This window comes from Rousettus aegyptiacus, unplaced genomic scaffold (genome assembly GCF_014176215.1).
Source record: "Rousettus aegyptiacus isolate mRouAeg1 unplaced genomic scaffold, mRouAeg1.p scaffold_m13_p_6, whole genome shotgun sequence".
In the NCBI taxonomy this organism is placed as follows: domain Eukaryota; kingdom Metazoa; phylum Chordata; class Mammalia; order Chiroptera; family Pteropodidae; genus Rousettus; species Rousettus aegyptiacus.
The window spans coordinates 90,055,745-90,117,261 of record NW_023416309.1 but is presented as its reverse complement, the minus strand read 5'-3'; the positions used below and the strand labels follow the sequence as shown (position 1 = coordinate 90,117,261).

The following is a 61,517-nucleotide window of genomic DNA, read 5'->3' as shown; positions in this document are numbered from 1 at the left end:
TTTAAAGGAATAATAGCATCTTGGGTTCTGATCTGACCATTTCCACTCATCAGAGAGGGCAGCTTCATCCACTCATTAGATTGGGTTGCGTACCCTCTTCCTTAGATGGGCACTGCCGACTTCTTTTTTTTTTTTTTTGGTCTCCTTTGGGTGCTTTATTTTTCACCTTCTCCTTCTGACTGATATACTCCTTTTTAAGATACAGTGTTACCTTCTGTCTTGCTCTACTTATCAGATTGCTCTTCTTTCTTTTAACGTTGGGATTATAGAATCTGATAGAAACTCTCAACAACTATTTCTGCAGGAAAAGCGCCATATTTATGAAACCACACGAGCAATTTCAGGGGGTTCATGGATATCCTTGAAGCTGTTTTATGCATCCTAGGTTAAAATCCCTGCTTTAAGCAGAACTTTGCCCATTTTGAGCTGATGTTAAAGTCTAACGGTGTAATCATATTTTCCTCAAGGCCAAGTTCTTAGGATTACCTTCCATCCTTACCACCCTTCTCATTCCTCTACCTTCTAACCCTATACTGGGGCCACTCTGTGACCTCTGAACTGCCCTGATCTTACAGCCACCTTCTCAGCCACAGCTGCTGGGTTGATCTCTAGTTGTGATTACAGTTAATCCTTCGTTCTCACCTTTTCCTCTTTGTGTCTTGTACTTCCTCTGGTATTCCAGTTATTCCACTCTGTTTTTCCTTCATTCCTTTTATCTGGCAGGCTTTGCTCATGTCCCCCATGCACAGGATATGACGGACATATTAATCTCATTTGCCCCCTGTTTTCTGTCCCTCCTTCTTACAACCATGTTCATAGCCTCATTTCCCTCTTTCTTCTACTCCCTTCCTCTCCCCATTTTTTCCTACCAATGCTTCCAGGACTTAACTCCTCCACTCCACCTCACCCCACCTTATCACTTTGTTTCTTCCTTGTAGACATTTCTTACCTCCACTACTACCAGGGCATTGTCTTTCTTTAAAATATCCACTTCTTACATGATTTTCAATACATATTTGTATTTCTTACCCAGACCACTCCTCTGAGCTCCAGCATTGCATATCTACCTTAATTACTATTTGCACTTGGATGGCACAAAACAGTTCAAACTTAATGGGTCCAAAATGGAACTAATGATTCTCTATCGGTCTCCCCTCACCTTGATAAACTGGACCCCATTTCACACAGTAACTCAAGCCATCATTCACTGTTCTCTTTTTCTTACCCTCAACAACATGACAGAATCTTGTTGCAGCTATTTCCAAAATACATCTTGAGTCCACAAAGTCTCTTTATACACAATGCCATGACTCTAAACTCAGACCAGTATCATTTTTCACCTGGACCACTGCAGCAGCCTTCCAACGGGTCTCCCTGCTTCTATGCTGGTCTTCCTCTAGTCCAGAGGTCTCCAACTCTCAGGTACTGGTCCGTGGCCTGTTAGGAACCGGGTCACACAGCCAGGGGTGAGTGGTGAGTAAAGCTTCATCTGTATTTGCATCCACTCACCAGCACTAGCATCACTGCCTCAGATCCACCTCAGATCACTGGGCATTAGATTCTCATAGGAGCACTGGTCCCTGGTGCCAAAAAGGTTGGGGACCCCTGCACTAGTCCAATCTTTCTATAGTAGCTATAGCTCCCTTTTTAAAACAAAAAACATGTGTCACTCTCTACTTAGCTTGCTTGAACGGCTTCCCATTTTTTCACTAAACACATTTTTACTGAGTGCCCTCTATGTTCCATACCCTCAGCAATGCCTCTTGTCATGAAATAAATGAAGTATATAGTATGTAGTGGTAAATGCTATGAAAAAAAAAATAAAGGAGGTGCAAGGGACAGGAAATTGTGTGTGTGTGTGTGTGTGTGTGTGTGTGTGTTTACAATTTTAAATAAAGAGTCCAGGGACGGTTTCACTGAGACCGAGTAGGTGGCCTTTGGGCAAAGGATTTGAAAGATGTGAGGAAGTGAGCCCTGCAGAATATTCCATTTGGAGGGAATACCAAATTCAAAAGTCCTGAGGCGGAAGCATGACTAGCTTTGGGGTTCAGCAGAGTATAATAAAATCCAAGTTTTACCATGGTTTATAAGGCAGCCCCGTTTCCTCTCCCACTCAAAACATAAACAAAACAAAACAAACCCAGAAAACAAAACAAAAACTCCTCCCTCTAGCTCTCCAAGCAGCACACTCATCTCCTGACTATATTCCATCCCTACTGATCTCTCAGTTTACCGGAAGCTTTTTCCTGATTTTTTTTCTTTTTTTGCTGGTGTCTTTGCCTTTGTTGGGCACTCTCCAACCCTTCCTTATTCCAATATATAATTTGCAAGTTCAGCTCCTTCTCAACCAGTAGGTTTGTTTAAATTTTACCTTAAGCCTTTCAAGCCACGGGACCTAAAATAGGCGTCTTCTTATTTCTTACCCTTTTCAGCTTCCTATTTGTTTTCCTTCATTAATCTCATGCAATTGGGATATACATATATAATATAAATTTATATTTAAAACTCAATAGGTAAATGGTATCTCACGATCATTTAAATTTGCAGTGAAAATTAAGCATTTCCCCAAGTAACGATTAATTCTTCGCATGATCTCTTTTCTAATTTTGTCTCAAAAATGTTGAAGTCCTTATGTCTTGAGACTGAGAGCAGGCCTGGCCAACCGGAACCCCACCCTGTCCGCTTGTGGGGGGCAATTCATTTTCCCAAGTTTCCTGGAGTCAGTGACTCATAGTGGCTATCTCTTGGCAGGAATTAGTTCAAATCCCAAATCCATTTTGAGCAAAGTGTTTGGTTCATCACCAAGTTATGAAAATGGGCAAAAAAAGTTGCATTTGACAGGTACCAGGTATACCCACTATGCAGTTGAGCAATCATTAATGGTCGTCTGACTATGAATTGCCAGGTAACGATGCCTCAGCCCCTCACCTGTCCCTCCGCCTTTTCCAAGGGGGGGTCTCGGTGCTGAGGCAGGGATACGGGTTAACTGACCCCTCCAGAACGCCTAGAGCCGAGGGGAGAGAATCCACACTGAGCTTGCGGGACAGAGGCTCGAAGTCCCGCGAGGCCAGGAAGGCTCCAGCCACGGCCCTCTCCCGAGCCTCACCGAGATTACAGCTCATCTCGCGAGAGCTACAGCAAGGCCTGGCTGCGGGCGGCGGCGGCGGAATGTCGGAGGAGCGATCCAGACCGCGCCCCCTCTGGCGCAGCTGGGAGAGGCGCGGGCGGGAGAGGCCGGCGGCGCGCACGCGCAGGTGAGCAGGGCGAGCGCGGGGGCACGAGGGCGGGGGCGGGGCCTTGCGTCGCGCCGCGGGCACGTCGCTGCGCGTCCCCAGTATTTAATGTCTCTGTGTTCCACCGGCCTAGGCGAGCACGTGGGGGAGCGGCCCGGGCGCAGCGCTGCAGGGCCGTGCCTCGGGGGCAGAGGCGGGGGTCGGGGGGCGGCGGCGGGCCTGGACTCTGCATCCCGACACTCGCCGAGGAGCTGGTAAGTTGGGGTCACTGGAAGCGGCTGGCCAGAGACCACCTGCTGGGGCTCCCGGGGACGACGCCGTCAGGGTGATGGGGAGCCTATGGTGCAGGTGCGTAGTGCGACGCGCGCTCCAGGTGTCCCGCAGACCAGAGGCTCCGGAAGCCGAGTGCGTGCGGCGGGGCTCCGACCCGCCGCTTGCTGTCAAGCAGGCCCTTCTTTCTTTTCTGTCGCCTGTGCGCCCCCTCATCTTTCTCTGTCGGGATTGTCTGCCGGCAGGCGCCTGCTGACATTTCGCGTGTGTGTTATTGAGGCGGGGGGCGCCCTGCAGCCTCGTAGTGTCCCCCCGGTGCGCGTCACCATCCCCGGGGGCGGAAGGTGAGGACGCAACGCCCGGGCCACCCCTCTGCGGCTTAACTTTCCTGAAGAGTGCACACCCTCCTATGAGACAGACCTGAGTGCGTCCACCCAAGGTCGCCTAACCCCACACGCGTGTACTTTCAAAGGTCGTGTATACCCAGTCTGAGCCGGGAGGAGGCGGCGGGGCGGTCTGTCCGCAGGGCCAGGTGCTTACAGGGCTAGAAGGTGCCCCAAGGCCTGCGGGCACCCCTTTCTCCCTTCTGAGGGGTTGGAGTTGAATTGGTCACTTTTGGAACCTCACCCAACTTCTGGGCCTTTTTATCTCGCCCTAGGTTGCTCCCTTCCTAGGTCTGGCGGTGGCAAACCTTAGCAGGTAGCCCAGCCCCTGAGTTTTCAGTGCGACAAACCCGAGGAAGGAGCTCAGTTTGCTAAACGAGGAGGATGGGCTAGGCGACCGGTTGTGATGGATTCCTGTTTTGGGCGGAGGGACCGTTAGAACCAAGTTAGGGTCCCGAGGTCGAAGACTTGGTGTCTCGAGAGGATTAGCATTTGCAGCTCCTTAAAGGGTTTCGGGAGAGGCAGAGGCCGTAAGGTTCTGCCTGGTGTGCCCGCTGACTTCTTGCCCTGGGGCGCGTAGGTCACGTGTCGCGCTCCACCCGCTGGCGTTCTGAAGGAACCAAGCTAGTTTCTCAGATAAGGGTCAAAATGTGCTTGGAGAGGCCGTCGACTTGGACGCCTCGAGACACGCCTTCACCATTTCTGCGCTCGTGCCCTAGGATAAGGTTCCTCCCATTTCCCCTCCGAAGGAGGCATAGGGAAAAAGGGTGCGACTCGGGACTGCGCGTAAGCCCTAGTCCTTTGGCGATCTCCAGCGGTGTCGCCCAGGTTGTCTTGCGTCTTCCTGCGTCTCTGCCGCCCCTAACACAAACCCGGTGGTGCACTTTGCTCCAGGTGTGAGTGGAGGCCTCTCAAGCCAGGTAGTGCACATGGGCAGGGCAATTAGATTAAACTAGCTATTTTCCCCTTACTGAAGTGTAGGCTACTTGGTGTTTAAATTTATCTCCTGCAGGAAAATCTGGGCTGCTAGACACCTGGTACAATCATATCTGTTGATTGGCTTGCTATTACCTCCCCCGCCCCCACTTTTGTCGCAATTACCGATAAAGAAACACCATTCGCAAACTATTAATTCTGGCAAACAGTAAACTTAACATGCTTTTGTAACTAGGTCCGTTAAAAAAAAAAAAAACCTATTTAGAAAGCAAAACTTGGACTCAGCACCACCCATCCCCTTTGCTCTTAAAGGTACAGCGCATCTGTGAAATGAAGAGAAAACAGCATCATTTGGTCATATATCAGATTCCTCTGTTCTAGGCATTCAGTTGGTTCACCTGCTAATTATTTAAGACTTTCTGAGTACTGGAAGCACTTGAAGTTATGTTTTGGGAGCCGTTTGACTTGTCTTGAACCTTTCCTTTTTCACCTCTTGACTAGTTTTGTGGTTTCTGGGTAATGATACCTGTGTATATTCTCAGAGGAAGTTGTCACTAGGCCCAAAGGAGGTCCTCTGCATCCTATAGATATGCAAATCACTGAAGCTTTGGTTCCTACCTGGATTAAATAGTCTCAATTGTCATGCTTAGTTAGGTGATAGCCCTGAATTTGCAGATAATTGATCTTGTCCAATCCTGGGAGTGAGACAGGTCTAATGGATTTGTCTTGTTGGAGCCTTGTGTGTGATGTTCAGTTCCTTCTAGCTGTTTTCTAGAAAATGCATTCACTCTTGGCCACTTCAGGGTGACAGTGAAGGTATCTGTTGTAAGTGGCCTGCTCAGGGGCCAAGTGGATGCATTGTCAGTGTAAGGTTGCTGAGCATCAGTATTTTAAAACAATTCATTTTGCTCTATCTGGTCACCCATATTACTCTTGGACTTGACCCTGGCTACGTCCTGGCCATCATCGTGGATGAAGGCTAATTTTAACCTTTAAAGTATTCCCTCTCCTCATCCTAAAGACAGATTGAGGTAATATTTGTGAGACTCGGCACTGTGCGTGATGAGTGCTCAAGCATTGTTTTTATTACCTCCTGAAGAGTCTCTGACATTTTCTCTTGAATCACTTGGGTGATTTCAATTTTATTAAAAGGACCCTCCTCACAGCTTCTGACTTGGAAACTTAGTTGGAAAGAAAAAGAAAACAAATTGGTTTTCCCACACTCTGCCAGCCAGCCTCCTGGCTCTAGCTTGTGACAAACATGACTTGATGAAAGTTCTCATTTTAGGCCTTGAGGAATGGGTATCCCATGTGTCTGGTGAGCTGGTGCCTTCTAGCGCATTCTCCCAAAGCCACTCCTTCCTAATTTTCCCCGTGGGTCTGGAATGAGAGGGCTTCTCTAGAGCTTGGTATGTTGTGCTATTGTGGGGATGTTGACAATTTTGTGTACAGGTTAATATAATACCTTCAGTTTGCCATTCTGAATTTTCCTCTGCTCGGGGGAGGTGCTGGGTCCTGTGGGCATCTTGTCCGGTTTAAATCATCTTTTACTGTTTGAGTTGCTACTGTATGTGGGATGTATTTTAATCCTTATATTTGCTTCCTAGGGCAAGTTCTGTTTCTTCCACATCCCATTCCGGTGTCATGCCTTACACCATTATGATCATTTAACATAAGTACCCATTGTTTGTGGCTTTCTACTGAGCAAACCTGCTGGCCTTGGTACCTAATTTTAAACTCGAATTGTGGAAAATATGATCAGTGACGATGTTTTGAGTGGGACAGAGTCCAGCTGGAGAAGTAAGTGGTGGAGATATGGGAACTAAAATTTAGAGGATGTCTTTTCCTTGATAGTTACTGTGCTAGGTGAGTTGTGAGCAAACACCTCCCTAATCCTTTAATCCTCACACCTCTGAGTGCAATTGAGGTGAAGCTGGAGGTCACTCCGGATTGTTTCAATAGCTAAGAGAAATACAAATTGAGGGGTAGAGAAACTGCCAAGTGTGGGTTCGCCTTAACACTAAGGTCCTGTGGAGGGCTTTGTGAGAAGAACCAAAGCATAATCAAATCCATGGGCTTTTCTCATGATCGTTCAGTTGCTTTCTAAGCAGATAATTGTAATGGAGTGTTATTCAGCATTCTGAGTACTGGCTTTCAGTAATAAGTAGCTTTCGAGATGTCCATTTCCTTAATTTTTTTTTTTCCTCCTACTAAATGGTGTTAATTCTGTCCAGGTCCTCGCCATATGGACGTTTCTACAGCTGAGGTTGATAGTTTGCAGCAGTCGATAGTAAACGTTCTGGCCCCATCTGGTAATACTGTCTGGCTGCCTTCACTGAGCTGGGTGTCACTGAGGCCCATGCTCTTAGGAACAACATGGGGCCCCAGGTGAGTTCTGGAAGTAAAGGTATGCAGCACTGTGGGCTGATAAGGCTCTTTCACCACTGGGTTTAGCTGGCAAGAACCATGTGGATTGAGGGGTAGTGGTTTAGTACCATTTTCATGGCTGAAATCTGGCTGTAGTTCTAGGCAAGTGTTGGCTCTTTGGGGTCTGTTTCTTCAACTGGTGAAAGAGGATTGGTCAACATCAAAAACATTTATGGGATTCCTGTTAGTCTAAAGTGCCTTGGGCTGCTGGAAGATGGAATTGCCTGCAGGGCTGTATATGGGGAGGGAGGGGTATTTGGGCTCTGATGCATGGTTCAGTGGATAGTACAAGTCAGAGACTGAAAAAAACTCAATGCACTGTTTTAGGTGCATCTCGCGTTCTCTTAGATGCTACTGTGCTAAATATTTTTTATAATCTCTATTGTCTCCTAATTTGATCCTTAGTGAAGGAGGGTCTAGAGCTACCTTGTCTTATAGAGTCGCAACTAGTCATGTGTGGCTCGTTAAATTTAAACTTTTCAAGCATTAACTAAAATTGAAAAATAAGTTTCTTGGTGACATTAGTCACATTTTAAGTGTTCAGTGGCTGCAGTATTAGACAATGCAGATCTTGGACATTTTCATCCTAGAAAGTTCTGTTGGACAGCACTGGTCTTAGTTCTTTGCCCAACTCCAAAAGCTAATTGCTTCATCTTGTAAAGCATCATATATTTGGGCTTATTCTTCCATAGTCCACAAACCCATCAGCCTTGGTGACAAATTATTTATCGGTTCTCTCCATGACATGTTAAGAAGAAGCAGGTTCCGGACTGCCAGTTTGGAGGGCAGTGATCAATTATTAAACAGTTTGAGAAGGGAGTGTAGTGAGTGGTCTGGGGATAGGAGCATGAAGCAAAGAGCCAGACGGTCAGCCCTTGAAAAGCCATTTTGGTTGGAGAGCCTATTATCATAAAGGTCCTTTCTGGTTCTTCAAGGCCTGTGCTCTCTGTCCTTGGTTTTCAGATGTCACATGTCAGCTGACCTGTTACTTTGTCTTTCACTCAGCTGAATGCTTCCTGTAGGATCCCTGCTAAACAGGCTGCAGATGCCTTACAAACAAGTGTCATTTTCATTCCACCTCTCCAGGCCGTCTCAGTATTGAGAGAGATGTTTTTATAGAAGGCAGAAGGCACTGGAAAGAGTAGCAATACAGTCGGTGATCCTGAAGTGTTGATATGCGGCTAGCTCTGGGGAGATTTCTCCTCAATTTTTAGTCCTGGTGTACTTAGTTTGAACTCTGTTAGGCTGACCTTTGGCGTATAATGTGAGAGCTCTCTTTTCTTGGAGCCAAACAGTATAAGATGCATAACAGGCACTTACTGAGCACCAACTGTAAACCTGGCATCTTAGGAGTTTTTTTCTTAAACTGTTCCCTTTTAATTCTCTCAACACTGTGAAGTTAAGTATGTCTAATTTGTGTATGAGGAAACTGAGGCCCTGAGGACCTCAGGATGTGGGGCAGGGCTGGGCTGGCTTTGGACCTGGATCAAAGTTCTATACCTCTTGCTCAATGATTAGGGGCTGTTTCTTATTTTTTACTGTCCTGTTTTCCCTCCATCCTCATCCAGAAAACAAAAGTGTTTTTAAAAGATTAAAATCATTTATCCTATAAGCTGAGTCAGACTATCAGGTGTTTTGAGTCATTTCAGCCCTGCGAGGGAGGTATTTGTATCCCATTTTACAGGACATTTTTAACAGGAAACTGAAGTTCAGGATCCTATTTTTGTGCTCTTTCTAAAGCCACATTTTATATGCAACCGTCCGGTAACTTTGAGCTGCACAAATAGTGACTAAGAAAGCTTCGTAGACTGTAGCTATGCCCAAGGGCCTGGAAAACTGCTCTGAAGACTATAGTTTAGCCCCATCAATCGCCTGTTTGAGAAGACAACCTTGAAATCACTCATTCCCTGGCTAATAATAATGTGACCTGTCAGTCCTCACATGGAGGTCATGAGACCATCTCCTGGCCCTCATCAGGCTGTCGCCTGGGAGTTGCTTAGTCCCTGCTGGAGGGGAAGAGGCAACAGGATCTGTTCAAGCCCAGCCCTCAGTCCCAAGTGGCATTGCCACTCCAACCCCTGCTCCAACCTTGGCTCAGGACAACATATCTGAAGGCCAGTTCAGCCTTCTGTAAATCTCCTCCTTGCCCCTCCTTCCTGTCCCTCCAAAGAGAAAAGAACAGGAGTAGCTCGCCCCGCGTTGCCTTGGAGGGAGACCTGCACTCTGATGCACCTTGAGCTCTATCTGGTTAGAAAAGGCCGTGCTGAGAATAATCCCCTTGCTTTGTCCTTTGACTTTGGCGAGGCCCACCTGGCCAAGCATGTGCTGTCATGCTATTTTTGGCAGGTGGTATCCTTTAGGAGGGCCAAGTGCATTTGGCTTTAGTGTACAGGGCAGGTCCTGGGGCCTGAACGGCTGCTGCCTTTGCATCACGGGGGACAGGAGAGTCAAGCCACCCTAGAAACTGTCATGGGGTGTGTGGGAGAAGTGGCTGCTTGAGAAGTCCCTGGGGATGCCTTTTTTATTCTGGATCTATGGCAGGGGCCCAACCTTGCCTCCTGGGCCAGGCAGGCATGTGACCGAGGCAGCCTAGTGAGCCAGGGAACTCAAGACTACTGTTCTGGGGAATGATGGCCCCTTGCTGGCCCAGAAGCCAATTTCTTAGGAAATCACATAGTCCCATTTTCACAAGAAGTCACCCAACCTAAGGGCAGGCCAATAACTGAACACTAAAAACTTTGTAAAACCACGGATCTGCTGGCATCCTGATTACCAGCATCCTTTGGCTTAAACCAAAATCAAAACATGAGAGGAGGCAAAGGCATGCCTCTCAGGAGAAATTTTCACCAAAACTGAAGAGTTATGAAAAGGAATTTGACAAACAAGTTCTGTACCACTCCACCATCCTTCCTTTTCCTCCCCAACCCTTTTTTGTTGTTCCTTCTTTCCTCTGACTTGGAGCTGCCAACTCCAGCCCATCTATCTGTTTCTGATTAAGAAAGCTTCAAGCCATATAAGGCCCTCTGTTGCCTATGGTTTATGTTGGCTGGAGAGTGAGATTGTTTTTGCAGTCTGTTTCAAAGAAGTGGCAAAGGTTTATGTGGGGCTGAGTGCGTGTGTTGTCTATCCCTGTCCCCATGCTCCCCTCCACCCCATAAGTGGGTGTGACCCCAGGGCTTCTTTCAAAAGCATTTGCTGAGAACAAATGCTGAGAACTAGGAAGTAAAAAGTGAGCTCGTTTCTTCACACCTTACGCACCTGCCATGCTACCAGCCACAGAGGCACCCTAGAAACGGTTTCTGGAATAGATTCTGGAATCAGCTTCTGTTAACTGTAGTTTAGAAACTGTAGTCCTTTGGCCATGGGGGCAAGTAAGTTGGTTTCCCTCTCTGGAAGAAGTTCGTGAAACTGTTCCTCTGGGTTCTTGACCTTCAAGCACTGGTCTACCCAGTGATGCTGGGGAGTGATTGGCAGTATCCCTTCAACCTTATCTTCCCCTCGCTTTCTTGCTGTCTCTTGAGTCAGCCAAGCTTGTTCTTGCCTTAGGGCTTTGGCACGTGTTCTCTCTGCCTGGAACTTTCTCCCCCTCTCTTTTCCCTGTCCTCCCAGACCTTGGCACAGCTTCCCTTCACTGTTCCAGCTCTGCTACCACCTCTTCAGGGAGGCTTTCCCAGCTGCCTAAAGCCACCCCTCCCCCCTTTGTCCAGCATTCCTCCACACAGGTTTCATCTAAACTACAGAACACAAAAGATGATTGAGTGACTGTTTCTCAACTCTCCCAATGAGTACCATTCTAGATGCCCAGGAGTATAGTTAATTCATGTCTTACAAGAGATATCTGTGACTCAGTTCTCAGAACCGGTTGAGAGGCTGCAGGTTTATTATGTTTGGTTGCTGCATCTGCAATATCTTGAGATTTGAAATGTGACTCTGCACCCTTCTTGCCACCTTTGCTTCCTGAGGGTGCTCTCATCTCCAGGAGAACCTGGCTCACAGTGGATATTCAGGTCTTTATTAAATGAATAGGCCTGAGGGATCCTGCTGCTTGATGCTGGCTAGACCTCAGAGGAGTGGGGAACCAGATGCCTCAGCTCTGAAGGGTCTGTCAATAAACATGTTCTCTTTATGGTTGTTACTGTTACGTCAGCAAGGCAGTTGGGGGAAGAGTCTCCGAAGCAAAATTGGTATAAATTATTATGGGAAAATAAAGTGTTATAAGATTGTATATAGGTCAGTCGACACATATGTATTTATTATGGCCAGTAAGAAACATAAAGCTGTATGATGAAAGCATCCATTGCTACTTAATAGTTAAGAACATAGTAACTTTCTGTGAAAGCATTGCTCGTGGGAAGTTTTGACTTTTGGCTGTGCACGAGGTTCGAAAGAATAGCCATTTGCCCCGAATGCTCTCCTACCTTTCCTTTTCTCTTCTAGAGGTAGCTGCTTTTGGTTCTTCCAATTGTCTTCCCTACCTCTATATTTCTAAATAGTATACCCTTCCTTCTTTCCCTCTTTTCCTCCCTCCCTCCCTCCCTTCCTTCATTATCTGTTGTTCTGCTCTGGAAGATAAGACTTGGCTCATTCCTATGTTTGTCCTTCCTTCATCTTCTCAGTAAAGAGGTAGTGTACATTATTATAAGTATTGCTTATGGCCTCAAAGTTGTTAGTTTTCCACATTTCCTTTCTTGTTTCAACCTCCCTTCTACTGTCTTACAGTTTCCTTTGTTGAGCTTATTTTCTGTGTCTCTCTCACCAGTTCTCGCACCTCCTCTGGGCCTTGGCCATTGCCATCGAGCTCCCCTCATTGTGCTTAAACATACCAGGTACTAAGTAGCTCCTGGGATGCACCCCTGACCCCTGGCTCTGCTTCCCTTTTGTCCTGGGATTTCCTTCTCCCCTTCTCTCTGTAGCTTCTTGGATTGGTGCCCACTTCTTTCTTGTTTTACTCCCTTGTTTTGGTGGAGCCTGTCTTCCAGTAGCTTGCTGAAAAAGCCTGCGTGGGTGGGCAGCCAGCAAGAAGCAAGCTGACTGATGCATAAGGACAAGCCCCTTTGAAGGGGCACGGGTTGGATATGGCTGAAGATGGGAGGGTTGGTAGAAAGTTGACAAAGACCATTAGGCCCCTCGATCCCTTTGGCCACACCAGCAGAAGATCTGGCTTTACTTTGTGGAGCAGTTTAAATGCTAGGGGATCTGGATTCAGGTACCAGGTAGTGGTGAAGATGGGTATTGAATGAAAGTCTGCATGTTGATGGGGCAACCCAACCCCTCTTGGCTCCCACAATGTTAGCATTCAGGGTACTCTCCTCTCATCTCCCACTATGGACATTTTAACATTCTAATGTGGGGAAACTGGAAGCTTGTCCTGTTTGTCCCCCACCCTAGCCAAGACACTTGTCTGACTCTTGGACCAAACTTGTTAGTTGGTCAGTGGCAGAGGGTGGCAGTAATAGGCCCACTAGAGAAGAAGTCATTGGATTTTTATTTATTTATTTTTTGCCCCAAAAGGATTTGAAAGTGCCTCAGAGGTAGTGCGTTTGTCTGATTCCTTTCTGTGTCCCAGCGTGCTCTGTACCCTGTAGGTGCCAATACATATTCGGTGAATGGAAATTACTTTATGCCTCTATGTGATTTCTGAATTGGTCGTAGTGCACTGTTGGAAAATCAGTGTCTACCTCTTTGCCTTGCTCCCCTGGGATGGTGCTGTGAAGGGTCCTTGCCTCACACCAGCATCTTTTCTGGTTCCTTTCGAAGGCACACATTATCTTTATTAAGTAAGCTTACGGTCTGATCACAACATCGAGCTTTTTGGGCAGTCTTGTGTAGTGCTCTGTGGTCATGGGCAGGAGCTCCATGTACCCAGGAACACTTTGCTGGCAAGTGCTTTATCACCATAGTCGTTACAGATTTTTAAAACCACATCCCTACCCCCTAAATGGAGCAATGGGAACACCTTTGTAGGAGGTGCTGGGGTTTTTTTTCTTTATCATTTGAAGCCTGGTGAGACTTGACCTGCCTTGAGCAGTCAGTACATGAGAGAAGCTGGGCAGTTTATCCTCATGTAATTTTCCTTTTTACCAAGTTTTTAGACTGGGAGTTAAAGTTTTAATTGAGCCGGAGGAGGAAGAGCTCTTAATTTGAGACCATATCTGGAGATGGGATTTTTCACTTCCGGCTCTTCTTACCTTGAGCTCCTGGTACCGGCCATGGGTTTTGGCTGGAGGAGGCTTCACTGAGCAGGTCATCCCACCTAGATGATGTTGGGCGAAGCCTCCAGACTCCTGGAGGGCAGGCTGGGAAGTGTTCTGTGATCCAGAATCGGGAGTCTGGCTGACCTGGCTCCTGTGGGGCCATCACAATGGAGGGTGTAAGGGACAGCCCAGGCAGGACCTCACAGCTCCACTGTGAGCTAATTTGGAATCTCTAGGGTACAAACATGAGTCACAGCTCACTCAGGCACCCTAAGGATGAAGGTAACAACCCTGTGAACACCGGGACTGGACTGAGACCAGCACACCTGACGCATGGCTCCTGCGCTCTGACTCCGGGGCCCCCCAGCCATGCTGCTGAGGGCAAGTGGCCCCAGCTTACCATCGTCGCCCACCCTCAGTGGCAGCCTGCCCAACAAGGTAGGCTCTGGCCGTCGCTGCATTTGTTCAGGTCTTCTGGGAACACTCTCTAGAACTGCCTTATCCAATAGGTAGCCATTAGCTGTATGTGGCTATTAAATTAAAGTAACATTAAATAAAATTTGAAATCCAACTCCTCAGTCACACTGGTCACATTTAAGGTGCTCAGTAGTCCTCTGTGACTAAGTGGCTGCCAATATTGGACTGTAGTCACCACTTGGGGATCACCCAGGCCTTTACCTCTTGTGACCTTCCTTGCTTTGGCCATGTTGCAACTGCCCATTGTCTTGACAGTAAAAGTCAAACTTCCTTTATTTGACCCTCTGAGGCTCTTTAGCCTCTGCTCCCAGGACTTGTTCTGCTCTGCTTTGAGACTGGCTGCCCCCTCTCACTTCCAAAGGCCTCTTAGGTTTAGAACCTTAATTTATGTCATTAGCCCACCATTGCAACATAGGAACTTCTGGCCTTCTTTGAGACAACTTTCCTTGGGTTCTCTTTGCCTATTTCTGAAATCAGGCTCAGCTTGATGCAAGTATGTATGTGTGGAGAGTGGGACACACACTGATTGCTCTATCTGGACTGTGAGCTTCTGGTGGACAGAAGCTTTTCCTTGGCAGAAATTCAAACACATTTGCGTATATGTGCATAACTTTCAACCCGGTGAGGAATACATCCTGTATAAACCGAAGAGGCATTCTCGTGGTCTTCCTCCAGCAAACTCTGGGGTTGGGAGTTGGGGGCATGGGGATTGTGGGTGGAGGGGAGAAGGAGGAGGAAGGGGATCTCGGCCTGGCCTACAACCTGCTATTATTTGCTGAATGCAGAGGCAACAAATGCTGGGCTTTAGGTTCTGGATCAATCCCTGTCCTTGGGAGGACTCCCTTCAAGGGAAAAAGCCTCTCCCCCAACCCCTGCAAGAACTCGATGTGCTGGGCACTCTGAAAATGGGGTGTCCTGAGCCGCGTCCTATAGGCAAACATCTAGGGACAATCTTTGGCAGTGTGCGCACATAACCCTAGAATAGTGGAAGAAATGTTCAAATTTCAACTTAGGGGGTGTATAAAGGTCTGTTCAGAACACAGGTTGGATGTGGCTTCACTGACCAGGCCCAAGTCCAGACTGGACTTGTTATGCTCTTGGCATCTAAGCTCTTGTTTTTATGAGGGGTTTTCCCATCAATTAATTACATGCAGCTCCCTTTCCACAATAACTGCAGCCAAATGGGCTCAGTCACTAGGACCAACAACTTTTTGTGCCATTCCCGGAGATTTGTTTTCTTGTTTAGCAGAAGGCTCTAGATTGCAGTGACCAGGCTGGCCACTGGGGTTGGGAGTGAGGTCATTCTCCAGGTAAGCTGTTTTGAGAAGCTACAGGTTCCTCTGGCAGAAGGAGGGAATCCTCTGAGAACCTGGAGTGAGCAGGTGGGCACTAAGGTCTTGTGGGGCTGTGACACGTGCCTGCCTTCAGCTGTGTGTGACCACTGGGCAGTCAGCCAGGTTGCATCTAGTTGAGAGCAAATGGACCTGCTAAAAATAAGCTGGCAGCTATTTCATTCCAACAGATTCAGAACAGCCAAACCCCCTCTCCTCCAGCCCTCAGCCAGTGCCCTGCATCCTTTTCCCTGACTCTGGGCAGGCCTGCCTGAGTGGCCTGGGCCTTAGGAGTGTGTGTCTGTGTGTGAGGTGGTGGGGTGAAACTTCAATTAGCTTGTGAGTGGGAAGGCTTTTAGACCCTGTTAAATGCCACACTGTTAAATGCCACTTATATTTCAAGAGCTTTAGGTTTAAAAAAAGGCGGGGGGTGGCGGGGCTGGTGGGGGGACGCAGAACAGCACAAACAGCAACTCAAGTCTGTGCTCAAAGAAGGAAGGTAACGGAGAGCCTTATAAGGCTGAAGTTACATGTGCGCACATGTAGGCAGTCCTTTCTGAGAATTCAGGAAAGAACTGGGGCATCTGCACCACCTGTCCAGGTGCATTTGACCGGGTAAAGCAGGAAAAATGGCACCCTCCTGATTCACAGGAAGTCTGCGTGACGTGATACTGAGTCTGGTAGGACTCTTGAAAGTGCAGGGCGAAGGAAGTGAGGGACTTTGCTTGCCTGGTGGGAAGTGGAGCTTCAGTCACCCAGAGCTCCCTGTGAGGTACCTCCGGTGAAACCCACCTAAACTGCGAACATACCACCTTTGGGTGAGGTGGCTGCTGATTCCAGGGGTTCTTGGCTCTGTTTTTGATGGAGATAGCTCATATCTCTAATCACAATCCTCTGGTAGCAAGGAAAAAAACCATTTCAATCCCTCCTATCTGGGGGTCTCATACTCTTTATCTCAAGTACGTGGAGCATTTCAGTTTCTGGAGAGAAGAGAGATTTGCCTGGAGGAATAGTGGCAACTGGTTTCTGGTTCTTTAGCATATGGTCTCAGCTCTAGTCCAGTGGGTGAGTGGTGGGCACCGGACTCTGGGTTGGGTGACACGGCCTCAGAGTTAAAGGTATTAAATGCCTTCTAGGACACCCTCTAGGTACAGCAACAGGGACATATGGCTTAGAAATGGTGCTGTAATTAGAGTAGCTACATCTGCCTTTCTATAAGGAGCTATATAGATGGTGGGTCTGGGGGCTTAGAGCCTGTCTCTAAGCTGGGCTTAAAGGGTTATGTGGGTGAGTGACAGTGGTGTCCCTGTGAGCTGTAGGGCAGCAGGTAGGAGGGGGGAGGGGGTACGTGTCATGACCCTGGGCGGCTGGTTCTGTATTCACTGTGGACTGGAAGTGCGGGTAGGCCAGTGATATGGTGGGCCAGGGTCTGGGTTGCAATGTGGATCTCCTGGGGTGCAGGACCAAAGTCAGGCTGTTATGTATATTTGAGTGTTGGACCTCTTTCCGGGCTTTCCAGTCTGGTGGGGTGAGGTCAACTGCTGGATTCCTTGGATCAACTTTTAGTTTCAAAGTGGTGGAGTGTGTGTGGGGGGGTTTCTAGCTCTTTTGAGAGGCAGCTTATGTGTACTCTCCCCTTACACACACACACACACACACACACACACACACACAATCGCATACAATTTGAATTTGTGACCTTGGGTCCTTGTTGTGTAAAGTGAGAAGACTGCCCCCTTTGGGTTAAGACATAGGATTCTTTTTCTTCCTTTCTACCACATTTCATTAAATCTTTTTTCCTGAGATCAGAAAACTGCTACAATACTGTGGGAATCACAACTATAAAGCCTGCTGAAATGGGATTGTCTGATTAACAAATCAGAATCTAAATTTACTGACAAGAAGAAAAGATCTGACAATAGGCCATGTCTCCATACTGCCTTTTTCTAAGAGCACCCTTCCCCATAGCCTCTTTTTTTCCTCAAATTTATTTTTATGTGAAAGGCATTGAACATAAAGCAAACATCTCAGAATTTACCACTTTTTTGGGTGTAAGTTACAGAACAGTGATTTTCCAACTTGACTGCATATGGGAGTCACCTGGATTAAAAAATTGGTGCCTGGATTGTACCCTCAGATTCTGATTTAATTGATGTGGGTGCCGTCTTGGGATTTTAAAAGTTTCCCACATGGAGCTAATTTACATCCAACTTGGAGAATCACTGAGAGAGAAATTATAAAAATACTCTCTTCCCAAAAGGGAGAAGGAAGACTATTTGCAGATAGATTCCCCGCCCCCTTTTTTTGTGTGCGTGGGCTTATGTAGACACAGACATCACATACGTGCATATGGTGGTCTGCAGCTTTTATTTCTGTATCACGGCAGTTTTTCCGTGTCAGTGCATGAGATCAGCTTCTATAGCGTTGGTGTCCATGGATTCTACAATATATAGCAGCAATTTTCATTGCTAAACTATGATATACTTTGTAGCAAATGATACCCCACATGAGCATTCTTATATAGACCTCTGCCTATGCAGAGTTTGCTTGTTCGCGTGTAAGAAAAGATTCCAGATGTGGGATTTTGGGGTCACAGGGTGGGTATGGTCATAAAGTTTTAGGTGCAGTACAAAGTTCCCCTTTCCTTGGCCCATATGATGCCTTATCCCCAAAGGCCCGTTTATTAGCAGATTTAATGTGGAGTAGAACCTGAGTTCCAATCCTTCAGCGGCAGGACCTTGAGTTATTTTAAACCTGTAAGATGGTAATAACATTCCAAATCAGGTAGTTGAGGATTAGGTGATGCAAGACAAAGTATCTCATGAGGTTCTGCCTTTGAATCTGAAGCTGCAAGGCAGCATCATAAAAAAGTTTTCTGCTTGGAGGGGTGAATGCAAAACCTTATGAGCCGAGCCCTGGCCACTGCTTCGCTCTGCTTCGTATTTTCCAATCCCATTGCTTCATCTTCAGATATTAGCAGGAAGGTTTATCTTTAAAGAGGGAGGTTCTTCCTAAAGGTGGTCTCCTCCCCACTACTTCCCCCACGCCCCTCCCTTTGGGGGTGGAACACTTTTCCTAGCACCTTCACAAACTTAATGTGCTTGTGAATCCTTGGGGTCTTGTGAAAATGCGGCTTGGGATTCAGCAGGCTTGGAATGGGCCTGAGATACTATATTTCTAGCAGGTGCCCAGGTTATGCTCAGTGCTCTGGTCCACAGACTGCTTTGAGAAGCAAAGTCCTAGAGCAGTGGTTCCCAGCCTCTGCTGAACCACACCGGGAGCTGTATGCTCTGGTTTTGCCAGAGAACATCAACGGAAGTTAATGAAACCAGAAAGAGTTGTTAAAGCATTTCCATTTATCTCTGCAACTAAGCACAAACCCAAATTAAGGTCTAATTCACCATGCCAGTGGAGAATTTGGGGTTTTAAGAAGACAGTTTTTATATACAGAATAAAAGTTGCTGGCATGGAAGGCACTGAATACAAACATTGTAGAGTAATTCTCTCACATACCTCTAATGAGAGCCAACCCTGCTCCATGAATCCATCTCAGTGAACCTTTATACCAGTCATCCTTTATGTTCTTTATCTTACAGATGAAGAAAATTGAGTTCCCTAACTCCTTTCCGTGTCTACTGCCTTCTTCTAGGCCAGGCATCCCCAGCCCCTGGGCCGTGGACTGGTACCGGTCTGTGGCCTGTTAGGGACTGGGCCTCAGAGGTGAGCGGCGGGGGAGTGGACAAAGCTTCGTCTGTATTTGCAGCTGTTCCCCAGCACTAGCAGCACTGCCTCAGCTCCACCTCAGGTCATCAGGCGTTGGGTTCTCATAGGCTGGGGACCACTGTTCTAGGCCCTTATCATTTCTCCTTGCCTGGATCTAACCGACTTAGACCTCTAGGCTCCTCTCCCTCGATGTATGTCATGTTTCTCCTGCTCTCATAACCACCTGCAAACACAGTTTGGTATGTATGCCTTGCCGACCTGTGCTGGTTCTCTCTTGTCTACAGGATCAAGTGTGCACTCTGCAGTGAGGTCCCAGGAGCCTCACTTAGCTCACTAAATGACTTGATTCTTCCATGACCTATATCTTCATGCCACTGTGTGTGTTTTGCTGGCCCCTCACCCTGGAGCATCCCCTGTCCTTTTTAAACTCTTATTCATCCTTTGTTCTGACTCTCTTGATGTGTAACTGACATTTCATTGACTAGTGGTTTTTGTGGGTGCATGCGAGGGGCACATGTACATGTAGATTCCATGGCTGTTTAAAATGCTCCACTGCCACCTGAATAATTGAATGTTCTGGGAGTTTAGAAAACTGAAACACTACACATAACTAGCTAGGTCCTTGGGAGTCATAGGAAGAATTTAGCATTGAGAAGTGATAAAGGAAGGGATTTATTTAAGAGAAGGCTCAGCTTGTTTCAAGGGTGTGTGTGTGTGTGGATGAGGGAGCAGAAGGGGATATCTCTTCCTGCCCCCCCACCTCCGGTGGCCCATCCAGAGTTATAGGTGTAAGCAGAGGCGATGTGCTCCTTTCAGGGGGAGGGGAAAGGCGAGCAGACGGCTCTGCTCTCAGCTGTTGATTGTCTTTCCTGTGCACGCGCACCAGGGTCTTCTTACAAGGCCCTCACAGCGTCCTTCTCTCCCTCTCCTCCTGTTTCCAGGTATAATCACGTCAAGCCTCCAGGATGGCCATCCAATTCCGTTCGCTCTTCCCCCTGGCATTGCCTGGAATGCTGGCACTTCTCGGTTGGTGGTGGTTTTTCTCTCGTAAGAAAGAGCACGTCCGCAGCCGCAAGAAGCGAGTGGAGGCTGGTGGTGTGGAGCTGAGAGCCAGACCTGCCCCTGAGGAACCCGTCCCTGTGGCAGACGACTGTTCTGGAGCTGGGTCCACATCCTTCTATGTCACCCAGACACCGGAAAAGGAGCCGGCCACCCCAAGTGAGCCTGGTGCAGAGCTGTCAGTCTTGTGGATACGTCCAGCCTGTCTTAGTTCAGAGTCCTCAGGCAGCCTTCCTAACACCACGGACACGAGATTTCAACCGGGAACACGCAAAGACGACAGCACGAGGGTGGAAGTAGCCGTGAGGGGTGACGAAGACACGTCTGTTCTTCTGGAATGCTCCCTTCCATCCCCAAAGGCTGTTCCGTTCCCCCACAAAGCGGCTGAGGTGTGTAAGCATGAGGCAGGGCAGGGCCGGCAAGGCCCGTCTGCAGCCCCCACGGAGAAGCATGGCCCTGGGGAGAAGGCGAGAGAGACTGGTGGGGCCGAAGGCACTGGGGACGCAGTGTCGGGAGAAAGTGTGCTGGAAGAAGGCGTGCTGTCCCAGGAGCATGGCTGTGAATTGCAGTGCAGCAAGGTGCCCAGCCTGGCTCCCTTGGGAGGAGGGGGAGAGGAACGGAAGAGCAGCCTGCCTCAGGTGGAAGGCGATACAGCCGGGAAATTGCTGAGTAGCTTCACTGAATCGGCTCACGTGGAGCTGGCCAAGGACGACGAGACGCTGGCATCCCGCGTCAGAGGCAGCAGAGCCTGGGACGGAGATGTCTTAGAACTGGGCAAAGAGGAGACCTTGGATGGAAATGAGGAGATTGAGCAGGTTGCCTTCCAGATCATCTCCAAAGTGATCTTGGAGGCAACTGAAGAAGTGCTGGCCACTACCATTGGCGAGATTGCCGGCCACATGGGTCAGGCCTCAGGCAGTCAGCTCCAAGGGCAGGAGGAGGAGAGCTGTGCCTCAGTTAGCCAGAAAACTGCCTCAGGGCAAGGTGCCGTGGAGCCTACTCTGGCCACGGTGGAGGTAGCCTCGGGCCAGTCAGATGCTGCACTTCCCCCACCATACCCACCGGCAGAGGACCTGCCACCACCAAAGACCTACGTGAGCTGCCTGACCAGTCCTCTGTCCAGCCCCACCAAGGATGGGAAGCCAAAGAGTTCAGTGCACCACATCTCCCTGGCCCCCTACTCACCACCGGCCGGCCGTCTTAGAGGGTCACTGGACAGCGCCAATTTCCTGGTGGAAGACGCCTGCATGTCTGACAACAGCCAGAGTGTGTCTTCGATGGCTTCCTCCGGGCAGTGCTCAGATTCCATCAGCACTTCAGGACTTGAAGACTCTTGTACAGAGACCAACTATAGCCCCAAGGATAAAGCTACCACCTTGCTACTGTCGGAAAGTACTGTGCCCTTTAGCAATGGGGTGCTGAAGGGGGAGTTGTCAGATTTGGGGACTGAGGATGGATGGACCGTGGATGCAGAAGCAGATCATTCGGGAGGTAGGAGGGTCTTGGGGGCATTTCTCACTTAGAGGACCACGGGTCCCCCTTTATTTGATAGAAAAGACTACTAGTCTGCCTCTCCCTCTGCTACTTTGCAGTAATGGTGCTCTTCAGCTATGTGTCCCAACTGGCCCGCAGAAAATCGGGGCCCAGCGTAGAGCTGGTGGGTAACCGAGAAGTTGGGCTGCTCCGAATCCCAAAGCCATGGCAGCCGTGCCTTGGTTCAGCAGCCAGCGACCCTCCCCAGCCCATCTGAAGGAACCAGCTCAAAGTTGGGTTCACCGATGAATCTAAGTGTGCCTCTTTTTCTCTTAAGCACTAAGCTCTTAATGTCTTTTTATTATTATTTTTTAATGGAAACAGGCCCCCTTAGCTTTAACTCCCTTGAGTACCAGGAACGGGTGTGGTCTTTTTTTTTTTTAATGGTTTATTTCCTTTTAATCTTGTGCTTATTCCCATGTCTTCACCTGCTTTCCTTCTCCAGAAGGCCTTTCCTGGTAAGTGCCCAGAGCATGGCCCCCACGCCCTCCTGCGTGGCTGCCGTCACCTTTTCCTCCGCAGAGCGCCTCAGCCATTTTCTCTCTGTGCAGCTGCAGTTCCACCCCAGGAAAGAGGGGCACTTCGGTAACGAAGTGTCCACTGGGTTTTTCGAGTGCTGACCCCAGCGTAGACAGTTCAGACCGCTCACTTCCAGGTCAGCAGCTCCTGACCCTGCTTTGGCAGCTCCCCCAGAGTATTTTCATGTATCTCATGGAACGAGACCACGAATTCCCTGCGCGGGTCTCTGACTTGCTTGTCCTGGGGTCATCCCCTACCATTTCAGCTCCAGGAAGGTTGGGAATCTTCCTTGGGAATCCTGCTTTCAGCAGCACCCAGTATGTACCACATACTATACTTTGTCACCCCTAAGATGCTATTGATCAAGACACTACTGTTTCTTATGTACTTCTGAAAGAAAAGAAAATGCCAGCCATGAGTGCAAAAGGCCAGAGGCTGTAAGATACACCCTAACTTGAGGGATGTTAAAATGTTGTTTTTAAAAAAAGGCATCTTAAAATGGGTGGACATCTTTTAAGAATAAAGGGATTTCCCTTTGCCTATTGCCTAGCAGGTTAACAAGCCCCCTCCCCCCCTGACCATGTACCAACTCTAGATTGATAGTAGTAGCTACTCACGTACTGAAGGCTTCTCAGTTACAGCCTTGACGAAGAGGCTGTGGCTGAGCCGTGGTGATCGGTGGGGAGGTGTGAGGGTAGCAGGTGGAAGCCTGGTAGTACCACTCACCAGGCAGTCAGTTGTGCCAGGCACTAGGCTCACGCCTTACACACATTCTCACTGGAGCCCTGCCTTGTGCATGGGGAAGTTGAAGCATAGAGGGGGCCAGCGATTGCCCAGCTGAGGGAGCTGGGAGCTAGCCTTTGAGTGCAGCCTGCTGAAGTCCTGGTGTGGTCTGAGCCACCTCTGGGTGTCATTAGAGTGGCAGGGTACTATTCCGTCCCACTCTGTTGGGGAGAGGCTGGAGGGCCCCTCATTTTGAGGGAGGGAGTCACTCTTTTTTAGCTGGAAGGGAATCTCTTATGCTTTACTCCACTGCATCCAGATAGTGCATGAGTTGCTTGGCAAAGCATTATTATGCCCAGGGTTTGGAGAAATCATGCGCATGGTAACCTAATTAGTAGAATCTCAGGAGTGATCTATTTTTGGCAATTGAGTCCATATTTAAGCAAGAGCCATTTCTCTTAAGCTGGTCTGGCCCCCCGTTTTTCTGTGATGGTCTCTTTGGCACACTCTTGATTGGGAGTAGAGCAGCCCAAGTTGGTGCCTGAGTCCTGCTGCCCACTCAGTCCTCTTGGGAGTAAGCTTTAGCCAGGGGATTAAAGACCCGCCAGCTCAGAAGAGCAGAGTTACACAAGTTTGGCCTTGTGCAGAGGGGAAAGGAGGGCCTCCTTCCTTCATCCACTGTGGCAGGGCCCTGAGGGGCAATAAGGATAGAGCCCTCAGACAAACCAGGGAGGGAGGACTCTTTCTAGCTCTGCTTGGCTGAAGGCCACTACCTACCTGTGAGCCAAGGCCTGGGGCCTTGGGAACTAGGGACCATTGGTGGGAGGGGCTGGCATAGTCAGAAGGGTGTGGACTGGTTGTGGCTGGTTGTTACTGGTCAGTCTCCCTCTCTGGAGGCCTGCACCTAATACCCAGCTCCTGGGACCATGTGGACCTGTGGCCCCTCCCCTCCCCCACCCCATGGACTCCCCTTCCTGGGCCAATGTCTTTTTCTTCCCAGTTCTGCTCCACTTGTCTGCTCCAGCAGCTGTGGCTGGGTGCAGCTGCCAATTAAGCAAGTGGGACTGTAAGTGACAGGCTAAAATTAGGTGTATCTACACCCCCGGCCCTCCTTTCTTTGGGGTTGTTCTGAGCCTTCTAGACTGCTAGTTGACAGTCATTTGCTAAGCTCGAGGAGGGGGCAGGGGCTTCCCGGGAATGCGAGTTTGGGAGTTGTGTGTTATTAACTGCTCTAAGCCAGCGACTGGGTGTCTGTGCATGCTGCTTCCTCCCCTGCAGGTTCCGACGGGAACAGCATGGATTCAGTGGATGGCTGCTGTGGCCTCAGGAAGACTGATGGTTTCCAGAATACCCAGACGGGCTCCAGTCCGAAGAAGGTTGACCTCATCATCTGGGAGATTGAGGTGCCAAAGGTAAGGTCTGCAAGTTCAAAGTTCCCCCTAGCCCAGGGTCATCAGGTCTAGGGGGAGAGGTCTCGGGGAGGGTCAGTCAACCAGGAGAAACCCCTCAGTGAGCCAGAGCCTGGAGGGAAAGGAAACGTTCCACTTTGCCAGGGTTCAGAGAGCTTCCTGCAGAATGGAATTCCTCCAGCTGCCTTCGAGAGCATCCTATTCTTGTCCTCTTCAAACTCCCAGGCCTGCTTACCTCCCTGGGTTTTCTAGTGTGTCCCGGGGCTCAGATCTGTTTGGGGATGCTAGCAAAACCAGACTTGAAGATATGGGCCAGCCATGAGTCCCTTCACTGCACAATGCTCAAGCTCTTCAAAGTATTTTATAACTGAGCACAGTATAAATCTATATTTTAGAGAACTTGAAGTACTGAAATGTATGAAGAAAATAAAAAATCAGCTTTAATCCTACCCCTGAGAATCACTGGGAAGACTTTTATTTCCTTCTCGTCTTGCACCCTGTGGTTTTTAAACAAAACTGAGATTATGTTGCTTTAATTAATGCTTTTAAATATTTAACAATTTAATTTTCCTATGCTGTTCTTTGAAAAAGTAATTTTAACTATATTCATCGTGTGAATGGCAATTTACTTCAACAGTCCCCAATTCCAGGGTGCTTCAGTGGTTTCTAGCTTCTTGCTGTTCTAACTTACAACTTATTAGCTTGGTCTTGGTGTTTATCTCTGGGGCTCAGAAATAATTGGCCAGCTGCATTCTCCCAGGGCACTTAGCTCCCTGCCTCGTGGGGACTTGGTTTGAACTCTGGGTCAGGCAGGCTGCTCTGACCTGGGGTGCTGGCTCCCTTTGTCCCCCCACCCCCAGTGATAGCTATCCTGCCTTCTTCTCCTTCAGTGACTACAAAGGGCACAGCCAGGCAGCTCTGGCTGTGGAGAGACCTTGTCCTTAGTAGCTCCGTGAGGGCGGGGTCATTTGGGATTGATTCAGAGCTTGTCTTACATCATAGCTAAGTTTGGCTGCTTCTGTCTGCCTTGAACTTTGGCATGCTGGGCACTTGTGTGAGCCTGGGGCTCTGAGGCTCCAGCCTGCTGTTGGTTGGTAGCAGGAGCCCAAAGGTTCTTTCTTAGACCTTTATTTTCAAGTCAAGCCCCTTTATCTTGGGGTCCTGGGTAGACGTGAAGAGGTGAAAGAGTCATAAATTGCCCCATATATGCTGGCAAAACATCACATAGTGTGGATTTGGGAGGAGGAAATACTGCCTTTTCAGCATTCTGGATTTGGGCCACATTGTTGGGGATGAAATGGGAGCTGCTGAGTCCTGGAGCCAGGCTGTGTATTTCAGTGCTTAGTAGCTGTGTGTTGTTGGGCGAATTACTGAGCCTCTCTGGGCTTGTTTTCCTCATCTATAAAATGGTGATAAAGGTACCTATTTCAAAGATACTGTGAGTAAATGCAAGTGCTTAGAGTAGTGCCTGGCAAATGAGTGCTGACATGTTAGTACTACGTTTGCGTTTGACCTTGATCTTGTGTCAAACAAAGGTAGGTTTTGGGGAGTGCAGACAGTTGTTTTCCCATTAACCAACTCACTCATGCACTCTCTCTCTCTCAGCACTTAGTTGGTCGGCTCATTGGCAAGCAGGGGCGATATGTGAGTTTCCTGAAGCAAACATCTGGTGCCAAGATCTACATCTCGACCCTGCCTTATACCCAGAACATCCAGATCTGCCACATAGAAGGTAAGTAGTGGCCGCTGCTGTTTAGTTTTAGTTTTTAGTTTCGTTTTCTTACGAGAAATATAAGTATTTGATGTATTTGAGTCCCAGTTGCTCCGCTTTGGGAATCTAAATCCGAAGAGAAAACTCTGCTCATCTCAGTGAAGGGAGCACTGGGTATTTTCCCTTCACCCCTCATTTCGAGTTCGGGTGTCTGGAGGACACTTGGATCCCTCCCCAGACCTGCTGGCCAGGAGAAGCATGGGCACTCGGGTGGGTGAGGGGATCTAGGTTTATAGTGCCTGCTGCAGTGTGGGATTTCCCTCTGAGCTTTTCCCATCTACTAGCCTCTTGTTTTATTCAAAGTACAAGTTGCAGTGGCAGAGGTGTCATTTGAAAGGTTAATGGGTTTCAAGCCTCTTTAGATGCCTTTCTTCCTAAGGCAAAACTTAGCATTTCGACACCAGGAAAAGTCCTTTGGAAATGGGCGTGTGCACGTCTTACCCACTTGACTGTGTCCTGCTTCCACCCCTGTTTAGGTTCTCAGCATCATGTAGACAAGGCGCTGAACTTGATTGGCAAGAAGTTCAAGGAACTGAACCTCACCAATATCTATGCTCCCCCACTGCCTTCACTGGCACTGCCTTCTCTTCCAATGACTTCCTGGGTGAGCATGCTCCTGGGGGACCAGGACTTTCTACACCCCTTTACCCCAGCCTGCCCCAAACAAGAAACTCCCAACACCATGGGCTGAGAAGGCCAAAAGCTCACCGATGCCTGTGCCCTCTCACCACTGGTCAGTTCTGCTTCTAGCCTGTGTCTTCTGGGGAAGGGTCAGGCTGGGGCCCTGAGTGAGGCCACCTCTATGTACATTTTTTATTTTTTTATGCCTACAGCACCTGGTCTTCCTAGATGGTCTCCCATCCAAGTACTAATCAGGCCCGACCCTGCTTAGCTTCCGAGATCCGATAGGATCGGGCACTTTCAGGGTGGAATGGCCGTAAACTGAGGCTACCTCCAGTGGGTTATTCATGGTGTGGCAGGACAAGGGTCATGGTGGTGTTGGAAAACTTTCCATGCTAAAGTAAATTTTCCTTGACCCCTTGTCACCTGGGTGCCATGTTGCTTTGGGTCGCCGTGCCCTTTTCAGAGATGTGCTGGTTCAGAGACTTGCCCTGGGACCTGGGGGGCTTAACCCAAACGTAGACGAGAAGGATTGCTGCAGTGCCCGCTGCCCCTCCCCCCTCTCCAGCTCATGCTCCCGGATGGGGTCACTGTGGAGGTGATCGTAGTCAACCAGGTCAGCGCCGGGCACCTGTTTGTGCAGCAGCACACGCACCCCACCTTCCACGCTCTGCGCAGCCTGGACCAGCAGATGTACCTCTGTTACTCGCAGCCTGGAATCCCCACCTTGCCCACCCCGGTGGAAAGTAAGTGCTGTTCTAGGGATTGGAGGGGAGCTCTGGGCTCTGGTCTGGCCAGAGGGGAAGCTTTGGGGGGTGGCCTATTCTACCTCTTGTCTTGACCAGGAGGAGGCTGTTCTAGGGTCTTTCATGGGACCAGAACCCCTGAGTTCTTGCCATTGACAGGGAGTTACTTGGGCCGAGTTGTCTGGCTAGCTTAAGCTGCTGCTTCCCTTGGCTGGTAGAGCCATGGAGTTGGAGTGGAGTTTTGACATGTGGATTCAGATCCCACTTTACCTGTTGAATGGGATTGCTGCACACTTGTTCCAGATTATGGTCATATGCTGTATGTGTAACATGTACCTGATGCAGACCCGGTTCTCATAGAAGATCCCTGAGTGCCTCAAACTCCTGGGTCATCTCAGTCTTTAAGTGGGCTGGGTCATCTCCATTTGATAGGATTGTCAAGAGAAAACTGAGCCTCTGAAGTCATGTGACTTGCCCAAGTGAATATCTGAGCAGGAGCTGGGATCTGAACCCAGCTGGACCCTTGAGTCCATTCTTTGTCACTATTATCTGTGTTACCTTGTTAGCAGCAATCGAATGTCAGGACACCGCCCACCTCCATCAAGGGCTCCTAACCCATACTCCCCCAGTGGGCTTCAAGCATTAGGAAAACCTCTGAAATTATCCATAGCATTTTGTATGATTTTTCTTTTAGAGGAATAAGGACTTTAGTTTTTGCCAGATTCTCTAATGTTGCCTCAACCCAGCGAGAAACCAAACTGGAGGCTCAGATGTGAGTGCACAGGGGTTGCCCTGTAGGGTCGGGACACAGCGTGGTCAGCTGTGTCGTAGACTCTCATCCCAGCTGGCCCAGGGCAGCTGCCAGGAATGCCACCGGGCGACCTCTCCCATGGCTCAGTCTGTCCTGCCCCTGCCACCCCAGGCGGGGGTTGGTGACCGTTGGGGCACTTGCTCTCTGGCCTTATGGGCTGTCCAGGGCTCTGCGTCCACAGCACCTTCTTCTCAGCAAGGCCGAGAAGAAGTGGGATTCAGGCCTGGGAGTCTCCTTCTGATCAGCCCTTGATCTGAGCCATCATGGGCTGGAGCAGACCCTAGATGCTAGGCCACTGAGATCCGTTGCACCTGGAGGTTCTCGAGTCCTTCTAGGACTTTCCCTTAAGAATATAAGTCCTCGTTCCTTGAGTTTTGTATTTTACTTTTTACTCTGGCTAATCTTTGTCCGTCTCGGGCTTCAGTTAAGCTTCAAAGTAAACAAATCTAAATGAATACTTTTTGGTCTGAATAGCTTTTGTGGCGGTGCATATGCTAGGCCGAATTTCCTATGTCCATTTTCTTCTGTTGGCCAGTCTCAGGCTCTGGGAGGCTCCGGGGACTCCTTGCCATTCCCGTCCCCTGTGGCACGGAGGTGCAGGCCTTTGAGAAGGAGGGTGGGCGGTGGGGGGTCGTGTTGATCGGGTGGCCCCTGGGACCCTGCCCTGGGCCAGCCTCGTCCACACGCTCTCTTCCTGCCCTGCAGTAACGGTCATCTGCGCTGCCCCTGGCGTGGATGGTGCCTGGTGGCGAGCCCAAGTGGTGGCCGCCTATGAGGAGACCAGTGAGGTCGAGATTCGCTACGTGGACTATGGTGGATATAAGAGAGTAAAAGTAGACGTGCTCCGGCAAATCCGGTGAGTCAGGCTCCTCGGACAGGCACACACGCAGCTTGTGAGGGGACCGTGATTTCCACGTGGCGGGCACAGTTCTACCAAGCCTGGGACGCGGGTGAATTCTCCCTCCTCCTGCTGCCCGCTCTGCTTTAGTGGAGTCTGGTATGAACAGACCCCGCTGTTCGCCTCAGCCAAACTGAGCTAGAAAGGCCTGTCTTATGGAAGATTCCCCCGAGTATCGTGGCAAAAGGGAAGCAGGCTGCTGTTGGGGAGTTTGTGGGAAGTCCCTCTGAGGTCAGACTTGCAGCGGGACCGGCGGCCCGCATTCAGGCTACGAGGAGCCGAGGCCTGCTGCTCCCCCCCCCCCCCAAAGGTGCCTCTGCTCTGCTTCGTCCTGGGATGCAGGGGTCACAGCACTAAGCAGAGGGTAAATGTCAGCCTGGAGTGGAGTTGGCCTTCAGTCCCTATTCAACGTGTTCTTGTTTTCCTAGGTCTGACTTTGTGACCCTGCCATTCCAGGGAGCAGAAGTCCTCCTGGACAGCGTGATGCCCCTGTCAGGTAACCAGTGGAGGCCTCTGGCTGAGGGCTGGGGCGGGGGGTGGGGTGGGGCCGTTGTTGAGAGTAGGTCTTTCACTTGGAGAGCCTCGTTCTCACCTGGGGGGTTTTTGTTAACACAGACTGCTACCAGGGTCAGTTTCTGACTTGTAGCTTTGAACCAAGGCCTGAGAACTTATATTTATTTCTAAGTTCTCATGCGATGTTAATGCTGCTGCCCCTCTGGTCTTTTCTTGCCCTGTGGATAGTCTGTATCAGGGACCCTGAGTGTATGTGGAGGCCTGGGCTCTGTCCCTGATACAGGTGGCTCTGCCAGATGAAGTTCTCAAGTCCCATGGCAGCGTCTCAGGCCTTCTACTTAGAATACACCTGGGAGCTGTGTAAGTGACAAGAGCACACCTTGCTTCAATGACAGTCTAAATGCTGATTTCCCTCCTCCTAAAGATGATGACCACTTCTCACCTGAAGCGAATGCAGCCATGAGCGAGATGACAGGAAATACAGCACTACTGGCTCAGGTGTGTGGCTGGTGGGTGGGGGCGGGCCAGGCCTCACTGGGTCTGCCTGAGGAGCCTTCTGCCTGGCTTGAGTGGCTTCCAGCCTCGTCTGAGCTTCTTGGGAACTGACCTCTAAACCCCTGCCTTCCTGTGGCTCCTGCTCTAGGTTGGCCAACCGTCTTTTTTTTTTTGTTTTTTAGTTTTTAAAAAATTTTCAATTATAGTTGGCATACAATAGTTGATTCAGGTGTAGAATATAGTGATTAGACATTTATATAACTTATGAAGTGATCACCTCGATAAATCTAGTACCCACCCGACACCATACATGTTGACTTAGTTATTGACTAAGGCCGACGGTCTTTAAGGAGAGGTGCATGGGGTAACTTTTAAACATGCCTTTTGTTTGTTTTGTTTTCAGGTGACAAATTATAGTCCAACTGGCCTTCCTCTGATTCAGTTATGGAGTGTGGTTGGAGATGAAGTAAGTTCTGTCCATCTTTTCCTTCTTAGTTACTGGCCAGCAATAATGGTTGATTTCAAGCTGGTTCTGCCATTGTTTCCTCTTGAGCGAATTAGAGGATGTAATTGTAGACCAGTGTCCCCCAGAAGACATTCGGCAATGTCTGGAGACCTTTGTGCTGACACAGTGGGGAGCGGTGGTGCTACGGTCATCTAGTGGGTAGAGGCCAGGGATGCCGCTCACGTCCCGCAGCGCACAGGACGGTTCCCACAAAGAATTATGTGGCGCAGAATGTCAGTGGGCCTTCCTGGGCCTTCTGTCCCTTGGGTTTCCCGCTCCTCCATCTCACGATGGAATTAATGCTTAGATTTCACTGTCCTCATGCCAGTAGAACATGGAAGTAAATGTCCCCGTTTGCCCTGAAAACGAGGCGCGCTCCCCACCTCCGTTACCCCTGTGCCTGTCGCCCGCAGTGGTGGCCTGGGACTGGCTTGAGAAATGGCCCCTCGGCGCCATGGGCAAAGCTCTCAAGGGGCCTTTCTTTTCTAGGTGGTGTTGATAAACCGGTCGCTGGTGGAGCGAGGACTCGCTCAGTGGGTGGACAGCTACTACACTAGCCTCTGACCCCACCCCACAGACGCTGGAGTCTTTTTTGCACTGTTGAAATTGGGCTTGACACTCAAGGCAAAGACTTTACATCAGAATAACAAATGTTGTCCTCAGAAAGTCCTTTTTTTTTTTTTTTTTCACGTTGAGAAGATGGTTCGTCTCTAAGAACAAGGAAGGAGCTGTGGGTTCTTTCAAAGCCATAGGATGGTGTTTTAACAAGCCAGTCGGCTTAGCCTGGTTCTGAGCTGTTCATTTATCTGCACCAGGTTGTCCTGTCCCCCTTCCTTTCATTCCTCTCTTCTTCCTTCCTACTTCCTCCCCTACCCCAAACCAAACCAACTGTAGCAGACAGGCCGAGGGATGTGTTGCTTGCTTGAGAGAGGGTTTCTTCCTTTGCTTCAAAATCTTTCTTCAGGGAGCAAGACATGAACTGACTAATTGGTATCAATTACTTGTACAGCTTACATAAATGAATTTATGATACTTAGCCAGTTTTTATAAACTTCACCTAGGTCTCTAAGAAGGCAGACTTTTTAAAGCTTATGTAAATACAAAGCAATCAAACCTCCAGCCTTGGTCGGTGGGGGAAGGGATGTTCTCGCCAAGCCTGGTTGTAATTTGTAACCATTTTCTATTTGTGCAAACTCTGTAAATATATGTTTAAAAAATGTAATATTTTGTACAAGATACACTGGAGAACAAAGGGAACTCAAGCTTTTTCCACAGCCCGTGTCATCTGTGAGCAGAAGTGACTTCCTCCGCAGAGTGCAGCTGCCCCCGCCCGCTCGCACTGCGGGCTCCCGTCACGTCCTACGTACTGAACAGGGTGACTGTATAATATAGATCGTGATCCGGGGATTTTTTTTTTTTTTTCTGTACAAATTTGTTTAAAAAAAAAAAAAAAAGCAACTCATCGAATTACCTTGCAATGGTGTGTTTGATTCTTTTTTAGACCGGTGCCAACATTGTGCAATTTAAAATAAGTAACTTAAGCTTATACAAATCTTGAATTGTATACATTGATAGATAGCTTTGAGTTCATTTGTTGCATGGTGAAAAGGTAGGGGAGGGAGGAGGATGGTTGTGAGCGCAGTGTGGCGGAGGGTTGGTCTAAAGGAGACCAGGTGGCTCTTTGATTGGCCAGCTCTTTGAGTTCGGCAGGAAGTTTCCATCTGGCCCTCCTCCCCCCTCGCCCCACTTGGTGGCAGTGCAGCTTCCTCTGGATTCCTCCCCTGACTATGTCAAATAGCCAGGCTTGAGTTGGAAGCACTGGTTTCCAAAATCCTTTGTGCTTTCTTAATAGATGTATGAAGTCATTTGATTTACCGTGGTGGTAAGAATGCTATATAAAATACACATACATTTACATGGCAAAAGCAGCTACTGAATGTTGACTTACCTCCTCTTCTTACAGGCAGGTTCGGGCCCCTGAGCCTCCAAGCTTACCCAGCCTTCCAGGGGTCTCTAAGAGAGCTGAGGTGGCCCGAGGGCCTTTCACACCAAAGGAATCCCTTCACAGAGCTGCAAATGATAAGTGGCTAAAAGCCTAGGTTTCCCTCATATGTAGGATCAGATGTGAATGCTGCCTCAGAAGGCAATGAAGTGAAATCATGGAAGCGTCCCCTGCTTGTGCAGAGTTGGCCCATGTGAGTTCTCATGCATTCTTAGCTGCCCGTAGTCCAAGTCTCAGTGGTAATTGGGTGCGACTGGCCAAGTCATGTTACACCCAGATCTCAGCTTGTGTCGCTGGAGCAGGGAAAAGGGTGTATGGGAACCTTCAAGCTGGTTTGGAGAGCTCCAAAGCCTGGTGTACAGATTTGGCCTTTATTTTTGGCAGCCATTGAGAGGTTTTAACGGAGGGGGAACCACGTGATTCTGGTGCAGGTAGGAGGATGGGGGAGGTGGAGAAGCAGAGACCAAAGCCAGTATGGTCCAGGGGGGCAACTTCCTCTGTGATGGCCCCTTGGTGACAAGCAATGTGGTCAGGGTTCTTAGATCAAGGCTCTAGGATAGAGGGGGTCGGGGAGAGCAGTGGGGATGGGGAAGTGGGCTGCTCTTGTATCTCTCAGGTCTCATCTGAACCTTCTGGGGTGGTCCACTAAACGAGACTTGGTGCATGGGAGGAGGTTGGTAAAAGGCACGCACCCTTTGAACAACTGTTCTCAAATTGTTGGCTTTTGATCAATTTCCAGAGCTTTGAAAAAGTTGATTCTGACCATTTTGCCAGTAATCTTGTTGCTTTTGTGGAGGAACAGATTTATAGAGGTCTGGCTCCGCCATTCCAGGCCAGTACACTTTAGACTTGTTCTTTGAATTCATTACCTGTGAGGCATCGCAGAAGCTGGCACTGCGGAGATTTGGTGATTTGCCCCAGGGTGCGGGGGAGAGAGATGGGATGCTGAGTGCAGGAGGCTAGAGTTTCTAGCCTGTTTTTCCTTCAGCTTGTCCACGACTTCTCCTCAGGTCCTTGGGCCCCTGCCAGGTGCAGGAGGGGTGGCTGGTCCTAGTAGGGTGGTTGGGTTCTGGGGTTCTGCTATACATACAGTCTGAGGCCAGGTAGAGGTTAATCTCTAACCATCACAGGCTTAAGGTAAAACAAGATTAGTGACCAAGGTTATGGACTGTTTACTGTATCTGATGCTGTGCTGTTTTGTAGGTAATACTTGGTCCCTAGTGAGGTAGGGACCGACCTTGGAGATGGAAGGTGGTGACTTTAGAAGGTGGTTTTTGGAAGGAGCAGATCCGAGCCTCAAAGCCAGGTTTTGCCCTGTTCTCTTAACCATGGCCCCCGAAGCAACAAGAGGAAGGCGGTGCCATGTTCCATCCACCAGATAAATGCCACAGTTGTTAAACAATCAGCCCATAGGCAAGTTTGAAATGTAGAATGAAAAAAAGACTACGACGGGAGAGGTCAGTTACTTTGCCTATATGAAAAATTAAAGTTTAATCTCCACAAAGCCAGGAGAAACTTATAGTATTTAAACCAAAAGAGTGAACATTTTTAACCTATGATGATCTAAAAGGAAAACTTCATCTCCTTTGGAAAATGTCGGAAAGGATATGGGCAGAAAATTGTCTAGGTCTGCTTCTCGACCAGTGCTGTCCAATAGAAATCCATGAGCCATCTGTGTAATTTAAAATGTTCTAGGAAAAAGAAACATGAAATTAATAATAGTTTATTTAACCCAATATCTCATTTCACATAGACATGAAAAGTATTAGCATTTTACCATGTCTTTGAAATCCAGTGTGTATATTTTATACTTCACCTGTTTCAATTCAGACTCATCACAATTCAGGTGCTCAGTAGCCACAGGTGGCTTGGGACAACCAAACCAGACAGCACAAGACGAGGCTATTCCTTTGATCACCATCGCACAGATACTAACAGCCTTATCCATATTTGTCCTTACTTTATTCAAAAAGTTCTAGGTGTTTTTGCACATTTTTCCAGATGAATTTCAGAATGATTTTTTGGGGGGAACGGCTCATTATAAATGTTCTACTAACATTTGAAAATAATGCATATTGTTGGTTTGGTATAAAGCTTTTATGTAATCTATTAAATTGGGCTTGTAAATTATTCAGACCTATTGTTTTTCTTTTTTGCCCCCTTCATTCTTTTTTTTTTTTTGCCTGTACTCTGTCCATATCTAAGAAAAGCACATTAAATAATTCTAATATCGTCATGTTTTCTGGTTTTATTTTTAAGTCTCTTTTATAAGTTTCAGTTAATGATGCTTAGTTTGAAAGAGCTCATGAAAAGTATTTCCTCATCAATATGAAATAACTTTGGTATACTGTTGGTGCTTTTTGTTTTGAATTTTATATCCTTTTTCTCTGTCACTTTAGGCAAGTGGCTTATAAACACATTAGAATTTTTTTTTAAGTGAAATCTGGAAAGTCAGTAGAGGAATTTAACTTGTTAATCGTGATCACTGTTGCAATATTATTTGCCATTTAGTTCATTTTCCTATTTTCTAATTGTTTTTTTCTGCTTTCCTCATTATTTGCTTGATTAAAATTTTCTCCCTAGTAAATTTAGCATTCAACATCTTGTTTCGATATTATCAGTGGATATCAGTTATCCACTGATAATTAAAATTATGTCTTTCTCAATATCACTTATTTAAGGCCTCCCTCCTTACTGAACAGGAAACTCAGCAGAATGCCGGATTTCTGTCTTTTTCCCTACAAGTGTGTGCACATGTGCACATTCTCCTGTTCTCCTGTCTCCTGGGTTTAGTTGGAACATCTAGGTTACAGACTTTTCACATGTGCCTGTCTCAAGGATCTTTTGATGGTGACATTGAACTTCAGTCATGTTATCAAAAAATACTCAGCTCAACCCCCTTTACAGCCATCTTCATCGCTCGCCTGTTTCTTATATACCAGTTCTGAGTTCTTTATTTTGATTCATTTCTAATTTCGAGCATTTTTTAATTTTGTTTTCAGCACACGTGCATCCTTGTATATTTGAGCCTTTCTTTTTGTCTCGACACTGGCAGTTGTTAGCTGAGCATCCCTGTTGGAGTGGCTGTCTCCTTGGCAAAATGTCCATCCTCCCTCCCCACAGTAGGATTGTAGGTCCTCGCGCTGTTGGGCTCAAGCATGGTCAGTGACAGGTGGGTGGAGGCAGCCTGTGTCCCAAGACAGACACTCCAAGAGCCAGCATGTGGCTCACTTGTCCTCTCCCTCTGGTCTAGCGTCGGCCACCTTCCCAGTGGAGACTATTATTTCATGCACCTGGGTCTCAGTGTGAAGATGATGTAGACAGAGCTGCAGCCAACCTGTGATGGACGCATGGTGTGCAAAGCAACAGGTGTAGTCACTGAGGTCTGGGGGATGTGTATTACCCGCCACCTGTCCTAACCTATCCTGATCAATGGCATTGTTCTGGGTCCCAGACCCTTCCTCTGAGGACTCGGAGCTCTGGCCATGGGGTTTGGGGCAAGTTCCTTACCCTCTCTCCTCCCGTAACCCCCATCTGTAAAATGTGGAGGTGAATCAGATGAGCACTGAGGTTTGCTGGATTTGGCTTTAGACTGACCTGTTCTGCCGAGAAGGGCCTTCCTGAAGAGCTCTCTTAAAGAGGCTGACTTATTTTGTATTTTTACAAAGCAAATTACCTAGGTGAGGTCTTAGCTGTTTGGCGCTAGACATAAGTCCCGTCTGGTGGGAGCAGACTGCATCTGAGACACAGTGGAACACACGGAACACCTTTTACAGGAGCTGGGATGGGTTTCTTTGCTCAGCCTCCCTGGTTTGGTGACAGGCAGGTGCTCTGCTGCTCCCACTGGTCTCTTTCTCTCCGTTGAATGCCCGCTGTGTGCCATGTCAGGGGGCTGCAAGGATGAAGTGCACACTGTGGGGTGAAGTGTCACTGTCTGGGGAGGTGGGCTCAGTGATCTCTATGCACATGGTGCTTCCCATGCTTTATGAAGGGGTCCTGGGAACTGTTGGTGAGGTGGGAAATGGGCTCAAAATCAGCAGAACCAGCACTGATGGGAACCGGGGCCTTCCAGACTCCAGGTACTGTGTCTTTTTACCTGCGTGTGGTGCCTCTGCTTCCCATTATGGTGGCCCAAGGAGCCGTGTTGACAGAAAGGATGAGTGAGGCCAGCATCTCCGTGCTGCTGGGAGGGCTCCTTGCAGGAGGAGGCAGCCTCCACCACCTAGAGGGAAGAGAAGAAGGCCGAGGAAAGTGGTAAAGAGAGTGAGGGAGACGCTGCAGAGGGCCACCCTGCTGCTGCGATGGGGCTTTCCTGTGGGTCTGGCTCGAGGACACTTAGAAAAAGATGGTGAAAGTGAGAGCAGACATGTCTTCTTAGGAGCTGTCTGCAAATACACCATGTGTAGAAGTCTCGTGTTTTTGGTTTTTGTTTTTTCATTTTTTAATAGGTAATAAACAGTACGTGATTCCAAAGATATGTAAGGATAACCAGTGAAAGGACATCTCCTTTTCAAGTCCCCAGACACCCACATGTCCTCTGCAGGGGAGATCACTATTAGTCTCCCGTGTTTCTGTCCCGCACACACAAACGATAGCATGACGTCAACCATGGGCCTCAACCAGGCTGACGTTTGTAAATGAGCTTTATCGGTGCACAGCTGTGGGCATCATTTACGTGTTGTCTATGGCTGTGTTTGTGCTACATCCACGGGGTTGAGTACCCGTGATAGACACTGTGCCATGCAAGGCTAAGACTACCCGATCCTTCACCGAATAAGTGTGCGGAGCCCCACTGTAAACGCTTGTGCACTCTTCCCCCTATTTAATCGAACTTAAATGCGGCGTTAATATTTCCTGTGTCTTTTCCAATCATGAATTCTTTAGACGTTGAAAATTGCAGCAGCTTCGGTTTTCCTAAGGTTTTTTATGTTGGGCAGTTCCATGTCATATATATTCTCTCCTGGTAGAACGGGGACCCATTCTCAGAGAAGCAGATTTAATCCGCTTGGGCCGCAGCCTTGAGATATATATATATTTTAACTATTACCTTTGGCGTATAACATGTACACACTAAAATGCATGAAGTGCACAAATCTTGTGTGTAGAGTGAGATGCATTTTTACATGTACACGTCTTGGTAACCGTCAGATAAACACAGGTGAACATTTTCTGGACCCCAGGATTTTCCCTCATGCCCTTTTCTACCTCTCCTCAGGTAACCAGTGTTCTTTTTTCACCCTAAAATTCGTTTTGCCTGTTGTGGAACATCACGTGAATGGACTCAGCCAGTAAGGACACTTGGGGCTTGCTACTTCCATTTCCCATGATGTCTGGAAGGGTGTGTGTATCAAGAGTTCTCTTGCTGTATGTATTCTGCTCTATGTTCATTTACGTTTCCAGTTTGGGGCTGTAACAAAGCTGCTAAGGTTCATTCTGGTGTTTCGAGTGGGCGTATATATTCGTTTCTCTTGGGCCTGCCCGTGGGAGGAGGACTGCTGAGCCGCAGGCGGGAATGTGTTCAGCTTCAGTAGTTATCTGCGTACTGAGATGTTAAAGGCTCACCAGGTGACCCTGACGTGCTGCTGGGATTTGAGAATCTGGCTCTAGAGGCTGAGCTCTCAGCTCCTGCTACCGAGCTGCCCTTCCGAGGCCTGCTGTTCAGTTCTTCCAAAAGCTGTTCTGTCGGGACCCCTACCTGCCTTCCAACAAGCCCCTAATCCATGTCTGTCGCTTGCCACCAGTGAACCCTATCCAGCCAGCCACGTAGCTCCTGTCCAGCTCCTGCTATACCCCTGCATCCACTTCAGTGTTGAATTCTCTTCTTCGTCTTCGCTGTTGATGGGATGCCAGCCTTAACCCAGTATCTCCCCTACCAGAGCCCTCAATACCTGCACTAACCCAGCTCGGACTCTTGCTCACACCAGTTCTTCCTTCTGGGACGTCTAGATGTGGACATGGTAGTGGTCAATTCACAGTACCCTCCTGTCCTGAGAGCACTAACATAGGGGGTCTCTGTTGGGTAACAGGCTTGACATGAGATTGGACCAGCATAAGCACATAAAGCACTTAGCACAGAGCCTGGTGGGACATGCTCAACAAATGATACCTAAATGCAGATAATAGAACATTTCCGTTGTCACTCAGAGTTTCAGTGGACCGCTGCATTGAGAGCATGCTGTTCAGTAAGGTAGCTGCTGGCTACATGTGTCTACTGAGCACTTGAGAAGTGGCTTGTCCAAATTGGGATGTGGTATAACTGAAAAATTTTTCTGAGAAAAAGAATGATTATATGTAGAAATAATATTTTGGATATAGGGGGTTAAATAAAATACAGTCAGTCACACCCGTTTCTTTTTACTTTTTAAAGGCAGCTAGTGGACAGGTGACCACTCGTGTGGCTCTGTGGGGGTAGCACTGGGCAGAGGAATGCCATTAGAGGACGCCATTTGTTTCTCAAGTTAGGGGGCTCAGGCCAGTTGCTTCAGAATTTACCCATAGTGCTTGGTAAACGTGCCAAGTGCTGGGCTCTGCCCAGAATCAGAAGAATGGGGCTGGGAGTCTGCATTCTTGATGAGCCCGTCAGTTAAACATGAGATTACTGCTTCTAAGCTTGGAGCAATTTGATTTTCCTCTTAAGTAAGTATGTTCCCTTGCTTTAGATTCTGAAAAGATGGAATGCTTGTGTCCTACATTGATTGGGCTGCCCGGAGTGTTCAGAACTAAGTTTTGGCTTAAATAAGAGTTTAATTATTGTGTGACTTGGGTGGCTATTTTGCTGTCTGCCAGTGTACTAGAGTTGTCTTGTCTTAGATTAGAAGTATCAGGAAGACAAACACTGCGTAGAGTTTCTGGCCTCAAAGACCTGTCCTCCAGTCCCAGTTCTGCCCTGTGGTTGTTCAGAGGATGAAAAGAGATTATTTAATTTCAATAAAAAAGCTTACCTAAAAAACGAGGTAACAAAAGTGAACAGACTCCAGGCAAGCTCGAAGTTCTGTGGTCTTGGACCACTAGATGGCGCCACAGCACAAGTTTATGGACGTACTCCCTATGCCCGTTGTTTTAGACCAGTGGTTTCTATAGGTACGGTCTTATTCTCAGAACTTATTGGAAATGTAAATTTTCATGCTGTACCTCAAACCTACCGAATCAGAAACTATGTTTTAACACGCCACCCAAGTGGTTCTGTTGCTCACTTAATTTTGAGACTTGCTTTCCTAGAATCTGCCTTGAGGTAGCTTGGGTAAGTGTGAATAGGAAAAATGGGATCTGGGCTTGCTGGAGATGGGTGCAGTGGGGGAAATCTGGGGGAGGGGGAGAGTGAAGGTCATTCACGCAGGAACAATTCCAAATTGTCCACATTTGGACAGAGCTCGTACACTCGTACGCATTGGGGAACAGTTAAGAAGCAATAAACAGGGTGCCGATTTTGTATTTTTCTTTTTAAGGTAAGGCAAGTCAAATGGTGTCTGCTAGATGGAGGGAAAAGGGGTCACTGGGGAACACTCTCCCCCCCCCCCACCAGGAGCGGAAACACAGAGGCTGCCTGAGTTCTGCGGGACCCCTCGGCCAGCGGCCAGCTTTTGTCCCCCCTACGGCTGTTTATTTCTGCCCGTTCTGAAATTACACCAAGGCACTACTGTGTTAATGGACTAAAATCTCGCAGCCCTCCCAAGACAATCCAGGAAAATGGAAATCAAAAGGAAGCTTGCGTCTAGGTGGAAAAATCACCAGTGAATTAAAACCTTATTTCTATCTTTTCAGTCCTACCTGTCTCCTAAGCGGAAGCCAGTGCCAAAATGAACTCATATTCTTTTTTTTTTTTTTTTTTTTGACACAGACAAAAATTCCTTTTGCAGGTGGCTACTGAGACTTCACAGGGGCAATGAATCATGCAAATAATTTTTTTCAGCTGTGACGTATACAGTTTAGTTTGATTTATTTTTGATGTCAGAAACAAAATGGAAAGCTAACGCTTTAAAAATGAGCGTGGCTGGCTGAATAAATAAGTAATATGCTCTTGGCCAGAACCTGCCAGTGCCTCCTTAATTGCCCATTGATTCTTTAATTCTCTGCACTTTAACATCTACGGAAATTAAGAGGCCACAGAGCAGGGAGATGTCTTTTGTTAAACAAATTAAGGAAGCCGGGTTTTAGAAGGTGTAGTCCGTCCTCGGCTTCCACCCAGCGCTTAAAGGCAGGAGGACGAAAGCCAGGTGCCCTCTGCAGTGTTTTCTGGAGAATGGCTGGACCTCACCTTGTTTTTCCAGCCATGAATATTTATGGCCTGTCCACAGACCTGAGAATGCATAGAACACAGAGCGACTTAGCAACTGGGGCGTTGAACGTCCCTCCTGTGGTTCCCTGGGGCGTCAGTAGTCAGTACAGGGCCTGGTGTGGGCTTCCTCTGAAGGTGGCGATGCCCGTGTTGAGAGCTCCGCAGTAACTAGGCTGAGGAGACTGGGTCAAAGGTCCCGGGGGGTCTCCTTCATTTTTTTCAGGGAAAGAGACACTCCCAGAAGTTTCTTTTATCCCATTTCCAGGCTGGAATGGAGCATGCGCCCTTCTCGGCACCCTCTGGGAGACCACCGATGCCTGTCCCAAAAAGGCTTCGGAGCCCCGTGGGCCTCCAGAGCCTCTGGGCTCACCCCACCCTTGGCCTTCAGCATCAGTCTTCCAAACCGTAGAAAGTTTAAGGTCTCTAACCTTTGTGCCTCTGTGAGATCTGTCCCAGCTTCTGGTTCTCCCTTCTTCCCCTAACACAGCAAGGTTCCCTCCTCCAGGAAGTATTTCCTAACCAACACCTCCAGCCTCCCACCTGTGGGACGGTAGCTGGCCTGTCCCCAGAGTGTGCCTCCTAGTGCCTTTTGCTGTACATCACTTCCTGGTATTGTGAGTTTCTTGGGATCAGGACGTAAGTTTTATTATTTTTATAACTCTAGCATATGAAACATCATAGGCCCTCAAAAATATTTGGTCAATAAATAAATGATTGAGTTCAGTTCCCTTACAGAAACTCAGTTAACAGGGAATGAAATGCTCAAAAGGAAATTCCATGACTATCTATTTCCTTGTCTTTTATAGTCCACCTCTCACTCACACCTCTGTGTCAGGAAGTCCTTCCTTTTATCTCCTTTAAGCCGGGAAGAGTCACATGCAGGTAGAGTTGGAGGAGGTTAAGTGCATGTAGAGCATTTGACAGTTTCCTCACACCAGTGGCGAGGAGGTTCGGGGCACATCAGTACCTGTCTTAGCCTCTGGTGGGTCCAAGATAGGTCTGGTAGGAAAGGTGAGAGGTCGTATGGAGAAAAGACCAGATTCTGCTGGCTTTCAGACACTTGAACACAGTGTATCTGACCCCAAATATGTGCCATGACAACTGGAACCTCCCAGCTTGCAAAGATGGCCTACGTGTATGGATGCCCTTGGGTTGGAATACCAGCTGAGAGCTCTGTGATCTCAGGGAAGTTGCTTAAACTCTCTGGGCCCCAGTTTGCTCATCTGTAAACTAAGGTCAACAGTAATAGTGCCGCCTCAGATCATGGGAGTTAAATGTGAAGTTCCTGATGTCCAGGATGCGTTTGATAAATATTTTGTTTGTTTACGCCCTTCTGCTCCTGCATGGGGTAGGCGTGAAAACAAGATTGTAATGTTTCTCTGTAGACGTCTCTCAAACAAGGCCACCTCTGTCTTTTTCTGTGAGTTCTTCTAGGGTGGGTCTATTTCCTCTTTCTAGGTCCAGGGTGGCCCATCATTTTCTCTACATTGAGGAACCAACTGCTGATCCCCACTTTGTTCACCCCTGGAACCTCCACAGAATGCAATTATGGCTTCAGGGTGACTCCACCATCAAAACACCTGCTGCCCGGGCCCCTGGTCCCAAATGTCCTTTCCTTCTGAACTAGGCTGGGGGACAAGGCTGGGACGCTCCATCCAGGCACATCCTCAGCTGGCTGCCTTCAGGAGTCCTCCCTCGCCTCTCTTCTCTCAGTCCCAATTCCCTTTTCCATCAGCATCTTCATTACATTAGAATTCTCGCCCTTCTACTTATCAAATCAGTGTCGCACCTGCCTGTCTCCGCCACTGTCAACATGCCTGCTTCTCGCGTCTCCTGCAGCCTGGCGCCGGGCGGCTCCTCTCTCTCTGGCAATTACGATTCCCTCCCCAGCTCACTGTCGAAAGTCTTTGTTCTTTTCCCTGAACGTTCAAGTTAATTTCTACCGACTGTTTATTCAGCCTTTGTACTGCCTGGCTTGCTACTTACTCAGGAAATGCAGCCCCCAGAGGGAGAGAGTAGGGACACAGAGCAACAGTTTAGGACAGGAAGGAAAGACACTTCATAGAGTGAGGGGGAGAGGCAGGAATTCTGAGGGCCCCGGAACCAGTGGGTGTGGGGAGGGGAGAAAGGAACTTGGGTGGGGAGGGCTGCCTGGCCAGTCTTCAGGTGCTGCTTTTTGGGTTAGCATCTTGATAGAGTTCTTTACCATGTGAGTATGCATGCATGTGCACATGAATACATATGCACGTGGAGTTACAAAACTGTTTATACATGCGAGAGGCAGGAAAAAAATAGCTGTCAGTGGCCACAACTATCTCCCTGCCAGCCTTTTGTTCAGCCGAGCAGCCTGAGAGTTGGGGAGGAGGGGCTGGGCAGAATGGCCCTACTCTGAAGAGAAGAATTTGGGGCAGAGAAGAAGGTGCTCCAACAGGGAGGGAGCAAAGAGGGGGAGCTGGGGAGGGGAGGAGCCGGGGAGAGAAGAGGGCTGGCTGGGGTGGCTGAGGAGGAACCCTCATCAGGGTGGCCGAGGAATACCACGTCTTTTAAGCTCTTTGCTATGAGGTGCTGCTGTGACTCCCCAGTGTTTATGGGAAATTCGGATTTTAGGCATCAGCCTTATGTGTGAGGTTGCCAGGGGCGTGGGGACGGAAGAGATGTGTGTTTGATTTGTGAACTGATGCCACATCCAGGAGACAAGGCTGAGAACAAGATTAGGGGGGGACTGGAAGTCTAGAATTTCAAACTACTGGGAATTTGGAGAAATCTTGGCAAGGGGTTTGATTTATGGACTGGTGGGTACCAATCAATGTTACCCCTTAACTGTGAGCCAAGGGGCCTCCGCTGACATCTGAGATTCCTTATATAACCACACACACACACACACACACACACACACACACACACGAATACATTCATACTATGTAAAATGCATAAATGCAAAATTACATATAACATAGATATGTATAAATTATATACAGTATGTTAAATATATTTATACAGGTATAAAATCCTATAACAGAAAATATGAAATACATAAAAATCAAACATATTTACATAATGCAAATATACATATGAATATACGCTGTAGTATATAATCATGTATAACATACATAAAAGATAGATATAATGTTTTAAATACATATCTGTGTGTATATATATATATACACGTAAAATGTAATATAGATAAAATCTTGGGATACAAAATAAAGCCACATCTTTTATTTTTCCCATTCTGACAATCTCTTTTATGTGGAGTGTTTACTTCATTTATGTTTTCTAACTTTACCGATGTATAATTGGCATACAATAAGTTGCACATAATTATAGTATACAACGTGTACATTTTGACATGGATATACCTTGAACTCATTACCACGGTTGAGATAATGAATATGTCCATCACCGGCAGAAGTTGATCCCACCCCTTTGCAAGGCCTCCTGTCCCCGCCCCGCGCCCCGCCCCCCCAGCCCCTGCAACCAACGACCTGCTTTCCATCACTGTAGACTGGTTTGTGTTTTCTGAAATCGCGGAAATGGAGCCATAGGGTATGTATTTATTCTTCTCTTCCTGGCTTCTTTCACTCGCCGTAATTTTTCGAGACCCACCCATGCACCTGTCAGTCATTCCTTCCTTTTTATCGCTGAGTTGCACTGAGTAGATGTACCTCTGTTTATCCAGCCACTCGTTAAAGGACATTTGGGTTTAATATTTAAGTGAAAACGTCTGTAAGCCCTCCATGCCATGAAGTGCAAGAATTTCCCCTTTCTTCCCAGGTTTCTCATTTTTCCAGAACCCCAAGGGCTGTAGGGTTAATTTCACCATGGGCGGGTCCATTCGGCACCTGCCGCCATCGCTGGGAGACGCCCCCAGGCTCCTGCCCTGGGCTGTGCACTGCCTGCTCAGCCACCATCACCCCTCAGCACGCGCAGCCTGCGCACACGAGGCAGGCTAACGCTCCTTTTTTGTGTCTGTGGCTCCTCTGGGAGCTGGGTGGGGAGAGGTCTCCAAGGCCTCCGAACACCGTGTCCAGCCCAGCTCACTCCACCAGTTTGCTCCGAGCCTGGACACAGCCGAGCCTCTGGACACAGGAGTGTAGTCCAGGCCTCTGCAGGGGTGCACATATAGTCACATGCACGTGAAAGTTCACACTACGAACGCTCAGCCCCTGCTGCTCACCTAGAGCCTCGGTGCTGCCCCTAAAGTCTCTGGGCTTTCTTACCGGCAGCCCCCAGTGGTCCACCCAGCCTCCTGCCTGATCTCTCCTCTCCCTCAGTCCCCTGCAACCGCACCGGCTCCCTCGTGGTTCCTCCAGCACACAGCTGTGTTCAGCTCAGGGGCTTCGCCTTTGCTGATCCCTCTGCCTGGAACACTCTTCCCCTCGGTGACTGCTCTTTCTTTATTTAAAATTTCACCCTGCCACCAGCCTTTCCTTTCCCTTTTCCCCACTTTGTTTTTTTCTCTGTGCATCATCGTCTAACACACCCTATAGTGTACTTCTCTCTCTAATTTACCATTGTCCCCCCACCAGAATATCAGCTCCTCGAGAGCAGTTCGTTCACTGGTGTTCTCAGTTCCTAGAGTGCCTGTCCCACAGCAAGTGCTTAAATATTTGTCAGAAGAACGAATGAAATAAATGAACACCGGGCTCCTGTTCATCCAGTCAGAGAAGAGCCTCGCAGTCTCCCCAGGATGAATAGCTGGAGGCAATTTCAACCTGAAAAAGGTGTGACACTTCCATCCTGAGAGCTGAGGGCGTCCAGTTCTCTTTCGCAAGTCCTGATGGGAGCTAACCCCTGTTCTGGCCCCGTGTGTTCCCGGCTGAGTTACGAGGGGACTTCAAGGACCGCTCCTCCAGTTGTTTCCAATTTTTTTTTAAAATGGTGGATCCTCCTACCTCTCACCCTCCCCCAAGAAATCTTCCTGGAATTTCATTATGCAAAACAGATAAAACTGATATTTTATTAGTCTAGAACTGTAAGTTTACATTTATAACATTTTCTTATTAAATGGGGACATTGAGATTGATGAAAATACAAATTTGACTAAATGCAATGTGTGTTCTGGATGGGGTATTGGAACAGAAAAAGGGCATTAGTGGAAAAACCGGTGAAAACTAAATAAAATTTGGAGTTTAGCTACTAGCAATATACCCCTGTTGGTTTCTGAGTTCTGACAAATATTTACCACGGTGATGTCTGATGGCAGATACGAGGAGAAACTGAAACTGGCCAAGGGGTATTCTGGAAACCTCGGGATTATAAGTTCATTAAAATTTTTTTTATTGCATTACTCAATAAAATTTATCAAACAAAAAAAATACAATTTGAAATTATGGATGGCATCATCTCCCAAAACATAACAAGTTATCACTGTTTTGATTTGGTTCCCCAATATTGAAAAAAATCTTAACTCAGCTAAGTAGTCGAAAATGGCCACAGATTTTCACAGCTGCTCGCCTGGCGGGCTCGGGAGATGCTCCAGCTGAACCCAGAAGGCAGGAGAAGCTCATTTTGAGTCCTATAGAATGTGGATGAAGTAGACAGTTCAGTTAGTGCCGTGCCGGGCTGCAATGGGTTAACTTTTTATACAGAGCACCTTGGAGCGTGCATACTGTTTTCTGAAGTTTTAAAAGAGCTTAACATTTTTTGAACAATGTCATTAGAATCAAACATTTTTGGAGAACCTGCGAAGCATCTCCAGGGCTTTGCCAAACACTATTTGAAAACCACTGATCTAATTACAAGTTCCCATTTTACAGATGAAGAGACTGAAGCCTGGGGAGGAGGGAAAGGGACCCCACAGGCCAAGGCTGTCATCATTCTCATCATGAGATTTATTCTTATGGATGGATGCAACTGGATTAGTCTTTCTAACTTCTGGACAGAAAGTCATTGAATGCTTAAGCCTCTTTCTGATGGTCATTTATGCTATTTCCATTTTTTAAAGCTCCAGTGAACTATCTTGAACATGTCTAGAGCTTCTTGAAGGCATAACCCTAGAAGTGCAGCATCTGGGTCATCGGTGCGCACACCCTCAGCTTCATGAGAAAGTGCCACATTGCCCCTCAAGTGCTTGCAGTGGCAGAGCATGGCTCCCTGTGGCTCCCCAGTGTCACCAGCACTTGGCGTGGTCAGAATGGAAGGAGGCAGTGCCCCTGTCTCTCTGGTGTGTGGCCTTGGGCCAGTCACATCCTGCCCCCCACCCCACCCAAGGCTGACTCTCCTGTCTGTGACATGAGGAGGGAGGTCTAGCTCAGAGGTCCTTAATCTGAGTGTTTTTACTCAAAATTAAAATTTCACAACCTCCCCTATAAAAACAGATGTACTTGTAGTATTGAATGAATGAGAAAATATAACATGATCCTAGGCTACTATGAATTCAGTAATGATTTACATTGCATTTGTATTTCATTAAGTTCTGCGTCATGGAATACATTTTGAGATGGCCATCAATGTATCGGTGATCAGCTAATTTGCTCAGCTCAGCCACAATGTTTTATACGCGTATGGAAGCACCCCCCATACCCAGAGTGGGTCTCACTTTCGCCCCTCTCTACTCTCATGGCTGGAAACTGCTGGACTAGAGAATGTCAATGAAGGGGAAGGTAGTTTTCAGGTTTTTCTAGGTTTCAGAAAGCCCTGATTTTCTATCCTGCTTTTGCCATTTATAGCTGCGTGACCTCAAGCAAGTTACTTAACTTCCTGGGACCCTCACTTTTTCTTCCATGTGTGCATACACACACCCAGCACTGTTCTAAATACACTTCCTATATTAAGTTATATGCTTAGAACACTGCCTGGCACATAAGTGCTCTCTAAATGTTTGCTCTCATTATTATCTCAATTAATCCTCCCAACAATCTTACAAGGGAGTTATCATTCATTGATTTCTTCAATAGATACTTATTAAACATAACCATGTTTATGGCATTGATTAGGCACTGGGGATACATCAGGGAATAAAACAGTCACAAATCTCTGCCTTTATGGAGCATACCGTTAGCTCGATTTTATGCTTAAGGATGCTGGAGCCCAGAGAGGTCAAGTGCCTTTTCTGAGTCTACACGGCAAATAGAACAAATGAACAGAACAAGTTCCCACACTCATTCTATTCATATGATGCTGGCACAGCTGCTGAGGCCTCTCATGGTCCTTACTCATGACCCTTGGACCAAACGGGACAAGAGTTTCCATTCTATGCGCTTTTGTACTTAGGACCGGAGAAAGCACAAAGTCAGTGCGTGGAAACCAGAAGAGGAAAGCTTGGAAGCTTCGATGCCGTGTTTTATTCCATATGGAGAATGTCGCTCTGGAGGAGAGAGAATAATGGAGCCAAGACAGAGAAAAGCAGAGATGTGGGGTTGGGGAGCAGGGTGGAGGAAGGGAGAGGGGGAGAGGGAGAGAGATGCTGGTGTTTATCTCTCCAGTCTTGGCCATTCCTAAGACCCCGCCACATTCTTCTCTTGGAGTTCCTGGAGACACCCAGTACCCTTTTAACAAACTCCTTTTTTTTTTTTTTTTTTTCTTAAACTTGCAACCAAAGGAATTCTAGTTGATAGACTGGGATGCAGCAAGTGCCTATGAGCAATTGCTGTAAGATTCTTTGAGTTCCTGCCACACCCTCCACTGCCTTTTGGCATTTGGAGCTCAGAGTGTCCTGTTCTTAGATAACTTTGCAATAGATTCTCTAGCTTCAGAGCATGTGGCTGCAACCTAACTCTTAATAAATCAGACGGGAGCTTTCTGCATGGAAAAGAGCCTCAGCCATACATCATTTTTGTTTTCCTCTTGGGGAGAACAACTATGCTACAGCAATAACCTGCCACGTATATGTCTCAGAGCCCTATTTATATAGCCATATGGATAAATATATATAAATAGGACTGTGGAATAATAGATTAAGGGATCTGCTCATCCATAGAAGACTTATGGGGCTTTCAGGACCTAATGGCGGCCTGATTCAGTAAGAAAAATGGGTCTTCAGCAGGATGTGGCCGAGAATTAGATGAGCCCATAACCTGATAGAAAGCCCACCGGGGAGATGGAGAGGTGGGGAGGGCTGTGTGAGCAGCCAGAGGCTGTGGCTGAATGAGCCATAGGAGGAAATGAGCAGGGCAGGGCTATGGAAAGTCATGAACTCTGAGCTGTCGTCCCAGCTCGGCCTCTGTTTTTCTGTGTGACCTTGGGCAGGTCAGTTGCCTTCTCTGAGCCTTGGTACCACATATGTAAATGAGGATTGTGGCCTCACTGACCTCTAAAGTCAGCTTTTTCCACTCTGATACTAAAATGACTTTGAGCACTATGGTTGCTGCCCTCAGAAGTTGAGAAGATCTCAGGTTGACGTTATTCCTAGGCCTTGAACAATCACCGTTGCTCCTCATGGGTCTTGCAGCTTCTGGAGCCTTCCTCAGAAGGGACCTGCAGTCACAAGACCAAAGGTCCTGGGCAGTCTAAATAACAATAACAATAGCTACTATTACTCCTACTCTAAATTCTGCATGACTGTGGCTGGCTGCTTTAGGCTCATGATCTGTGGCTAACATTTAGTGAGCGCTTACTATGTGCCAGGCACCATTCTGTGCAATTTACATGTATTATCTTGCTTTATCCTCATAAGAACCTAAGGAAGTAGGTAGCATTTAGGGATGAGGATGCACAGAGGGGCCCAGTGGCTGGTCCCAGGCCACACAAGTGATGCGTGATGATTTTAAGACACCCCTAGGGTCTGACTTCAGCATCTGCATCCCTAATGTTAAGCTGTGGACTTCCCATGTACACAGGCAGGGAGAGACTCAGGCTACTAAAGGTTAATTAATGTGTGAACAGCCGGGGTCCTTGGAGTTCTCAGGCCTGTCAGTTTTGTAGGAAGGGGTGTAAAGAAAAGGTATTCTCGCTGCTTCTCGAGTGTCTTTCAGTTTTTCCAAGTCAGTCAAAAAACAATTTTTTTTTTTTAAACAGAAGTCTATTTACAGAAGCGACATATAGGACCCAAGATAACCACCTGTCAGATGTGCTTCAGTGAACCCCCAAATCAGAGATGGACTGGATAACATGTACCTGATGCTGTGGGCTTTTGCAGGATTTCAGACTATTTTTTGTTCCCTCTGTGGGTTGAAACTAGGCTTTTGTGACTTGATGAGGACACATTTCTCTTGGGGTGTAATAATGCAGCTGGTGTTAGACCTTATGCCGAAGAGAGAACATTTGCTATTTTGGAAGAGTTAATCCTAAAGCTTCTTTCTTTGGCTCTTGCCTTTAAAAAAGGCATTTCTGAGGCAGTTTCAGTCAAGACTCTGCTGCCTCAATAATCCTTCAATCGTCCAAACACTAAGCACAAAATTTTATTGAGCACTTGTACTGTGCCAGGCCCGGTGCCGAAGACTGATTTAATTCTCCGAACACCTTCTCAGCGTGTTACCCCCACATTACAGACGAGGGCCTGAGGCGCAGAGGTTAAGCAGCTTGCCTGCAGGGCCCCAGCCAAGTTGGGAACAGAATCTTGATCCTGAACACTGGGCTGTTAACGCCAGACTCTGCTACTTCCAGGACCAGCCATTAAGCTTGTGGAGGGCAATGAAAATATGGAGCCCTTTGTTCAATGATTATTAAGAATTTCAAGACGATGACAGCAGAGTATTAACCAACTGCGGGGCCCTTCTGAGTGTGGCTACACAGGACGCATGCACAGGAAGTCAGCCTTGACTACCTGCTTTGGGCAGTTTCCTGGGGTTTTCCAGCAATTTGGGCCTCTTTTTTAAAGGCTGGGTTCTCACAGTGGTAAAATCACCTTGGCCCAGGCAGTGTGCCTTAAGACAAGGGTTTTGTCTGTGGCCTGTTAGGAACCACCCCCACCTCGAACCTCACAGCAGGAGGTGAGTGGTGTAGAGCAAACAAAGCTTCATCTGCATTTGCAGCCGCTCCCCAGCGCTAGCTTCACCGCCTCAGCTCCACCCCAGATCATTAGATTCTCATAGGAGGTCCCTTCTCTTGTGCCAAAAAGGTTGGGGACTGCTGCCCCAGGACACCTGGAAAGCTATGAAAAGGAGTGGCTCGTTGGGCTTTAGAAAGCCTTGGGCAGCTGCAGGTTCCTTCCAGGCAGGAGGCAAATGGGGGCAAGTGCCTGGACTGGGTACCCTGAGGCCACCCTCCTGCCCTGTCAGAGCCCCGAGTGCAGGCCCTTGGCCAAACCCCAGGCCCTTGGCCAAACCCCACCCACCTCCGGGCTGGGCTGTCCGCTGGGACTCCCGAGAGCACTCCTGCCCATCTTCACTTGTCCTGTGCCTGTGGCCAGGATGGGGCCTCTTGAAGGTTCAGAGAGGGCCAGACCTTTGGCCATTCTTTAAGCTTTGCTTTATTAAACAATGAAGCAATGTCAACGACGGTGCATTCCAAATGTGCACGTGTTTAAAATTAAGGCCATTAGCATGAAAAATAATATAATGCAATATGTGTGCTTTTCCCAAGACAGCTACTGAATTTATTCACTCATGGTTCACGTGGACAGGAGCATCTGGTAAAGGGCTTGTTTTTCTTTTTTATTGAGGTATAATATACACATAAAATATATGTAAAGTGCACTAATCCTGTGTATACAGCTTGATGATTTCTACGTACACCTCTGTAACTATTGCCCAGATGAGGGTATCTACAGCTCCTGGAAGGTTCTCTCACGTGCCTTGGAAGTCAGTGCTCACCACCATTATGACTTCTATCACCACAGGTTGGTTTTGTCTATTCTTGAATTTCATATAAATGGAATAATACAATGTATATCTTTTGTGTCTGGCTTTTTTCACTGAGCATAAGGTCTGAATGCATCCACGTTTTTGCATGCAGCAGTGGTTTATTCTTTTTAGTGTTATGTAGCTTTCCATTATGTGAATACGTACAGTTTATTCACCCATTCTCTTGCTGATGGGCATCTGGGTTATTTCCAGTTTGGAGCTATTATGAATAAACTGTTATGACTATTTACTATAGACTGAATGTTTGAGTTCCTCCTAAAATTCCATGTTGAGATCTAGTCCCCAATGTGATGGTATTTGAAGGTGAGGCCTTCAGGAAGCGATTAGGTCATGAGGATAGAGCCCTCATTAATGAAATTAGTGCCCTTATGACAGAGACCCCAGAGAGACTCCTTGCTTCTTCCACCATAGCAGGGCATGGCGAGAGGAGGAGGGGAGATGGTTGTCTGTGAAACAGGAAGCAGCTTCTTACCAGACACTCAACCTATCGGCACCTTTGCCTGGGACTTCCCAGACTCCAGAACTGAGAAATAAATTTCCGTTGCTTATACGCCACCCAGTCCACGGTGTTTCTGTTGTAGCAGCCCAGACAGACTGAGACGACATTCTTGTGTGTGCTTTTGGCTGTTATATTCACTCATTTCTCTTGGATAGGGCAGGCATATGTTCAGTTTTAGAAGATACTGCCAATGGTTTTCTAAAGTGGTTGTACCAATGGTCACTCTCACAGCAGTGCATGAGAGCATGGAATATACATTTAGGGATGGAAGCAAGAGTCATTTTCCTTACTCCTTTTAGTGCCGCTCTGTGAATGCAGTATTTCGGAGAGATGTCGACATTTGAATACGACGTCCTTGAGGTCTGGGCAGCCTCCTGGTGCCCCAGTGGGTCCATATCTGATAAAAAACACAAACAACAACCACCAAAAAACTCTACAGAGGCACTGATTTGTCTCAGGAACTTTCTGTATTTGTCAGGGCTCTCCAGAGAAACAGAACCAATAGCATATATGTATAGACATATATAAGAGAACGTTTATTATCAGAATCGGCACATGTGAAACAGCGCTATCTGCTGCCTGCAAGCTAGAGACCCAGGAAAGCCGTGGTGTAGTTCAGTCTGAGTCCAAAGGCCTGAGAACACCGACGTCTGAGGGCAAGTGAAGACGGCTGTCTCAGCCCGAGCAGAGAGAGCAAAGTTCCTCTTCCTCTGAAGTTTTGCTCTTTTCAGGATCATGGCAGATTGGGTCATGCCCACTTGCACTGGTGAGGGCAATCTCTACCCAGTCTATTGATTTGAAAGCTGATCTCTTCTAGAAACACACTCACAAGCATATGTGAAATAATGTTTTACCAGTTACCCAGGGATCCCTTAGCTCAGTCAAGTGGTCCCGTAAAATTAACCTCCGCATGGCCTGCCATCTCTCAGCCTTTCCTCATCATCCTCCAGCTGCCCAAGTGATGGTAGGAGGAGGTTCTCTCGATTTGCCCTTTCTGTCAAAGAGATAATGTAAAGGGCAGCTAAACCAAGACAGAGAGAGTCAGGTGGGAGCAGGGAGGGGAAGGGACTCGGTCCCTCGTTACGATTTCTCACTGCGGGAGCTCAGGAAAGCCATGTGCATCTTTGACTCAGGATCCTCGGCTCCCCCAGGGGACATTCTCCGGGCAGCTCCCACATGCCAGGTACCCTCGCTACTTCATGTGACCATTCCAACAACCTTGCAAATTGCCGTTATTAACTATTAGCCTGCGTCAGGCACCTCGTTAATATTCATGATCACCTATCTTCACGACTCCTTCATGTATAAAAGAGAAAGAGGCAGAGCAGAAAGACAGGTTAGTTGTGCAGAGTCCTTTAGACAGTAAACGCCATCATGGGACTTGTGCCCGACCTCCTGGTACAGCGGGGAGGCCGTGTCGTCTCTTGACAAGCGGCGTCTCTATTATTCTAAGTTAAATACACGTGCACATGTGTGAACACCACTTCCCCTGACAGGCATTGCGCTTTCTAAATGACTAAGCACAAATGGATGTTTTGTCAATTGAACGACATTATTTACCAGGTTAGGTGACTTAAAAAAAAAAAAAAGAGAGAGAGACCTAAAAGGAGATATAGGGTGAGGCCGTTGGAAAATGTAACCCTATCTTTTCTTGCGTGTAAACCTATAGGTTTCTAAAGTTAGAACTTGCTTAAAGCAGGAACTAAGTGTCTCCATTCCCTCCCCCGGTCCCTCCCACTCATCCCTTTCTGGCATTCTCATGTTTGCACTGCAAGAAGCTTAGCATCCTGTCCTGGTTTGTAATGACCTAAAGTGGGCAAGGCCCCAGACTCTGGCTCTTTGCTCAGGCCAGGTTAGGTAGGAGGTGTCCGCGGCCAGAAGGAGGTGTCCGTGGTGTGTGAGCGACAGTTCTGGTTCTCTCCTTACTCCCTACTCCACCCCCTCCTACCCCACAGCTCACGGAGGGACCAGTCATTTCTGCCAGGTCTGTTTATTTCAGAGTCAGTGAGGTGAGCTAACACAGTTAGTAAAGTGATAGAAAGTGATGCTTTCCAGTTCCAAAAATAATTGTCCCTTCTGTTTGTCCCCTTGGAGAGGTGAAAGGAATAAGCCATGAGCCCTGCATGAGGCTCACTCATTCTGTGGGAGGTCGACAGCCTCCCTGGAGCATTGCGGGGCTTTTCCCACCATGATCCTCATTCATCCAAGAGGTACAGCTTCAGAGCCAGCTGCACGGCCATGTGCTGGGGACTTCACTCACTTCTGCTGCCCAGCCTGCTCCTCTGAGAACTTTCCCTTTTAACCACCCAGGTGACAAAAGGGTCCTTGGCAGGGGGCCATCGCCCCCACTTCCTAGGAACATCAGCGCTATCAGCCCGTGGCCATAGCAGGGCAAGGCCTAGAGATGGGGTAGTGGGGGGAAGGACTTTGCTGTTAGTTTCCAGCAAGAAGAAGCTTGAGGGTGAGGACTGGAGCCACAGGAGCCAAGAAAGGTTATTCTCACAAGTAACAAATGGGTGAAGAGGAAGATAAGATGTAAGGAGGAGAAATTGTATTTTTTTTAGTACCTACTATGTGCCAGGAATTGTATAAGAACCTACTATGTGCCAGGAACCTATTTTATCCTAGTTGGTCTTTACAACAACCCAATGAAATAGATACTATTATTATTATACCCAGGCCCGGCGTCACTCAGGGGCATGCAGGGCCAGTGCAGTTGTACTGTGCTCACAATGAACCCTGCACTTGGTTTAATGCTCTGGTGTTGCCACGTTGAAATTCTTAGTGATTTTTAAACACAGGGTCCCATATTTTCATTTCATACTGGGCCCTGCAAAGTCGGGAGCCAATGCTGATTATATCTACTTTACAAGTGAGGAAACTGAGGCTCCGAAAAGTTACGTAACCTCCCCAAGGTCACAGCTATGAAATGGTAAATTTAGCACTTGGACTCAGGGCCGTCTTACTCCCAAGACCATATTCTCCAATCGCTCCATGCATTTCATCCAAAAAAGTATATTTATTGAGTGACAGCCAGCACCATGGCCCGAGGACAGGAGTGTGCCTTGTGAGCCTGAGCAACAGTAAGGAAGCCCTTGGAGCTGGGACAAATGTGACAATGATGAAGCCACATTCGATGTGTCACCAAGCCTCTGGATCTCAATCCCCTTTTCTTTCTTATTCCAGCCATGTGACTGTTGCTTGGAGAGACATTTTGAGAACAGTCTCCTGAGCAGGACAAATGAAAGCGCTATTTCTCTCAAGGGGGCAATTATGCCCTTTAAGGAAAAGACAAGAGAGGACCCAACTGAAAGTACGGCTCCATGGATAAACAGATGGAGCCTTGTTAGAGAGCGGATGAGGCTCCTTGGTTAAGGTCTTCGACACGGCATTCTTACTTTCTGGGGGGCAGCTCCTGACGACAGGTCAGGAGGCATTTTCATTAGGTAGAAAGGGTGCCTAGAGTGCCGACAAAGCTATGGGCTCATTCTGCTGGGGGGTACAGCAGGTTTGTAGCCTCAGGAGTTTTCTCAAAATCTCAGGGTCGCCCAGCACAAAATCCCAGGAGAAAAAGACGTTGGCACAGTTGACCAGCAGTGGCTCACCCTCTTCCTCAGAAGTAGTCCTGACCACCGTGACTTGTGGGCTTGCGTCCTCGGGAGGCCCCGGCTCCCTTTCGCCTTTTTCCCTTTCTATCCTCAGCCCTGGTGCAGAATCTGCACTTCACTCCAGTGAGGTTGATGAGAACTTGGACTCCAAGGCAGTGGTGGAAGTAAGGGAGAAGAGGGGAAGAAATATTTAGGGCGTAGGGCGTATGGATTTGGTCAAAGATTGCATGGGGCAAGGTGTGATGGGGAAAGGAAACGGGGGATACCTTCCAGGCCAACTGACATTTAATTGAGTGCTGATTCTGTGTCAGATGGTATATTAAATGCACTCTGTGCATTACCACATTTATTTCCTCATTATACCCATTTTATTGATGGGAAAATGGAGCCTCGCTAGGAAAGCACTTGCCTTAGGCCACAGTGCTAGTAAGTAGTTTTACCTGGAATGCTTCTTAAAATAGAGATTACTGGGCCCTACCCCCAGAGTTTCTGACTGGGTAGGTCTGGGTGGGACCTGAGAATCTGCATTTCTAACAAGTTCTCAGGTGATGCTGGTGCCGTTGACCCAGGGTCCACACTTGGAGAACCACTGCATCCCAATGGACCAGTGGTTCTCAGCCCTTACTGTGCATTGGAGTCACCAGAGCACTTAAAAATTCTGAAAGTCTGTGATGGTCTGCAGTGGTGTTTGAACTTGGGCATTTTTTTTTTTTAAGCCCTCTGGATGTTTCTCATGTGCAGCCAGGAAGGAGAACCACTGCTCTAAACTCTGTCAGTAGGAAATACAGGCGGAACGGCAGTTTCTGGAGAAAAATAATGGTCTCTTTTCACTAATATACAGAAACATAATGACTTCTGCTTTCAAGCTCAAAATCCCCAGCATCACGAGCCAATCCGCTCAGGCCCAGCTAGATGCTAATTGAGTTTCCTCTTTGGACTGGGTGCTTGTGTTCGGCTTTTCCAAGGACCTGAGTGCTGACTGATTGGGGCCAACCGGTTGGTGGAAAATGACCAGATGGAAATCCATTGAGAAGCTGATGACAGGTCTACCTTACAACTGGGCATTTTTCTTACAAATAATCTGCGATGATTTCACTTATGTTTGTGGCAGCATGTTTTATGACTGAAGTCCTTGCATAATTATGCAACGGAAATGTATTCAAAATTGCTTAAATGGTTATATATAGGTAGGATTTGCTCAAGCATTTGATGTGCTTTTAAAAAGTCTGGATTCAGTTGGATTACCTTTGAAATGTGCTTTCGAAATTGGAGTTTGCTGTTCCCGGTTCAGTGCTGAGAAAGGAGGGTGCTCTGTCTAACCTAAACGCGACAGTGCTTTTCAGAAGGTTGGTATGAATTGTTTCTAAGAATAATTAAATCCCCTCTGGTGATTGTTTCGGAAGTAACTGGAGAGGCTTGTGGCTACTGCTCTGAGATACAAGGAAAGGAAAAACAGAAAAAAGAAATAAGAAAAAAACACAAGGAAATTTGGCTCTTACCAAGATGAAAACAAAAACGGTGATGATGTGACTGGATGGAGAAGGAAGAAAAATTGGAATAATGAAATGGTATAGCATCTAGGCCAGGGACTCAAGTTCACTGCCTACGGAGGCCAACGTGAGTGAAGGACCAGCATGTGCCCCACCTAAAACGAGGGGCTGATTGTTCCATCCACAAGTGTGGGCCCAGTGCTGCCAAGTCACCTGAGTTTTCAGGAGAAGACAAAAATCCAGATTTTAATAGAAACGTTCCCAATTTTAAAATGCTTGTTTAAATACAATAAATAATGTGTGGGCCAAATAGGTCTGCGGGTTGTACTCAGACCACAGAAATGATCTCGTCCAACTCCGTTACTTCACAGAGGAGGAAGAAGCATGCCCTAGAGTGTTTACTTAGTTATCGATTTAAATAAAGGTGTTAACTCACAGCTCTTTTCCTTCCCAGGCACTCTTAACTTGCAGTCTGCTGACAGAAAAGGCAGGAAGCAAAGGTGGGTTATGACAGACTGCCCCTAGGAGGCTGTGGGGATGGAGGACCTGTGCTCTCATCCAGCCTGAGATCAGGAAGGACTTCCCTCTGGAGAGGAATCTTCAGCTGAGTCTTGACAGAGGAATAGGGGTCAGCCACTCGGAACAGTGATGCTGGAAGAGGAGACAGCTTCAGCAAAGCCCCAGAGACAAGTGCGGTTAGAAGACTGGGAGGGGCTGGAAGATTGAACCAGGTATAGAACCAGAAAGGTCACAGGCTGAACGAACAACCCGGAGATTTTGATATGGTTGAAACTCTAGTCTATACCCCAAGATGTATCTTCACTGTGGTTCAGGAAAAAGATGAGTTAAGTGTCTGAGAATCTGAGAATCAGGCTTAGCCAAGCCTGGGGAAAAGAATAACAATGTCAGGTAATGAAATACGGTTTGTTTTTTTGTGGGTTTTTTTTTTTTTTCCCCTACTTGCTCTGAAATGAGTGTTCCAAGCTCTGTCATCATAACCTCTGAAAGGCTGCTTGATTCCTCTGTAGAAATGGCTGATTCTGCTTTTACCAGCTCCCAGCGCTTTGAGTGGATGAATCTTCACATTTCAATAATCAACGTGATTTTCCTTCGGTAACCTTGGCATTCATTGCACCTGACCGGGAGGCTTTCTTTTTCAGCCCTGATGCCTTAGTTTGAAGGAAGAAGAGGGAATTCAGATTGCTTTCCTGTGCTCTCATGTGTATGGAAGAGATTTTTTTTTCTATTCATATTGTTTCTCTAAGAGGCACCATTATATGTGGACAAGAATAAAGGTTGTATCCTCTACCTCCCTGGGTTAATTGTTGATCTGCTGTCTCCGTGGCTTCTCTAGGTTTTGAGGCCCCACAGTTTTCAATGTTTTCCTGGCTCTGTGATAGACTTCTGGGATCCCGACACTATCCCTGCCCTCATAAAGCTTAAAATCTTGTGACGAAAATCATGACAGGGTTAATAACAGGGGCCTCCTGATGCACGTGGTAGGGAGTGAAGAGTTTGATTCCTTTCATTGTTGGCGAAACTGATTCTGCCAGCAAATAGCTTGACATGCCGTTTAATTTTTCTTTTAAATTAAAAAGGGAAGATATTGAGATAAAATTGACATAATATAAAATTCACGACTTAAACCACTTTCAAGTGTAGAGTTCAGTGATTTTAGTATCAGTGTTATACAACCATCACCACTATCTGATTCCAGAACACAATCGTTGTGTCCGAAAAATAACACACACTCATTACACAGTCACCCCCATTCCATTTCTCCCACCCCCTGGCAACCACTAATCTACTTTCTGTCTCTATGGATTTATCCATTCCGGACATTTCATTACACAGAATCACACAATATATAGCTTTTTCTGTCTGGCTTCTTTCTCTTAGCAGTTTTCAAGTTTCATCCATGTCATAGCGTATATCAGTACTTTATTGCTTTTTATGGTAGAATAATATTCCATTATATATATGTATTACATTTGAATTATCCATTCATCGGTTAACAGACATATGAGTTGTTTTTACCTTTTGGGTATTGTGGATAGTGCTGCTGTGAACATTTGTGTACAAATTTTTGTATGAGCATCTGTTTTCAATTCTTTTGGGTAAATACCAAGGAGTGGAATTGCTAGTATACATGGTAATTCTCTGTTTAACTTTTTGAGGTACAGCCAAATGGTTTTTCACAGTGGCTGAACCATTTTACGTTCCCACTAGCACATTATGAGGTCCCAATTTTTCCACATTCTCATCAACACTTGTTATTGTTTGTCTTTTTTTTATTATATCTATTCTAGTGTGTGTAAAGTGGTATCTCATTGTAGTTTTGATTTCATTTCCCTAATGATTAATGGTGTTGAGAATGTCTTCATATGCTTATTAACCACTCGTAGGTTTTTTGGAGAAATATCTATCAAGTCCTTTGTTTACCATTGAATATTGTTGTTTGTCTTTTTGTTGTTCAGTCGTAAGAATTACTTATATGCCCTGGATACTAGACTCTTATGAAATATATAATTTACAAATATTTTCTCCCATTCTGTGGGTTATCTTTTCACCTTCTTGATAGTGTCCTTTGATACACAAAGTTTTTAAATTTTGATGAAGTTTACTTTATCCATATTTTCTTTTGTTGCTTGCGTTTTTGGTGTTATATTTAAGAAACTGTTGACTAATCCAAGGTCACAAAGATTCACACCTATGTTTTCTTTTAAGAGTTCGACAGTTTTAGCTTTCACATTTAGGTCTTTGGTTCCTTTTGAATTAATTTTTGTTTATGGTATGACATAGGGGTCCAACTTCATTCTTTTGCATGCGGATTCCCAATTGTCTCAGCAACATTTGTTGAAATGACTCTTCTTTCATTATTGAATGGTCTTGGCACCCTTTTCGAAAATCAACTGATTATACATAGATGTATGGGTTTATTTCTGGATTATTAATTATATTCCATTGATTTATATATTTATTCTTGTGTCAATACCACAATATTTGGATTATTATAGCTTTCTGGTAAGTCTTGGAATTGAGACCTCCAACTTTGTTCTTTTTTCAAGTCATTTAGGCTATTTTGAGTCCCTTGCAAGTCCATATAAATTTTAGAATAAACTTGTCCAAATCTACAAAGAAGGTAGTGGGAATCTTGATAGAGATCGCATTGATGCTGTAGATCGATTTAGAGAGTATTGCCATCTTAACGACATTGTCTTCCAGTTGGTGAACACAAGATGTCTTTCCATTTATTTAATTTTCTTTAATTTCTTTCAACAATATTTTGCAGTTTTCAGTGTACAAGTCTTGCATCTCCTCGGTTAAATTTATTCTTTTTGATGCTATTTTATTCTTTTTGATGCTATTATGAATGGAATTGTTTTTTTAATTTCCTTTTTTTAAAAATTTCCTTTTTGGTTGTTCGTTGCTAGTGTTTAGAAATCCAACTGATTTTTGTATATCGATCCTGCAGCTCTTTTATTAGCTTTAATACATTTTTTTGGTGTGTGTGAATTCTTTAGTGTTTTCTATATGTAAGATCATGTCATCTGTGGATAGAAATAGTTTTACTTCTTTCCAATCTGGATGCCTTTCCACTGCCCGCCACCCCCGCCCCCCCCCCCCCCGCCCCCCGCACTAATTGCCCTGGCTAGAACTTCTGGTACAATATTGAATAGAAGTGACAAGAGTGGACTTCCTTGTCTACTTCCTGATTTTAGGAGGACAGCATTTAGTTTTTACCATTAAGTACAATGTTAGCAGAGGGATTTTCATAGCTGTCCTTATAAGGGAGGAGAAAGTTTCCCTCTACTTCTGGTTTGTTGAGTGTTTTTATCATGAAAAAGTATCAGATATTTTTTTCAAATAATTTGTTTGTATCTATTGAGATACATATAGGTATAGGTTTTTTCCATTTACTGTTAATATGGTACTAGGCAGATGATAAAAAGTCAGTAAATATTTCTTGAATTAATGATATAAATGCAATTGCCTTAACAACAGCAGAGTGGTACCGCTGCATGTTTCAGTTATGTGTTTATGTGTTGTTGGTTTGTTGTTACTGTTTCTATAGCATCTAAGGTGGATTGCTTCCAGTCATCACTCCTTTCTCTCTCCCAGCGGTTCTTTTGACCTACAACGACCTCTTGGAAGTGGCTGTCTAAGAGTTCAGGTAGTTAAACCTTCTCTGGTCAAACAAGAACCGACAACTAATACTGAAATCTTATGACCTTGACCTTTATAATTTAACATTTGGGCTAACCAAACCAGACAAGAAGAGATCTTTACCTTGCAAATGTTCGGGTCTAAAATGTTAATG

The 61,517-nt window shown here is 47.1% G+C and overlaps 1 protein-coding gene and 1 non-coding gene across 6 annotated transcripts; one reads left to right on the top strand and one right to left on the bottom strand.

Annotated features, from left to right (window-relative positions):
* Positions 1-3,360: 3,360 nt before the first annotated feature.
* On the top strand, positions 3,361-34,815 carry AKAP1 (A-kinase anchoring protein 1). Of its 5 annotated transcripts, XM_036222733.1 has the most exons (13): positions 6,430-6,622; positions 7,057-7,210; positions 18,848-18,971; positions 19,916-21,524; positions 24,087-24,220; positions 25,823-25,949; positions 26,465-26,592; positions 27,178-27,355; positions 28,872-29,022; positions 29,493-29,560; positions 30,002-30,075; positions 30,476-30,538; positions 31,067-34,815. In XM_036222733.1, the coding sequence occupies exons 4-13, from the start codon at positions 19,940-19,942 to the stop codon at positions 31,139-31,141; spliced, it is 2,583 nt and encodes an 860-aa protein (XP_036078626.1). In that variant the 5' UTR covers positions 6,430-6,622; positions 7,057-7,210; positions 18,848-18,971; positions 19,916-19,939; the 3' UTR covers positions 31,142-34,815. The 5 variants fall into 5 exon arrangements, with proteins under 5 accessions (XP_016010516.2, XP_016010500.2, XP_036078626.1 ...); XM_016155030.2 differs by lacking the exons at positions 6,430-6,622; positions 7,057-7,210 and adding an exon at positions 3,361-3,487; XM_036222732.1 differs by having other exon boundaries at positions 6,430-7,210.
* On the bottom strand, positions 26,813-26,931 carry LOC118604310. Its single transcript, XR_004951678.1, has one exon. It is a non-coding gene; the product is annotated as a 5S ribosomal RNA (ribosomal RNA).
* Positions 34,816-61,517: the final 26,702 nt, after the last annotated feature.

Bases quoted from the DNA above. Each gene is read 5' to 3' on its own strand.
- AKAP1 (XM_016155030.2), top strand. From the start codon at position 19,940: ATGGCCATCCAATTCCGTTCGCTCTTCCCCCTGGCATTGCCTGGAATG. The intron at 26,593-27,177 runs GTGAGCATGCTC...CCCCCTCTCCAG, and splicing joins CTCTTCCAATGACTTCCTGG to CTCATGCTCCCGGATGGGGT. The intron at 27,356-28,871 runs GTAAGTGCTGTT...CCTGCCCTGCAG, and splicing joins CTTGCCCACCCCGGTGGAAA to TAACGGTCATCTGCGCTGCC.